The sequence below is a fragment of the Colossoma macropomum genome, unplaced genomic scaffold, assembly GCF_904425465.1.
Source record: "Colossoma macropomum unplaced genomic scaffold, Colossoma_macropomum, whole genome shotgun sequence".
NCBI lineage: Eukaryota > Metazoa > Chordata > Actinopteri > Characiformes > Serrasalmidae > Colossoma > Colossoma macropomum.
Window position 1 is genome coordinate 33,985,055 of NW_023494804.1, and position 60,948 is coordinate 34,046,002.

At 38.8% G+C, this 60,948-nt stretch overlaps 2 protein-coding genes across 3 annotated transcripts in view; one reads left to right on the forward strand and one right to left on the reverse strand.

Annotated features, from left to right (window-relative positions):
• Positions 1-6,301, forward strand: part of hlcs (holocarboxylase synthetase (biotin-(proprionyl-CoA-carboxylase (ATP-hydrolysing)) ligase)) — a 53,071-nt gene extending 46,770 nt beyond the window's left edge. For both annotated transcript variants that reach the window (XM_036594933.1, XM_036594934.1), the window contains 3 exons: positions 2,899-3,013; positions 3,158-3,371; positions 4,508-6,301. In XM_036594933.1, the coding sequence (XP_036450826.1) occupies positions 2,899-3,013; positions 3,158-3,371; positions 4,508-4,679 (501 nt within the window). In that variant the 3' untranslated portion in view covers positions 4,680-6,301. The remainder of the gene's footprint in view (positions 1-2,898; positions 3,014-3,157; positions 3,372-4,507) is intronic.
• Positions 6,302-13,816: 7,515 nt separating this feature from the next.
• sim2 (SIM bHLH transcription factor 2) lies at positions 13,817-51,143 on the reverse strand. The gene is made up of 11 exons (XM_036595828.1): positions 50,098-51,143; positions 47,625-47,707; positions 45,183-45,272; positions 36,299-36,407; positions 35,344-35,429; positions 29,984-30,183; positions 26,986-27,092; positions 25,079-25,226; positions 22,939-23,101; positions 20,824-21,238; positions 13,817-16,226 (listed from the first exon to the last, which is right to left on the reverse strand). The coding sequence occupies exons 1-11, from the start codon at positions 50,270-50,272 to the stop codon at positions 15,517-15,519; spliced, it is 2,286 nt and encodes a 761-aa protein (XP_036451721.1). The 5' UTR covers positions 50,273-51,143; the 3' UTR covers positions 13,817-15,516.
• Between the last annotated feature and the right edge of the window lie 9,805 nt (positions 51,144-60,948).

Sequence of the window (60,948 nt, forward strand, 5' to 3'; positions counted from 1 at the left end):
TTGTTACACACCATCACCAACAAATTCTCACTCATGTGACAGCACAAATCAAGATTCATCAGACCAAGCAACAGTTTTTTAGTGAGCCAGTTTCAGATTCCTGTTCTTGGCTGACAGGAGTGGAGCCTGATGTGGTCTCCTGCTGTTGTAGCCCATCCACCTCAAGGTTTGACGTGTTGTGCATGCAGAGGTGCTTTTTCTGATCACCGCTGTTGGAAAGAGTGGTAACTGAGTTACTATAGTCCTCCTTCCAGGTAGAACAGGTCTAGCCATTCTCCTGTGACTTCTCTCATTATGAAGGTGCACTTCTACACACAGAACTGCCACTCACTGGCTGTGTTTACATGCAAAGATTTTTGCCAATCCGATTGAATACATTCCGATTACAGATTAAGACTGAGGTGTTTATATGCTCACTTTACTCAACAGTCTGATGGAAAATCTCTGTTTACATGCTCACTACAAGTAATCCGATCCAAATTGACGCGCATGCGTAGAGTAGCACGTAGTGTAGATGTTACCATGACAACAAGCATCAGTTGGCGCATTTGTGTTTTTTATTGCTTTAAAATGATGTCAGACTCAGGAAAACGTCCTTCACATGTCCTTATTAAAGAAGGCAGAGAGGAAGACGTCGTGTTCTGAGACACATAAGCTGGACGTCCGTCCCACCGCCGTCTTTTGAAGATCAGAGCATAAACTTCGTCTCCTCTGCGGAGCAGTTTCTGCTCCGCCATGTTGAACGTTATAAACTTTCACTATGACGCGACGAACATTATCAGAACGGACTTAAACTTTCCGATAGGGAATGTAATCAGATACAGACGTTTACATGGTTATTTTTCTTCTATTTAATCAGACAGAAATTGTGTTCTGAATGGTCTCAATCGGAGTAGTCTACTCTGATTGTGGTGTTTACATGGACGTATTCTGTTCTGATTGAGATATTAGTCGGACTGTTAATGGATTATTAGGCTGCATGTAAACATGGCTACTCACTTGTTGTGTTTTGTGCACCGTTCAATGTAAATTGTACATATTTTTTTAACCACAAAACTATTGCAATACTAATATCGCCCAGCACTACTGCCCAGGCTAGGGGAATATACATACACATACACAATGAAACCTATGGCCCCCAGGGTTTCATAAGCAGGTGCTGCTGTCTATTTTACTAATCAGACATGTCACAGTCAACTACAGCACAGTGTTTGAGACCTTGCAGTGGCCCACACACACATACACACACACACTTGCATACAATCAGGTGCTGTGTGTGTGTACGCCGGCGTGTTTGATTGGAACCGTGCTCGGGTGACGGATGTATTTGTGCCGCTGTGCTGCTGAAGCGTATCGTATGGGGTGTGCGGAGTGTGCGTGTTCTGCAAGCTCTCATACATTATCCTGCATTGGACTGTGTGAGTGAGCACCGATGGTGCAGGAAGTATTGTGGTATGTGGGAGGAATAACAGGCAGTGTTTGAGTTAACATTTCCTTTCCCAAACGGCACGATCTAAACAGATTTCAGATCTAAACAGATTTCAGATCTAAACAGATCTAAGATCGATTTCTGTTTAAGATGTTAATATTACAGAAATAAGAAAGATACTGTATGCATATGCAGGTGTTTTTAGAAGTGCTCTCTACACGAGACGCCCATAAAAAAACCTGTTTGTCGGCTCTGTTTGTTAAAGTAATTGCTAATGTTATGTTCATGTAGGATAAGTTAGAAAATCACTGATTTGCTGAGGCATTTCTTATTTTTCACTGATTAGTGATGGTATTAAAAGTGCAAAGATGCTTCCTGAGCTCCAGTAAGAAGTAAAAGTAATACTAGTCAAGCGGCCAAGAAGCCGTTACTAAGAAATGGAAATAGACAAAGAAGGAAGAAAAGTTGCAGATCAAACAAAAAAAAAAAGCTGATGGTGATTTCATAAAAATGGGCTGACCACCAATTGAGTCCAGACCTCAACGTCATTGAATGTGTTTGGTAATACTTGGATTGTGAGAAGCAGAAAAAGCAACCAACTTCTAAGACTGAACTTTGGAGGTGTTGGAAAAATGTCCCTGTAAATTTAATAAAATAATGGAAGCTGTAATAAAAGCAAAGAATGTAAACACTAGATTGCAAAAAAATTTATATTTTGTTGAGGCTTCTATGTAATTTTACATTAAATATGTGGTACATTTTCTGCTTGTCCCAAAACACAAAAATGAGCACTTGTACTTAATAGCCGTTTTGATTGGAAATGAAATAAATGAAGGTCTCTGACTTAAGCACAGTACTGTTTGTGTGGATGTTGAGATCATGCAGCCCAACCAATCCAATGTGGAACAGCGTTGCTACACATACGTATTTACACCGATCAGGCATAACATTGACCACCTCCTCATTTCTACGCTCATTGTCCATTTTATCAGCTCCACTTACTATATAGGTGCCCTTTGTAGTTCTACAGTTACAGACTGTAGTCCATCTGTTTCTCTGCATACTTTGTTAGCCCCCTGTTACCCTGTTCTTCAGTGGTCAGGACCCCCATGGACCCTCACAGAGCAGGTACTATTTGGGTGGTGGATCATTCTCAGCACTACAGTGACACTGACGTGGTGGTGTGTTAGTGAGTGTTGCGCTGGTCTAAGTGGATCAGACACAGCAGTGCTGCTGGAGTTTTTAAACACTGTGTCCACTCACACACCACCTCCACGTCAGTGTTACTGCGGTGCTGAGAATGATCCACCACCCAAATAGTACCTGCTCTGTGAGGGTCCATGGGGGTCCTGACCACTGAAGAATAATGTTATGCCTGATCGGTGTATGTAGCAACAGTGTGTTCAAATGGAGCAATCACAGGAGTTGCTTTAGTTTTAATGTAAGCATGTGTGAATTTTTTTCTTTAGGACATTGACCTGAGAGTGAAATGGCCCAATGATATTTACTACGGTAACCTGATGAAGCTCGGAGGAGTGCTAGTCAACTCGACTGTAATGGGATCCACCTTCCATCTCCTCATTGGTAATGCTCTTCTCTGCCTCTACATCATTCAAAATCAAAACAACCCTTCAGGGTCTTTTTGGTCGACTGGTGTTTCTTGTGAACAGGGTTGTTAAATTAGCAGTAACTCCTCTCCTGTCCCTCTTTCTCTGTCCTGTCCTGTAGGTTGTGGATTAAATGTGAGCAACAGTAACCCCACCATCTGCATAAATGACCTGGTGGTGCAACAGAACTGGGAGCGGGGTGGCAGTCTGAAGCCCCTGAGCTCGGCTCAGCTCATCGCTCGCTCGGTCACTCTGCTGGAGCAGCTCATCTCCCAGTTCCAGCAGCAGGGGCCTCAGGCTGTACTGCCCCTCTACTACAAGAGATGGGTACACGGGTGAGTTCACTATTAACCTCTCAGAACTGTGCTTTTGTATTATGTACACTCTACAAGCTTGTTGTACTGAATTTAGAATAAGACTGAAGACATCAAGTGAAATAACACATGCGGAATTACATTAATGAGACCATACAAAAATTCTCAGTTATATTTTAAATTATTGGAAGTATCATTTTCGGCTTGTTGTCAGCTTTACACACTATTGACGTTCCCATAAGCAGCTTTGTTAGGAACCATTTGCATTTCTTTCCAACAGTCTTAAAGATGTTCAGTCATGTGCAAAAGTTTGAGCACCTCTGATCAAATTATGTTGATATTTTTAAGTGAAAATGAATAAACACATCATCTACAGAAACACTTAAATATAAAAACGTAAAATATAAAACATGCCATAATTTTTGCACCGGCCACATTTTATGTTTTTTTTTTTCCCCTCAATATGTTAAATTAACCTACAGTAACAGTAATTGTCCTTTAAAATGTGCAGAAGTGTGTTTTCTGTAAAGTATGTTTGCTTATTTTCACTTAGAAAAATAAAAATGTCATTTGACTAAAGGTGCCAAAACTTTTGCATACGACTGTGTATATTTAAAGGCTACTATATGCTGTGGCTGCTGAATTATAACTTAAAATTAAATAATCATTTTCATTTTTCATAATTAATGCATGAACATTAAATTAAATAGTGCACTGCTTATATATATATATATATATATATATATATATATATATATATATATATATATTATACTGTCCACATATTATACATTGCATGCTCAGTCAAACAAAAAGACTTAAATTTACTTACATCTAACAAGGTAACGTGCAATTTTCACATTAACCCAAACTACTTATTTGAATATTCAATTAGAAAATGTATTACTAAAATGAATTCAGAAGTCCATAGAAATAACCCCGCCCCCTGCTCAAATAAACCCCGCCCATGCCTAGTAACTTTACCATCTTACCTGACTGAGTCAGGCTGTACTTTGCTGATCCAGTTTAGCATAATTTGTCATCCTGAAGTAGATACCCAAGAGTTAAGATGAATAATTAGGTGGTTTCGCATTATGTGTAACGTATTTGTGAGCGTTAGTGTCTGCGTGTGTGTTAACGTGGTGTGATGTTTGCAGTGGCACGCAGGTGCGCTTGTGGAGTGAGGATGGTCCAGAGGCTGAAGTTGTCGGGCTGGATGATCATGGCTTCCTGCAAGTGCGCTCTCGCGAGCAGGGTCTCGTCTCAGTCCAGCCGGACGGAAACTCTTTTGACATGCTGAGGAACCTCATCGTCACCAAGCACAACTAGACTCTCGACATGAAGATGACAGCACAGACTTAGCGCAGCTACATCCGATGTCATATCAAAACCTCATAACTACTTTTTTGGTTATTTGTTTTTCATTTTTCCACCACTTGAAAAGACCAGCTGCCCTTTACATTGAGTGACCGTTTCATGACGAATGCACCAGTAAAAATGGTCCAACATCACTTTGCATATAATCTGATACAATTACTGTACATTAATAATGCTAGTAATGTAAGTTTTCTTTGCTTTTCCTGTCTAGTTACCATTTTTTGGAGATACAAGGTTTTGTTATGACTGTGATGATATACAGGGAACATTTAAACACTTAAGAAGATCAGGAAAGTTACAGAGATCTTCTCTGAGAACTCAACAGTTGGTTCTGCCCTGCATTTAACAGTTATGTCTAGATTTTGCTTTCCAAAACTCAGCTTATTTCTTTGTTTTGTTTAATGAAAGGACTTTTGATTGAGTCCTGGGCTTTCTAAGAACTTTGTAGCACCTTTTTTGCAGACTTCTGAAAGATTTGTAGCCTACAGTTGCTCAAGATGTGCTTTGCTTTCTGCCTTTGGGGAATTTCACAGTGTTGAGATTAATTGATGGTGAATTCAGATTTTGTTTGAGAGATTAGGAATGGATTATAGTTAAGCTTATGCTGTTGGATTTGTTTATAAGCTTTTATGTTGTCATTTTTGTTTAGCAAATCTCACTTCTTACATACTTGAACTTGGATTTAAGGAATTTCTATTACATTATCGCTTAACATGCACATACGTCTAGTAAACTTGCGTAGTGGGTGGGCTGATCTGTTGACAGATTTGTGCAGAGAATAAGATCATCCTGAGTTCAGCACTTAACACATTTTTTTGCTTTGCTTTAATTCCTTAGGCTACAAATATGACATTTGACTGAATAACCACTTATGTTCATCATAAAAAGTACAGCTTTTTAAAAACAATTTGCAAGACTGTCTATACCAGCATGCTGCAATACATGGTGATCCGAAAGTGCATGTTTGCTCTGAAAAACTTGCAAAAGCATACGAAGTCCGCCTCCATTTAGTCGTGCTTGTTGCTGCAGACATCCTACTTTGACAAAAAATAGAGCAGCAATAAAGAACTACTCATAATGATGGTTCTACTGGACAGACTTAGAATTTATTTGGGACCTTTATTTTATAATATGTCTGTAAATGTTTCTGTAAGGTTGCAGCAGAGCACATAAGTAATGTAAGTCTTGTTATACTGTGTCCTAATACAGGGTTTTTTAAAGTATCAAAAACAATAGACTACAGTGTTTTACTTTAAGCCTTATATTTAATCTGTAAAGTGTCGATAGTTTGTGATTATTCGACTGCAGTTTGTAACTTCACACGAGCATGCGTACCCTTTATAGATCTGAACTGAGGCTATAGTTGGTGTGTCTGCATTAACGATTATTTTTTCAAGGTGATTTATATATTTTGGTTCTCACATCAGCATAAAAACATAAGAAATGACTTCATATTTTGTAATAATTAACAGTTTGTATACAGATGTTAATTATTTATTCTCTATGTCGTCCCAGTGTTACATAGAGTGGCTTTAAATTCAAATAAAAAAGTACTGACTGAATCTTCCCTTGTACTAGGAGTAATTGACTGTTTGATTGACACCCCACTCAGCCAATCACAATCATTATGCTTGACCCTCTCAGCCAATCACAATCATTTCTAAAAGTTCTCTCGTCAAGAAGGAAAAGCTCACAGAAGCGAACCTGCAGTGAGAATGGTAAATCAGAATATTTATGCTAGGACGTGAAAAAGATGTTACTGAGGAATTTTTCATTGAAAGACCGGATCCACTGGAGGGTGGTGCTGATTTAAGGTAAGCTCAACTTTGTCTGGGTTACTGAATTTACTAAAATAAATCATTTTAAATCAATTTATCTGACTGTACAGTGTGTGTAAAGATAAATATCAATGGTCACCATGTAGTAAGGTGTGAGAACGAGATCCTAATGCGTGGCCATGGCTTAGTAAGGCGTGGGAACAAGATCACGGCTTACTAAGTCGTGGCCATGCATTAGGATCTCGTTCCCACATCTTACTACGTGGTGGCCACGACTTAATCATCTCATTCCCATGCCTTACTAAGTCGTAGCCACACATTAGTTTTCTTTATACAGGATGTCACCAGTGGGGTTCCATAGAAACCAGATGTTTTAATTGAGGTACTAAATGATTTCCCTCATTTGATGAATGTAAATATGTTTCCAGAAATATTTTATTACAGTATATATTTAATATATAACAACCCAGAGGAAAAAAAAATCTGTCTTAAGATTGTCCCAGAGAAATAAAGCAGATCTCAATATTATATTAATGAATGATCACTGAATCTCTGAATTGTTTCTCCTAAACCCCCTGAGGAGGAAAGAGAAGATTAACATCAGCATTTCACTGTGAGACGTTCTGGTGATGAAGGAGAAAAGCGTGAGTTCTCCTTTTGCATGACAGAAAATGGTGAGACTTTTCTTATGAGGATATTATTCAGGTGAGACTGGGGTGAGACGAGTCAGACGGTAGAGTTAAGCCACATGTTTGACAATATTGTTAACAAAGTGAGAAAAATGAGTTTTATTTCTCAGGAGCCAAATTTCAGAAACAGGAGAGAAGTCCCACTCTGATTTCAAACTGGACTTAACCACGTCTAGGAGAAGTACCTGAGATCAAGAGGAGAGTTCATTTAGAATAGTTCTTTCCTCTGGGAACTTACTTATTCTGTAAGTTCCTAAACATGCATGTCTGCAGTCTTGTAAAGACAGTTTAGTTTTATAAACTCTGTGTGCTGCTTAATTTTTCTATGTGCTACTAAACTTTTATTACTGAAGTATAAGGCCCAATCCCATTTCACCCCTCGCCCCTACCACTTAGCCCTCAGCCCCCTGTTTTGCGCATTCACGTCTACGGGTAGGGTGTCCCACTTTTTGTTGAGATAGAGGGGTAGGGTGAAGTGTTAGGGCTACATGGCCCTCCAAACGGAGGTTTTTCAGACCCTCCAATCAGAGAGTTATGAGAAAAAAGAAAAACCGTCAAGATGGCTGAACAAGAGACCAAAGAAATCCACAAATGTGAGAATTTTCTCCATTAAAAATTACGATAACCATTGTATTGTCTTAATTTAATGTCGTTTCAGTGTATTATGGTCGTTTCCTTCATAACAAGCATAAAAATCACAAATTGCACGCTAATGTCTCGGTAACTAGCTAGCTAACTTTCCCGTTCCACCTTAAATAGTCCTGCAGTTCTGAAGTGTCAGAATGTAACTGCTGCACCATTTACGATGGAACGGAAAAATTCGATCAAGAAGCTGGTGAATATCTGACTTCAGCTTCATATCACTGAAGAATTAGGGGTGGGTGATAATAAATAATTGCCCCCCTCTTTGAAGGCATATGATGGCCTAAATGTAACTTAGCAGTGAGGAGCTGAATTTTACCCTCCTCTGCTGTCAGTGAAGATGGGCCGAGTCGCCTACAGAGCAGCGCTAGTAGCTGTTAATGAAGAAAGGTTTTATTTGAGGGTCCCATTTCATAGGGGAAGATTTGAACCACCACCCCTTGTAACTCAGTTCCAAGTGGTTAGGGTGACACTCGAAAACAAGGGGTAGGGGTAAAAAGAAGAAATGGAGTTGGGCCTTAGTGTTGCAGATGTTACCAGATAGTCTGAGCTGAAATATTGATGGCCATAGCAACAGTAACTATGGGAGGCTGGACTTTCTCCAAATATTGCAAGTGATCAGTAGAGTAGAGTTACTATGGCACCACCTACACCTACAAACTACCCCTCCACTTCTAATATGTTTGTGCATAAAGACTATTCGAAAAGAGAAGTAAGGGAGAGGAATAAATAATTTCCCCCCCACTTTGCGATTACTGTAACTTCCAGCTCAGCGGGCCAAGATGTGGACATCCAGCTCCATATTTCAGCGTGGCTACAGCATCCCAATGCTCACCCTTCATCCTCCCCTTTGTTTCTTTCAGCCTGACTGGAGATGATGAGGTGTGCGGGAGGACACACTAATGCAGGTGGGCTGTGCAAGTGTGTGTGGAGGAGGACGAGGTTAGGTTTCTTTGGCTCGGCTGGGCTCATCCTGGCCTGTTAAAGATCACCTCATCTGTCTTTAGCGCCTCCTGTGCGTGAGCCCTCCCTGGCTGTGATGAGGTGAAAATGTTCCTGAGAGCTCCACTAAACTGTCTGAGATCCTTCACCTCATTACAAACCCATTCACTCAATCCCACATTCTCAAATACACACTCACACAGAGCACGCTGTCCAAGGAGAGCACTCCAGTAATAACACAAACTCCAGTTTTCCTCCAGATGCTGTTTAGTTGTTTCAGCACAAAGGTAGACTTGTATGTACTTTACACAATACTGTTCAAAAGTCAGAGACCACCCTAAATGTGTCATTTTCAGTTAAATAGGCCATTAAGCACATATCACTCATTCTTCAGAAGAGATTTCTGAGGAAGTTAGATATAAGATGCTTCCTTGCATAAGGAGGGGAAAGTCAAAGAAATAAAGGATTAAATTACTAATTTAAGAAAAAAAATGGGACTCCCAACAACCATGCAAGACCAGGTAGACCACCAAAACTGTCACCTTCAGATACTCACAGCTTTCATCTTTGAGAGATGAAAGCTCCACTCTTGTTTTAGATCTGAAAAAGAGAGAAAACAGAAAGAGAAGAGACAACACGAAAACATGGCTGGTGTTCTCAGAGCAATAAACCGGACACCCCAGAGTCCAGACCTTAACATCGCTGAATGTGTTTGGATCATGAGAAGCAGGAAATGCAACCAACTTCTAAGACTGAACTTCAGAGGTGTGGAAAATTATCTCTGCAGATTTCTTTGAAAAACTGAAAGCAAGTCTCCTGAAAAGGATAAAGGTTTTAACAAAGGCAAAGTGTGGACACACTAAATACTGAAAAAAATTCAATTATAATTAGTTGTTGAGGCTTCTGTGTCGTTTTCTGTTGAATGTATGTTTTCTAGGTTTTTTTTTTTCTGACACTCAAAAATTAACTGCTTGTACTTAAAGGCTGTTTTGACTGGCAATTAAATAAATTAAGGGTATTTATTGAGTTACATACTGATGATGTATGTACGTTTTGTTCAATATTGTTAATCTACCAATCAGTCCATACAGTCCATAAATGGAAACTAAGCTGTAAAACAGCCCACTTATGTTGTCAAAAGAACCAGTGCCAATACATAAATCAGAGTAGAGGCCACTGCATATATTGGTCTTAAAGTGACAGTAATAATAACAGCCTGTTTTAGGCATAAAGGGATAAAGAGATGTTTGAAAAATGGTAATGTGAAAATGAATTAAGACTTTTTTGATCTACACAGTGACCCACACAAATGAGCCTCAGAGAAAAAAATAAAATAATAACATAGGATGTGGGGCCTTTAGCCCTTGTGTGGTGTTGATGTTGGTTTTTGTTACACAGTGGTCTGCAGGACCCGCCATATTATTGTTTTTTTTTTAAATCAATACAGCCAAAACAATTTATGTAAAAAAGCCAGATGTTTAAATTATCACAAGTGGCCAGCGTAGGGTTCTCCTTTAGCAGCTGTAGCCAGTCAGCAGCCTGTCCATGTTGTCCACACACACACACACACACATACACACACTAACAGCAGGCCATGTAGGAGGAGAACAGAGTGAAGGCCACAGCACCTCCACACTTTTATTCCTCGCAGGTTCACCCAACACCACATGTGTAATATAAATGTTTAGGGGGTGAACAGAGTGAAGACACTGAAAATGGGTTATTTTATATGTTCTTTACAGAAAATGAGCAAAGGCCAAGAATCCGATGTTAAAATAATAATAAATCACAGCATTTTTTCTTTTGGTAAACAATGAAAATGGGTCCCACAGACCCCAACACCACACGAGGGCTGATATAATAAGTGAAGCTGACAAACATGCTCATTTTTGAAGATCATTTTATAAAGCTAGGTTTCCCTAAACATTCAAGAGGTGGTGTATGAAGGATAAAGGAGCACATCCTGGAGTGTAAACGCGTAAATCACACCCTCAGCGCTCCACATGAGCCCCGTTTCATCCGGTCCAGTTTTAAAGTTCATTAAGCAAATAGCTTCACTCAGATCCATAAATGCCACTTCCTCAATATCCTATTAAACAATTTCACCAAGGGGGCCCTGAGGGTCAACAGGGATCTATCCTCTTTAATATTGGCTGCATAATATCACATCTCAATCTGATCCCCCCGGAGACCACTGCCAGGGCCTCTGGCTCACCTTGAAGTGCATTTGAAGTGTATTTTCTAAAGGCAAAAACAAAAATACACATAAAAAAAATGCTCCAGCTTTCATAAACAAATAACAGTGGAGTGTCCCTATAAAGGCTCTCTGCACTCGGGATTTTATGGAGGGTTAATAAAAGCACAAATAGGAGAAATATGCTGATGACACAGCTGAAGGAGAAGCTGATAGCTTTAATTTAACGGGTCTCTGCGCTTCAATAACAGAGGATCAAACTGATCTCAGCACCAGCAGCAGCCGCTTATGATATCCACATGCTTCTAGGGGCCGTATTTGCACTTTTAAAGATAAAGGTTCCTAAATGGTTTTTGGTTTGTATGGTTCATAGAAAAACATAAGACCGGTACAGAATCACTGCATTATGTGGAAAACTTGCAAAATGTTCACGTCTTATTTATTAACATTGGGCCTCACTCACCAACCGTTCTTAAGAAAAAATGTCTTCTTAAAACCAACTTACGCGGTTTTCACGAAAATTCTGACATTTTCCGATGTTTTCTTGTTTGGGATTTGTTCTCAGGTAAGAACAGAATCTACACACACTCAAGAGCACAAAGGTGTAAACAATTCTGCGTTTTATGAATCTGATGTAGACTTTTTCTTAGGACCTTTCTCAAGAACAAATTTAAGAAAAACTTAAGAAAAAGTGTTCTTTAAAAAAATCTTTCATTGAAAGGTTTTTTAGGGAATAGAAATTGTTCTTCTATGGCTCAAAAGAAACTGTTATGGTTACCCTATTATTAAGAGTGCGCTGCAGAACAGATGAATGTCAGTCATGCTTTAAAGGTGCTGTGTGTAAGATTTAGTGGCATCTAGCAGGGAGGAGACTGAATACCCCTTTCTGCACCCCTCCCTTTTCAAGCGTGTAGTACCACAAAGAGCCGGAGTGGCTGCAGGTTTTCACTCCAGCAAAGCAGGAGATCACCTGATGAAATGTTTGAAGACTACACCAACACATGGAGTCAGGTGTGCTCCAGCTTGTTTGGAGTGAAAACCTGCAGCCACACCGGCCCTTCGCGAATAAGATTAGACACCCCTGGTGTGGTGGAACCTGCGGGGGCCGTCAGGTAGACTGGTACGCTAAATTACCTGTCCAGCAGAAAACAGGTAACTTCAGCATCACTCCAAAACATTTGTCCATCATTGGAGATTTCCATCTGGGATAGGCCACCCCAATGTTTACCCTTGTTTTCTACCATCACCTGCTTTGATTTCATTGTGCTTCTTCACATTTTGGTGACGGGGGTTCACCCTCCCTTGCTGAATGATAAGTATGATCCTCCATTTGTCAAAATTTGGCTTCTCAAACTTCTTACATCCCGAAATAGTTAGCCAGCACTGGCAGCCGCCACTGATCCTTCTTCTTTCCGCATCCTCCAACCGGAGCTATAGAGCCACCAAATTTAAGTTGCTCAACATAAAAACACGAAAGGCACTCCCTAGAGCCATTGTTTGATTTGTCCATTCTGGGCTACTGTAGAAACATGGTGGTGCAACATGGCGGCCTCTGTTGGAGAAAGACCTGCTTCCTATGTAGATATGAAAGGCTCATTTTAAGCTAATGATTTGTAGTATTTATAGCATTAGTGATTATACACTAATGAGTACATGAGTTTGTGTAATATGTTCCATTTCTGCTAATAATACACACACACACACACACACACCCACACACACACACACACACATTATCTAAGCCGCTTATTCCCCTGGGTGCCAGAATAATCCCAGTGGTCATTGGACGGAAGAAAATACCCTGTACCGGTCGCTGGTCCATCACAGGGCAGACACACAGACATATACATATTCACACACATCCACACCTAGGGGCAATTTAGCATCTCCGATTTGCCTGACTGCATGTCTTTGGACTGTGGGAGGAAAATGGAGCACCCAGAGGAAACCCACACAGACATGGGGAGAACTCCATTACTCCTAATAGATGCCACTAAATCACTACACCTTTACACACTGCACCTCAAAAGGGGCGCTCCAGCCAAATGAAGAATTTAGCCATCACTACTTGCATCCCATAGTTGCTCTACTGTGCAATTTTCTGGTTTAAAGACTAGGAAACCTTCTGATGATGTGTCTTGAAGCTGGGAAGAACTTTTGGAAGGCTACAGCTGCTTTGGAATGGATAATGGGGGCAGGCTGTTTTGGGGTGGGCTGTTTGCAATGCAGACAGACGAAATGAACACAGACAGAAGGCAAATACCTAGCTAGGAAGCCAAGTATTGTAATTCAGCAAGGTAACTGTTGTATCTGTCTTCAAATCATCATGTCAAAGGAGAGTTAGCAAGGTAGCTGGCTATCTGGAAATCTCATATCAGTTTGACTTATTTTCTCTGGCTGAAAGGGTAAAAACTCGTCTTTGGCATCCAGCATTGCGATGGAATCACTGATTTCTTTTGATTTTGTTTCTACAGCTGAGGTTAGAGTTACACTAACGCCAGCTTGGCTGTATATATTACCCTGTAGATCAGTGGCTAGGCTAGCAGTCAATATAATGCATGCCGAGTGAGCATAGTGAGAGAATATTGATGAAGGAAAACATGAATTCTGTCGAACCCATGAGGATAAGGGACATCATTCTGTGCTACGGGATATTGCATAGCCTGGCAAATACATATTAAACTCAGGTTTTAGGCTGGAATGGCAGTTTAAATTTTTCTGATCTTCATTTAGTCCCTGTTGGAAATAACTTGGAGCAGAAAGCTGGACAGAATAATAATGAGGCAATTGGCACAAATAAACAGGCAAACATCGACCAAGACAGAGTGTCATTTCTCATTTTTATTCAGATTCAAAGCAAAATACTTTCTTATCATATTAATGTAATTTGGTGTCATTTTTTGTAATTTACACTCTTCGTTTTGCCTCATAAATAAGTGAAATGTATTGTGCGTGAGGAATAAATACAGTCGTTATTTCTTTGCATTTTGGTATAATGGATATTTTGTTTAAGCGTGGTGCTGTACTGTTGTTAGGCAACAGAGAACTTGGGGCAGCACCTGGGAAATTGGCTCCATAGCAGATGACCATTAATAAACCTTATATTCCTGTTGTGATAGTTTGTTCCATTTTTTTTACAGAGCCTCTAAGGGGCCATGGTTTTAAAAAAATGGCATTGCGTTCTCTTGCAATCATTTTGCATTCCCTCTCAATAATTTAGAGCTCGCTCACACAATTTTACACTGCTTCATAATGATTTTGTGTTCCCTCACAATAACCTTCCCTTCCCTTGCAAATACAACGGATTTTGCACACCAAACTTTTGCGAGGGACTGCAAAACTACTACAATGGAACACAAAAAGTTGGGAATGCAGTGTCGTTGCAGTATTTATTTCACAGTGGCACTTTAGGAGCTCAGTATCAAATCGGAACAAAACCTTGTATCTCCTAAAAAGTAACTTTACAGTATAACGAAAAAAAGGTTTGGAAATTTCAATGCAAATTAATGTAAAACAATTTTATTATATGTCATTTTGGATCATTTCTATTGGTCACTTCTTCATAAAGTTTTGACACAGTGTAAAAGGCAGGTGACATTTCTAAATTATGCAAAACAGCAACAATTGACATGTAAGGTTTTATTTCAGCTTGCTTTCCTTTACAACAGCTGAAGTGCTGCTGAAACCTTTGGGCCATCATACAGCTTTTTAGTAAGTAAAACCCTTGGGAATGTCCTTGTACTGGGGGCTGTGACATTCACTTATACAATATCAGGATCTCAGTGTTGTTTTATTGAATTCGAAGGTATGGGTGGCAGGATGTCAGGACATCTGTTCTTGCATATTCACCATCTCATCAACACAAACTGTTCAGGATGGCAGCAAATATGAGGACATTCAGAGGGAAATCCCTGGATGGCTGTTGGATATCACACCAGTTCCCAGCATTGTGACTAAAATCACTCTTTGCTGTCTTACTGAACACTTGCTATTGGCTAAGTTTCTTGCAAAAATAGAATATACTCAGTACCTGAAGTTGTGTGCTGCTCCACATGGAGGCTGGCATTGGCTGCAGCTGTGTCTATGTCTGACGCACTGAAGCATCGAGGAGGTTCACACTCATCAATTGCTTTGTCTTACACTGTGTTCAAAATCAATACTTGATCACTGTTCCCTACACTGGAAATCAGGAGCACGCTAGAACAATACAGGGAACCAGATTTGATTCAAGTATACAAATTTGTATATTAACGTTATACAAGTTTCCTTATGACTCTATGGCATTCCCTCAGTGCTACTGTAGCATTATGTGAGCTGAACCGCTAGCCTCCTCTGACCAAACCAAACAACACAGTGCATTATGGGTATTTTGTGTCCAATGGGGTACACTGTTTGTAGACTACCTTTTGTGGGGCATTGTGGGATCAAAATTTTGCCCCTATTATTTATTTTTGGACACCATTACAAAACAACAGACCCCCAAAATAGTGCGCTACATAGTGAGTAGGGCCTCAGCGTCCTCAGTACCCGACCTCTGAGCTTTGTCACCTCTCATTGCTGATGATGACCGAGGTGCCGATGTAGTGTGGTATCTCGCTGTGGCTTTCGGGGGAGGGGCTGGAGGCCGGGCTTTGGCCTCGGTACAAGTAGGGGTGTAGCTCCTCCCCTCTGTAACCGTAGCTGTCCGTCAGGTGACTCAGTGAGTAGGGCGTGGCCGGGAAGGAGCCGTGCTTGGCCAGGACGTGGTGAAAGTTCAGAGAGACGAAGGGAGACTGTGCTTGGAGGCCCATTCCCATCAGTACCCTCCTCTCTTCCCCCCTGGCCACTCTGCGCTCTCCGTTGCTGTCGCAGTGCCCAAGGTGTCCCGATTGGGGTTCAAATGGCGCCTCGGCTGAGCGAAGCCTGCGTCTTTGCTCTAGGACCATCTGCATGGGGAGATGCTGGCTGAGGCCTTGGGACATCCGAGGCTGCTCGCAATTACTCTTGCCCAGCATTCCTCCTGCCAGAAGTGGACACGGGACGGACATCTCGCCCCTCTCTGCTGGGTCTTTGCTGTCCCGAAGGAGCTGCAGTTTCCTAGCTTCTGCACCGCTCTGTATAGGGGCGTGGAGGCGGCTCTCTGGCCTGCCCTGGCCCAGAGAGTGATGATCATACGGCTCCTCTTTAAAGCGGCTGCAGGGTCTGGAAGAGGAGCAGCCGCTGAAGCCATCATGCAGTGGATCGCTGGAGAAGCCCCTGCTCACTGTACCGCGATCTGCAACATTAACATATCCAATGCAGTTAGTGAAACATAGCCTTAATTTTCAGACATGCTCTAATAAATATACACAAATACTGTGCAGAGGTGAAAAAAAGCCATGTATCTAGTTAACAAGAACTAAAACATTCATATTAAAATAAATACAAATAATATTAATACATAAGTAGTGATTTTTATGTGTATCAATGTTTTTGATTAACCATTTTCATACCTCTTCTTGAGGAAGCTCAGTATTATTCGTGGTTAATATCCAACACCAGGTTTGGCTAACCCAGGGTTCGGCAACCCAAATGTTAAGAAGAGCAATTCTGTCAAGTTTCAACAAAAATCGAACCACCTTGGGAGCCACAACATTTCACGTCCATTTTGTTGAAGTAACGTTTCACCATCATGGCTGTAAGTGTGTCTCAGTATGTGCGAATGTCCTAGTATAGGCTAAAAATAAACGCAGATGCTCTGCTTTGTTTTAGCTCAGCTATAACTGCTTTTCTCACAACTCCAGCAGGAAACTTTTACTCAAAAGTGAAATGGTTTATTGTAAAACGTCTCTCAACGTTCGACTTTTCACAAGGATGAAGTCAGCTTTTCTTTCGCCAGCTTCTTGTTCGAATTTTCCCGTTCCACTTTAAATGTAAATGTGGCTAACTACGTAGCTAACTGTTGCACCATTTAAGGTGGAATGGAAAAAAATAAGCACCATTTAAGGTGGAATGGGAAAAAAAAATGAACAAGAAGCTGGCGAACGAGAAACTGACTTCAGCTTGGTGACTGTTTACAGTTTTTGACAGTTTGTTGTTGCAGATTAAACGTATCAGGAAACCAGCTGGAGTGATTATACATGCAAATAAGTCCATTCATCTCCAAATTATCCATGTTTGTCTTAAATTTCTCTCTTTGCCTTTTCGTTAGCTACTAGATGAGACTGTTATCTCTGTTGCTATGGTGACCAGCAGTCTGTGTGCCAGCCTTCAGGGTTAAAGGGTGAATAAGTAATTTTACATATAGAGCTCTGTTTATATGTCAATTACAAAGAAAGGAGACAAGAAAGAGTCACACATTTCACTCCAATCACATTTTAGTAAAATTATGGTCAAGACCATTCAGACTAGTGCCGTACATCGAAGGAGAGCAGCCAGATGTGTAAGCAGGGTTCAGGAAAGGCAGAGGAACAAGAGATATCATCACTGTTGTACGCTGGATTATTGAAAAAGCCAAGGAGTTCAAGAAGGAGGTCAACATGTGTTTCATTGAGTACAGCTAAGCCTTTAACTCTGTTGACCAAGGCTGTCCACTACCACCATACCTGCTCAACCTGTATGCAGAACATACAATGAGAGTAGCAAAACTGGAGGAAGATGATTGAGGATTCAGGATTGGTGGAGGAAACATCAATAACCTTCGATATGCACATGATACAACGCTCATAGCAGAAAAGTTAGAAGACCTGAAGACCCTTTTAAAGAAGGTTAAAGGACTCAGTGATGATGGGACATCAGCTCAACATGAGAAACACTAAGGCTATAACAACAGGAAAGACTGCTAACTTTACCATTGATGTGAAATGGTAAACCGAGTAAGCTTTTGCCTGCTCTGATCAATCATTAACAACAGAACATCCAGCATAAGATACACAACACAGATTGGCAGAACAAGAATGAAGGAACTTCAAAAGATCTTCAAATGCAGCGATTTGTCTCTACAAACAAAGATCAGAACTACCAAGGCTGTGCTCTTATCTGTGGTTCATCTATGGGGGTGAAAGCAGGACAATAAACAAGCAAAACAGGAAAATATTGATGCCCTTGAACTTTGGTGTTGGTGAAAAATTCTACCTTGGACAGCAAAGAAAACAAACAAATGGATCCTCGAACAAATCAAGCCTCACCTCTCACTCAAAGCCCAGATAACCAAACTGAATTCTGAGAAGAGCCAGTTCACTGGAAAAGACCATTATGCTTGGAGCAGTTGAAGGTAAAAGAGGAAGAGGACGACCAGCGACAAGATGGATGGATGCAATCAAAGGAATCGTGAGCAAGACGTTTAAAGGCCTTAAAGACCCAAACAAAAGACAGGATATTCTGGAGAAAAACTATTCATATGGTCGCCAGGAGTTGGAAATGACTTAATAAAAATAATAATAATAATGATAATGTGATGGCTTGGGGCATTCAGGAGACATCTGGAACAAAACTTCCCTCTTTAAACTAGCTTTTTAAACTTTTTACTCACAAGATATCAACTACTTTTGTTACCTTTCACTGTATTATGTTTATTTGCATTTATATAATATATTTGCTATATTAAGATTGTAAGAGCAAAAACAAACTTATCAGATAAATGGTTTTAAATTATGTGCGGTGGTGGTCTGTCAGTTTGTGTTGCGCTGGTCTGAGTGGATCAGACTGGAGTTTTTAAACACCTCACTGTCACTGCTGGACTGAGAATAGTCCACCAACCAAAAATATCCAGCCAACATCGTCCTGTGGGCAGCATCCTGTGACCACTGATGAAGGACTAGAGGATGACCAACACAAACTGTGCAGCAGCAGATGAGCTATCATCTCTGACTTTACATCAACAAGCTGGACCGACAAGGTAGGAGTGTCTAATAGAGTGGACAGTGAGTGGACACAGTGTTTAAAAGCTCCAGCAGCACTGCTGTGTCTGATCCACTCGTACCAGCACAACACACACTAATACACCACCACCATATTGGTGTTACTGCAGTGCTGGGAATGATCCACCACCCACATAGTACCTGCTCTGTGAGGGTCCATGGGGGTCCTGACCACTGAAGAACAGGGTAAAAGGGGGCTAACAAAGTATGCAGAGAAACAGATGGACTACAGTCTGTAACTGTAGAACTACAAAGTGCACCTATATAGTAAGTGGAGCTGATAAAATGGACAATGAGCGTAGAAACAAGGAGGTGGTCATCGTGTTATGCCTGATCGGTGTATAGCTGGTGGGTCACAGACACTGGAGATCTCATGAATTCTGCTAAGCCTGGATATTGGGGGGTGGGGTATAAGGAATCAGTACAAACCTGTAACAAATGTAGCCTGAAACAGCACAGAGTCATATTGTGTGTTGATGTAAGTTGTGTTTTTCTTCCTGTGGAGTAGTGGAGTATATGGCGATCTATGTTTAGATGCTGATCTTAAATGAAGTGCTTAGTAGTTTTCTAAAAAAATACTGAATGGCATATATACTGAATTAGTTAAGAAAGAAAAGATGTGGTATTGTGCCATCTCTAGTTAGAACGCTTCATGTGTTCATGTGTTCATGACCACTTCTTTTCTGAACATTCTCCAGTCCTCATTATTAACCTGTTTGTGTTGGCTGAAGAATTAGCTTATATATAGTAAACCTTCACACAAATGATAGTGTACCATGTACAACCCAAGCCAGAAATAAAATCATGTACAGTACTGTGAAAAAGTCAGAGACCACTTTTCATTTATTTTATCTCCAGTCAAAACAAGTTCAACTTTTTCTTTTTCAACGTCAGGAAAAAAAACAGAAGACATATATTTAACAGAAAATTACCCAGAAGCCTCAAAAACTAAATATAACATAATTTTTTTTAGTGTGTCCACATTTTACTCTTTTAGAGCCTCCGTTCTTTTCAGGAGACTGGATTTCAGTTTTTCAAAGAAACCTGCAGAGACATTTTCAACACCTCCAAAGTTGGCTGCATTTTCTGTTCCCCACAATTAAAGTAATCCCAAACACTTTCAGTGATGTTGAGGTCTGGACTCCGGGGTGGTCATTGTTGCATTGGTCCATTGTTCTGAGAACACCAGCAGCTTCTTTATTTGATTTGCAGATTTTCTTGTTTTTGTCTATGTCCTTTTCTCAGTAACAGCTTCTTAACAGCTACACATCCTTTCAGACCCACAGTGCTGAGTTGTGTTCTCACAGTGGAAGGATGGACAGAAACACCTGTGGATCTGAAGCCAGAGTGGGGCTTGATTTTCTCCTCCCTCTCAAAGTGAAGTACTGTTTATCTGGTTCTGATAGTTTTGGTGGTTGTTAGGAGTCCCATTTTTTCCCAGATCCAGTTTTGGAAGCTCACTTGTTTTGCTCTATCTCCTGAAAAGTGAATAACTTGTACCTAATGGCCGTTTTGACTGGAAATTATATAAATGAAGAGTGGTCTCCGACTTTTGCACCGTACTGTGTATACCAAGATGTACTCTAATGGAAAGAAACTCTGACATAGCCTTCTTTATTAATTCTTATGGATATTCTGACATCACAGTGCAGCCTTAGTCCAGAATAAAGTGCACTCTTCCTGAATAGCAATCAGTGTCGGGTTTACTTTAATGATGTGGCTCAAAGAAAAACACATAGAAACTCTAATTGAGCATTTTCAAAAATAATGTTCAAAGCACATCAAGGGCTGCCAGTTGGTCAGATCTGTGCCAAAGTATGCTGTCATCTGTCAGTGAATTTCAATGTGGAATTGACACTGATAGGTATGATCAGTGATGAGATAGTACTTTACATTCACTGAGCCAGTTTTTGATTTCTATTAATATTCAGAAACTCCTGAAAACTTTGGTCAAAAGCTCGCTTGAGTCCTTACCTGTGTAAGTGTTATTGCCGGGTGTTGCTGTGGGGCTGCCAGAGTGGGGGTGTAGAGGGGGTTTGGAGTTGAGTGCATGGGGGTTTATGGTGTGTTTTGAGGAGCTGTTGTTGCCCCAGTGGCTGTCCCCGTGGGCTGGCAGGGTGGAGAGCAGCTGGCCCGCTGCCTGCTCAGGAGAACTCGCCGCTGCCCGCAACTTCCTGCAGTCCGTGGGAAGGTGCTGTGTGTGAGTGTGTGCGTAGGGGTAAGGCAGCGGCAGGCTGTAAGGCAGCACCTCGCCTGGCTCTGGGACGGGCAGGGAGACAGGAGGCAGTGAGACTGGACTCTGTTCCTGGCAGGATGACAGACTGCAGGGGGGACTGGACTTCCAGCCGCTTCCCGGAGGAGATTCCAGCTTATCAGAGGACATGGATATCTGGAGTGGATAAATACACACCGTCACATACGTGTTAGAAGTTGTATTGCAGTAAGCCAGCCTCCCCACTGGAGTCTGTGTTGTGCTTGTACACAGTACTAGGCAAAAGTCAGAGACCACCATTTATGTAGTTTGTAGTCTGGGAAATGGCCATTTTACAAGATGTAAGTAAGTTATTCATTTATCAGGTCAGGAAACAAAAAACAGAAAACATACTGTATATTTAACAGAGAATTTCACAGAAGCCTGAACAAGTAAATAAAATATAAGGCTTTTCTCTAGTTTGTGCGTCCACTCTTTGCCTTTATCACAGCTTCCTTTGTTTCCCCCTTGCCTTGAGGCAGCTTTATATACTATTGGCAGTCTCTTAAGTTTTCAGTGCTTTTCAATGAACTTGAAGAAGTCAAAACTAGAAACAAGTGAAAACTACTTGTTATATCGGGAATATTTAAAGAAAAATACAGAGTGATTCAAAAAGATTCATCTGGTTTCAAAGCACCATATTTGTACAACCATGAGGCGCCTAGGAACCAATCACATACCTACTGAAAGAGGGGGTCATAGAGTTTCTGACTGTCAGTGGAAGATGGCTCCCTTCAGTCTGAGAGGAGATGAGACCCCTGAGCAGAAAGCGTTCTGCGTTCTCCACTTCAATAAGAGTGAATCTGTCATAACTGTGCCACGTGATGTTCATCTGCAGTGAACCTCCAACAGCTCAGAGCGTTCGCCGTTGGTTCCACAACACTGGATGATCTCCAAAATCGCACTGAAAGCGCTGTGAGTGCAGCGACACCCGACATGCTCAATCGAGTATGGGATGAATTTGACTATGGCGTTGATGTTGTCTGTACAGCTGGAGGAGGTTCATATTGAGCACTTGTAAAATTACATAATAAACTTTATGCTCATTTAAACCATTTACAGTTCACTGCATTGTTCTGTAATGATTTACAAATGAAATAAATCATTTTGAAATCAGATGAATCTTTTTGAATCACCCTGTATATTACCTGCATTTAAATTATTTGTTTTGGGAATACGTTCATATATAGGCATCAAACTCTCTAACTGTCTAAAACCCAAACTCTATAATAGTCTCTGGACAACTCAAAGGGGCATTCTAGCCTAAAACTAGCATGCAAAATGTTATTAATTAGGTTATGTTGTATTCTATAGTGTAGCATTGCATCCATCAGCCTCATCAGTTTTATCTGAATGCACAATTTTCTATCTTTTTTTCTGTCCATCAGTGCTCTCTCACTACAATATCCAGCATGCATTAGGCAAAATAGCGCAGAATCGTTGGGAATCCCTATGGTTCTGTACAAATCCTGACTGCTAGCCCCTGATCTAGAGGCTAATAAATACATCTGTGGTGCCAGCGTTTATTAATTATACAGCACTAAACACAAATGGTCGATTTTTTATTTGTCAAAGGAGTAATTCATTTGAAAAACTTCAAACAGACCACCCCACTTGAAATCACTAGGCTTATTTAGAGCTGGTGCGATGGTTGCCTTTTTATGCTTTGGCCAGAGCCTCTAGATCAAAATCTCTATGATTATGAAAACACATTCAGTGATTTTACTCATAAATGTATATGTGTGTACATGTTTGCATTTATGTGCATGCATGCTTGCATGGGTCTCTCTTTGTTTGTGAATACAGTAAGACGGTAGTAAGATGCACTGTTGGTGTACCTGTGGGTACGGAGATATTTTGGGTTTGGTTTTGATCCTGGCTGGCTTGGCTTTGAGCTGTTTGCGGGTGTCCGGTGGGGGAGGCAGGGAGGTCTTATAGGAGAGCGCCGCCCTGGGCCTGCTCTGATCCTGAGACAACTGCAACTCCTTATACTCCACGTCTCTGCAGAGCACACACACAAAGCGTGTTAACATCACACGCACAATCAGCCTGTCCTTTGAAAAGAAACTAAGTAGACTTTTCCGTATTACAATGATGTTGTATTTGGCTCTTGACGGTCCCCAAGCTGGTCTGATGTCTTTATTTTCTAAACCGGCCAGACCAGCATTACTCATTCCTGAGCTGTGTGACAAGCAGCAAGCAGGAAAAAATTACCTGCTTATTTTGAAAGTGATAATTTGGCAAAATAAATTTACACAGTTTTCCTCTTAGCGCAAATGTAGTCAATCAGCCAAGGCGTGATTGGTTTCAGAAGCTAACCTCTTTTAGTTTTGCTCTGAAGCTGCGAGGCTAATGTGGCTGAGAGCAATGGAAGGTCTTCAGATCTGGACCTTGCATCCAGTTTCTCGTCCTGGGTGACACTAGGCAGCCAATCGGTTACATTAACAGTTCACTTAACTACCAGTGACTAGAAAATCCATAACCCGGAATCGAGATTCAAGGTCCGGATTTTGAAGACCATCATTTTCACAGATTCAGGGTCAGAAATCACATAAACAAGGCTTTAAAGAATTTCTGTAAATTTACTGCAGAAGCACCACAGTGATCTACTTTATTCCTTTAATACAGCAGATTACTGTGAAGTGGTGCATTCTGGGAGATACAGGTTCAGCTTCTTGTCAAAGAAGTTAAAGTGTTGGATTTCGCAGGAATTAGCAGTTATTTTTAAGGCATTTTGGGAAAGTGACTGGTACTTTGTGCAGCCTCGAGCAGTCTGTCTCTGAATATTGCAGTAAGCTTCCCAGCATACCCTGCAGTTTTGTTAATAATAGTTAATGCACTTTTTTCATCAAAAATCATTTGTCCGTTAAACCTAAAATTACTTCATGTGGTAACAAGAAATTACTAATATTATTCAACACAAATAAATACTTCGATTAAACCAATGGCTCATTCGAAGTACTACAGTGATCGTTCTCTTTACTATGTAATGGTATGCATTGAGGTCCTTGATAAATTTGTTGTGTTGCCCTATATTTTTATATATGTTATATGTTGTACTACATAATTTAGTAGCCTAAAGACCTTCAGACAGCTGTACATTAGAGCACATAAAAGCTGCACATTAGAAATACAGGGTCATGGAATTTTGAAGAATTTAACGCTTTCCATCCAAAACTTTACAATGAAACAAAAGTAGTCCTGAAATCATTGCAGGGTTTAAATACAGGCCTGATTCTATTGTATAAAAATGAACCAAAAATGACAGACATCCATTTTTTGCTTCATAGAAATCATCAGGCATTCTCTGAAGGCCTAGAAGGCCCTGGTGGTTCCCCTCTGGTAATTATCTGTATTTAGAAATCTAGTAAAGTACTCATGTATAATACCATTACAATACTTGAGTATGAGTATGAGAGCTATGAATAAAAAATAAATCATTAGAGAAAAATGCTGCCATAAATGGCTGTAATTTTACACTGATTTTTTTTTTTTACAGTGGAATCTATTTGAGATTCCTTGACAACATGGGTACATTGATACATATGTTTTCAGGTCTGACATGATTTCAATTATGAGGTCAAGATTTAAGTTTTTGCTAAAATAAGCTCTAAAAATCACAATCTCTATATTTTATACAAGACTTCCTCCCCCTCCCCCACTCCCCTTAGTGTGCCTTTTATTTTTGTTTATTTTTTGACATACTGAAAATGTAATGTCCTCAATAATGTTTGTGGCACACGTGTGATGAATAAGACATGCAGTTTGCATGATGCTAACTGTTGGTCATAAGCTTCTATTACTTAGCTACACTGGCGTTGTAGGTCCAGTGCAAAACTCCATCTTAGCTGACCAGCCACACTCCTCCAAACATCACACTCAACACACGCTAACACAACAATACATTCAGCTCATGCACATGGAGAAGGTCATATGAGAAGGTCAGGGCAGCATCAGGGCGGAGGTGAGGTGACTCACGTGAGGACATAGTTGACGCTGACGATGCAGTGTGGGCGAGAGGATCGGCTGTTGTGGACGATGGTGGCGTAGCTCTGGACCCACACCCAGCCACCATGCTTGGACAGCATGCGGTAATACTTTGTGGTGACCTGCCCCTTCACCAGTACTGCAGAGAGTGGGGGGGGGGAGGGGTTGTGCCAGAAACAGGGAAAGAGTGAGAGAAAGAGAGAGTGACAGTCAGTTCACAGCACGCTGCCAATACCAAAGACGGCATCTGTTACACCAATTTCTTCAATTCCTGTGTTTTCACATCCTTGTTTACTTAATGTCTACGTCTCCATGGCGACGGCATGTGTCTATGGCTGTATGCATATATCCAATAGAAAACATACGTTCGTTGCAATAATTCACAGAAATGTGAGAAACGCAGCACTGCGGTCATTATGGCTAAACAAGTGTTCTGCCATTCATTTAAGATGCATTAAAGTTAAGTATGTGTTTAATGCTTCAGCATCGACTGCAGTAAACATGTAACAACACTAATCTGTTTATAGTGTGGTTGTCGGTATACATAATTTTTTTGCCTTTATACAGCTATGATATATGCTTTCATATATGAGTGGGTAAAGCAATGATATCACAATAAATTATCACAATAGATTTCATCGTGATAAGCTTTTCTAAACACACTGTGGACATCAGTACACATGCACAACCAAGTGCATGTTTCATAAAAACAAAACAATCTATTGTCCAGAGTTTGTACTGCAAAACATGATATCCAAATGAAGTGAAAACATCTTAAATCTAATCAATATATCTAATATTTCTCACTATGAGCTTGTTGTATGAATAATACAGCATTATTCTATACATCTATACAGTTTTACTTGTTTTAAGTAATTGTATCTAGTTAACATGTCTTTTTCCATTGGCAGATAATTTTAGCTGTGTTGAGAAATAATGCAGATACTTTTTGCTTATTTCACAAACTAATATTTGAAACAAATAAAATGATCTGTCAATGTAATAAGAACAGGAAAAATGTATAGAAATAGGTTAAATAATCTTATCGTTTGCTTACAACAATCTTATAATGAGTAACACTAGACTGATTTAATAGATTAATGATGTTTTTTTTTGTTTAGATGATATTTTCTGCATTGAGAGATCACAAGTTTGATCCCGGTGATGCCACAGTGGCCAGGAGTCTAATACAGTAACACAGAATAATTGGCCTCACTCTCTCTGGGTGGGTAGGATGGTCTTACCCCTCGCCGTCACTCAGTGCAGTGCTAGCCAACTCAGGCGTTTGTCAGTTAGTTACATAACAGAATTGGTAGTTAGTGTTCTCCTCCAAGCGTGTTGAGCTGTGCAGTGACTTTGCTTTAACAGCAGTTTGAATAGATAAAGTGGAGCTAAATGTGTCTCGGAGGAAGCACGTGCTATCCTTCTCCCTCCCAGCTTGGTAACATCATCTGAAGGGGGAAACCTCGCTAGTGGGTGGAACTGGACATGGTCAAATTGGGGAGAAAACTGATTTTAAGAAAATAAATTAACCAGCTGGAGCTTCCAAGTGGTGTAAGCTTAGACTCTATTCTTGGGAAATTGCAGGTTCAAATCCTGGCGATTCTGTGACTCACCAAAAGCATGACAGGTCTGGATATAATGAGGCACAGTAAGTCAAACACTTAAAAATATCATCATTGCAAAGTTTTGAAATTGCATTTTTAAATGTGCTACTACTGTTTAGCTGTTGCATTGTATGTTATAGCTTTTCAAACCGGATAAATGAGATGTTGTGATATGTATCACGGAAATATCTTAGTATCATAAAGGTACGTTTTGGGGTGCTCCCATATGTCAGCTCCACAGCCCTGGAGCTGCAACAATGAAATACACAGACTGTGGTTACGGAGACTCACGCAAATGGTGTGCGTATCTCAGGTGGAACACGTCACAGCCGTGCACGTGCTGGTACAGTGTTTTCTCGATCAGGTCCTGTGGCTCGTACCCAGTCAACTCTGCCACTCTGGTATAGGGAGAGAGGAAAACAGAGCTGAAAAGATGAAATAATTATAAATAAATCAAGATTATTGTCATATCAGACAGTTCGTGTTTATTTGGACATTAGTTAGGCGACATTTAGGGCATTTTTCCTATAAAAAATTGGATCATTTGTATTCAATTGTATTTCTGATTTGGAGCATCTTTTGCCTGAACTCAAATTAGATAAAAAAAAAGAATATGAAAAACATGTCTGATTTGGCCGTTACAGTTTGCAGAGTAAACGCAGCCATTGTTTGTCTATGCAAATAGACTTCACTCCGCAACGTCTGCAGTGCTGTGAACTTTGAGGTTTTGCTACATTGATTGATCACCTTTTTATTACAGAAACAGGGAGGGCAAATATCACATCTGTGTCAATAATGATAGCCGATAGCCTTTTGTGAAGCACACTGATACCAGTGACTGATCATTTTACTTTATTGCATGTTGAAATCAGTTCCCACTGTGTATATATATGTATATATGTATATGTATTTATATATATATATATATATATATATATATATATATACACCGATCAGGTATAACGTTATGACCACCTCCTTGTTTCTACGCTCATTGTCCATTTTATCAGCTCCACTTACTGTATAGGTGCACTTTGTAGTTCTACAGTTACAGACTGTAGTCCATCTGTTTCTCTGCATACTTTGTTAGCCCCCTTTTACCCTGTTCTTCAGTGGTCAGGACCCCCATGGACCCTCACAGAGCAGGTACTATGTGGGTGGTGGATCATTCTCAGCACTGCAGTAACACTTACGTGGTGGTGGTGTGTTAGTGTGTGTTGCGCTGGTCTGAGTGGATCAGACACAGCAGTGCTGCTGGAGTTTTTAAACACTGTGTCCACTCACTGTCCACTCTATTAGACACTCCTACCTTGTCAGTTCACCTTGTAGGTGTAAAGTCAGAAACGATAGCTCATCTGCTGCTGCACAGTTTGTGTTGGTCATCCTCTAGTCCTTCATCAGTGGTCACAGGACGCTGCCCACAGGACCCTGTTGGCTGGATATTTTTGGTTGGTGGACTATTCTCGGTCCAGCAGTGACACTGAGGTGTTTAAAAACTCCAGCAGGACTGCTGTGTCTGATCCACTCAGACCAGCGCAACACACTAACACACCACCACCACATCAGTGTTACTGCAGTGCTGAGAATGATCCACCACCCAAATAGTACCTGCTCTGTGAGGGCCCATGGGGGTCCTGACCACTGAAGAACAGGGTAAAAGGGGGCTAACAAAGTATGCAGAGAAACAGAAAGTGCACCTATATAGTAAGTGGAGCTGATAAAATGGACAATGAGCGTAGAAACAAGGAGGGGGTCAGAATGTTATACCTGATCGGTGTGTGTATATATTCAATTCTTCATCCATATATGAAGTATGATTTTACATAGCCATGACATAGCTCGGTCATTATTCATATCTACAGTCAACTTCCTAATTATTGGTACCCTTGATGGAGATGGGTGAAAAAAGGTCATGAACAAAATGCCTTGGTTGTTAATTAACTCAGTCATCTCCTGAATATATGAGAGAAATCTAACCTTTTAATCTAACTTTAATTAAAGTCTAAGGAAACAAAAACTCTTGTGTCACAATTATTGGCATGCTAGAAATTATTATGGAAAAATGTAACTAAAGCATTTGTTTTTTTGTGTTTTGGTGCACCTGAGTGTTCAAGCAGTTATCCTTGAGTTCCTCTTTCACTGGGGTATAAACATGAGGTGACACAGAGGTCAGAATCACCTAGTTATTCATCAAAATGGGAAAGATTAGCGAATATACTATAGACTATAGACTAAAGACTATAGAGTATAAATTCCTGAAATTGCTCAGTTCCACTGCAGCAGTAATTAAGAGGTTTAAAACAACCAGAACTGTAGTGAACCTGCCTGGAAGAGGACGCTAAAGTATTTTACGTTCACACACACTGTCCGGTGGCAAAAGTTTCTTCAAGACTCACTGTTGGAAATTTGCAAAAGATGGTAGGTTTTTGGTCACCAGATCTCCAAAACTACAATTAAACACCACCTTCATTCCACTAAACTATTAGGAACCACAAATGTAACTACAAATATAAGCACCTGGAGTTTTCTAGAAACCACTGGAACTTTAGAACCTGATTCTATGATTAGATGAGACTGATCTCATAAATAGAGCTTTTTGGTAACAAGATTTGCAAGGTTTGGCGTAAAATAAAGGATGATTATACAGAAAAGAACCTCATTCCCACTGTTAAGTATTGTGGAGAATCTGTGGAGGATCTTGTGGAGGATATGATGTTTTTGGGCTGTTTTTCCTCCAAAGGCCTTGGGAATACATGAGCATACATGGGATCATGGACTCCAGGATGTACCAGGGAGAGATTTTTAATTAAAATTTTAATCTGCTGTGCCAGAAAGTCAGAACTCAACCTATCTTTACCAAAGTTGTCAATAATCATAGAGCGGACTGTATAAATCAGTATATTTATACATTTCACACTGCTCTTATCTAGAATGACATAGAATGGTAGCTGAGTGCACTGTTTAAAGCCTTGGTATAGCAGTGTTATTCCTGCCTGGACGGAGAATTCGCATTGGAACTGACCTCTTACTGACTGGCTACTTTGTACTGTGCCTCAGTCAAAATGCAGTGCAGGCTGCAGCGCTCCTTGTAACTTTGGCGTGAATAGGCGGAACTTAACTGCTATAGGCTGAATAGGCGGATATAAGATATGTATTGCTTTTTGTGACATAATAAAAACAATGAATTCCAATTGGGCCGCATACACAGAAGAGATCAAGACTTTATCACTGATTCATCACCGGGCTGACTGTACTCATGATGATGGTGATGATGGTGATGAGTTCTCACCTGCTGTCGAGGAATATGAGCTTGAGGTCCAGGCTGGCGCGGAACATGAACATGTTGCTGTGTAGTTTGATCTCTGTGATGCCGCTGGGGGGCAGAGAGTGACCCACAGCCACCAGCCCCACGATCTGATAACACGACTCATACAGACACACGTCCATCACATACTGACGGATCTTTAGGTAGCCGCTGCAATGGATCACCTACGCACAGACACAAACACAGCAGGCCTTATATTCTAGACTCATCACACGCTTGTCACAGCTACACAGAGCCAAAGCTGTAAATAGTGCAGGCATAATAGCACAATAACGGTTGCTTTTCTAGACACAGCTGAAGCTTAGTGTTGAACTAAAGATCACTGTTAATGAGGATCCATTGAAAATGTATCATATAGAACAAATAGGATTAATCCATTGGCTCCAAAAGACCACTGCTGAGTTTCCACTCAGAGTTTAATAAAATTAAAGTAATTCCAGCATTTTTCTCAACATAATGTCAGTCTGCTGTATTTGTAGTATACAGTTGAATGTTATTGACAGAAATTCAGATATTTAAAAAAATCTGAAAAACAGTTGAATTAAACACTATTATGATAGAAACCAATGGACAGATGCTGGATGAACTGCCCATTAGCTTTTATTATAAGTATATAAGGTGTGATAAGGGTAGGTAGCGATTAGGCTTTAAGTCAGAGTCTTTAGCTATAAGTTCAAGCTCTGAATACAACTTTCGTTGATTCAGGTTATTCAAAAATGCAACTAATTTTCTGTTTAAAGGCTAGTTTGGATCATTAAAGAGAAAAAATGTTATTTACAGTACTGCTAAGGTCAGAGACCACCCTTCCTTTTCTCAGGAGATCATATATAAGATAATCCATTTGCATACAGAAGGAGAAAGTCAACGAAAAAAAAATTGAAAAAAACAAGTTTCCAATAATGGAGTTAAAAATATATACAGACAAAATGGGACATCTAACAACTGTGCAAGACCTAGTAGACCACCAAAACTGCCACCATCAGATTCCTCAACATTATTGGGATTACTTGGATCCAGGGGTCCAAATTGCCTCTTGTCACTGGGGTGGGACCCTCAAGGGTACATCTCAGTATCTTTAGTCAGGGAACATAACTGAACCATAATCCACTGAAATGATATTTTCTAAGCAGTGTTGACTCCACACACCCCGTCTCGTCTCCAGGCTTATATTTTACTGTTCTGTTCTAAAAAGTTATGAAAAGTACAAATACGAACTTTTCACCTGGAAAAACTTATTTAAGGTTCACCACTGGACCTTAAAACCACTAATTGTATCATAGCTCATGCTTTGTATGTCAATATTAAAACATAAAAAAAAAACATTGGAATATAATTTGTGTTTAGTATAGACATTCAGTTTTGTTGACTATGACAATGGCATCTTTTTGAAATGGTAAATTCTTACTCTAAACATATATATAAATATAAATGTAAATGATGATAATTCAGAAATAAAAGTAAAGACTATTAATACCTGTTATGGCATAAGTTACCAAACAATGCACCTATTTTGGTTTTAATTTGAGTTGTAAAGTGTAATTGACAGCTCTCTAATTATTACTAGCTCACAGCTCTTTTGAAAGCATAATATCTTGTGTACTTTTCTAGCCCCCTGAATTTGCACCAGTGCTTAGATTGTGAGAAGCAGAAAATGCAACCAACTTCAAAGACTGAACTTTGGAGGTGTGGAAAAATTCCCCTGCGGATTTCTTTGAAAAAACGAAAGCAAGTCTCCCAAAAAAGAATGATTGTAAAGGCAACAAGTGGATATACTATATATGGGTACAAGTGAAATTATCCACACATAGTGTATCCACTGAACATGATAATGTGATTATATTAAGTTGGTGTAATTATATGTTGAATATTTGTTTCCTGCCTACACTGAAAAATGCAGCTTTGTCTAACAGAAAGTACTGAGAATGTGCACAACATGTGAGCTTCAGATTAAAACCAAGGCTAATAACAATGTAAATCGAATTTGGCCATAAACATCCACGACCGGTGCCTCTCTGATTCTTGTAGTATATAAACTCATTTTAGGAAAATTAATGCACGTGGTCCAACATTTATGCTGAACAGAATATGTGTGCTGCCTATCACATAACAACACACACACACACTTCATCTGACTGACCCTCTTCAAGCTCACCTCTCGCAGTCTGGAGAACAGATCACTCTGAGCTGCAGTGATGGTGAATGAAGAACTGTGTATGTGTGTTATGTGAGTGTGGTCTGTCTGAAACGAGCTACACTCAGGGCTTCAGTGCACCGTGTTTTAACACAGACACACACACACACACACACACACAGTGCTTGGCTTGCTAACAGTGACCTGTTGGTGATATTTATCTCGCTCTCTTGCTCTCTGCCTGCATCCAGCCCGTGATTTATTCTCTACTTAACATAACCGGCTTGTTTACTGCCAATGTAAATTTCAAACAAATTTCCGAAGCGATGGGCTGCGTGATTTATGAGTGACGGGGGCCGGGGGGGATTCTGCAGAGCTGCTGGGACCTGCGCTCACGCGAGGGGAGACCCGGCGGAGACGGCATGGAAAGCAGCCGAGGCGAGAGCAGATATGTGAGCTATTACGCATTCATGTTCCATTACTTCAAGTGGGCCTATTAAAACAGTTCACTTCCAGATTCTTCTGCTAAAAACAAATCACTCTCTTTTTATTGCATGTAACCAAAGCAATGAAGTGCTATTATTTGGCAGTCTGAGGGTTCCCACTTTTCTGGCACAGATTAGTTCTAGATTAACCCCTTAAACCCCTTAAAGGGCCTGAATATAACTTACAGGTCTGTGTAACTTATATAAGCTACATAACTTACATTTCAGTTCATAATATTCATAATACTAACCAAATAGTGCACATTAGCATAGTAGTTAATGAAGACTATTAACTGAATAATTACTAATGATAGGGTTCAAGGGTTTAAAAAGGATTTTCAGTCAAGAATCCTCATGCAGTCTTAATCTGCATTTCATATCTAAAAAAAACAAGTGAGCAAAATGTATATGAACAGGGGTGTCAAATTCAACCACTCAAGGGGCCGTATTAAAAAATCTCAACAAATCTGTGGGCCAGAGAAAAAAATGTTTTTATTTTATTTTGTAATTAATGTTGGTACCACTAACCTATCTGGATGAAGGATTGAAGATGATGATGAGTAATGTTGTGCTATAACCCCAACCCCAAGTCAGAGCACACATTACAGTCCCCAGCATGCACCGCAATGCATTGTGAAACAGGCTAATATTAATAAAAAATTAAAACACTTTTTTAGGCCGGATAGAATTGCCTGATCTGGCCTGTGGGCCTTGTGTTTGACACATGGGCTCAAGAATGTCTCAAGAGTGCAAAAAATAAATAAAGAGCTGCCCAGCTTATGTATTAAAGAAGTGTGCAGGTACTCTCTAGAAAGAGTTTCAAACAAAGGCTGTTTAAAAAAATACACAGGTTATCTCTTCAGGTTAGACGTCTGGAGTTATTACAGTCATTTTTCTATACTATGTACATTATAGCTTGTAGCTAGTTGTGTATTGAGTTGAATTACTTCATATTCAATTTGCATTCTATACAGTTTTGCACTTACAACCACACTGAAAGAAACATGGCAAAAAATAACTTTTCATTAAATTCAAGTCATAATAAAATATCTACTCCTCTACATACAAACCAAATGTGGTATCAGATTAAACTTTAGATACCGCAACATCACTGACTGCAACCAACTTCTAAGACTGAACTTTCGAGGTGTTGAGAAGTGAAAAAACTGAAAGCAAGTCTCCTGAAAAGAATGGAAGCTGAAATAAATGTAAAGCAAGGACTCATTAAATGTGAAAACTGATGCTATGTTCAGGCTTTCAGTTCAATATGTGTTTTCTGTATTTTTCTGATGTATTTTATAAAGTGTCATCAATTGAAACTTTAGAATGAAATTAAGCTCTAAAACCAAATTCTTTCTGATACTCTTTTAAGGCCCCAACATAGGAAACATAAGACAATTTCCACCACACAGCAGTACAAAAACTCAAATATGGACTGTATTAAAGTCTATTGTGTGCATGACGTGTCTTTTCACTGTGTTGTCAGTTCCGTCATCCTCAAGCTCTTCATCAGGACCACCGTCAGCTGGATATTTTTCGTTGGTGGACTGTTCTGAATTAGTTCAATATACAGGATGCCTCATCTCAACTCAGTCTTTGAACATCATCTTAGAATTTAATGCCTCGAATAGTAAAAAATAAGACATTTGCAGGCAACATATGAGCTAAAATCTATTATAAGACTTTCTTTAAGACTTTAAGAACTTCTCCACTCGTTTTGATGAGCTATGAGCGAGAATTAATTCATAAAGTGTCATGCTTTTAAATCACTGGTGTAAAATGCAACTTCTAAAGGTCTAACAGCTGTTTGTTCTTGTGTAATTTTAAAAAAGAAGATGTCTAAAAATATAAAGCAAACACATGTGGGCATAGAGGTCTTCAGATCTTCAGATCAAATGCAAGCAGTGCAGAATGTTGTTACTTGGTCAGCCTGGCTGAGTGTTCAGAGGTGTGTGCGCTATTTACAGCTTTGTAATCTTTGCATGTTCATTTTTACTATTAGAGGTGATTTTTCAAAGTTTTTGCATGAATAAACTGTTACTAACAAAATCATTCAGAGTAGTTTGATATAAAATGCTTTCTGAGAAAACTACCAACTCAGGTACCAGACATCTAAACAGTTCAATGCCCTTTAAATGCCTTTATCAGTTTAAAGCTACCTAACAGAAAGTGATTACATGAAATGGTTATGAATATGCTGACTGATGCCTGAGGCATATAATATAATAGTTTTGAGATAAGATTTTGGCCCATTTGTTAAAATCCATTCAAGGTGGAGAGGTACATGCAAGCAAAATAATTCCCAAAATGTTCCAGATTTACTACTATTTTTCCATTTTCATTGGTGTTTTTGGATAGTAAATAAAATGGTTATATTTGTGTTGTAGACATTGTGGCACTTGGTTCCTATCATTATCGGTATAAAGAAATCTGAGTCGGTAAGTTTCTCTACAATGAAGCATTTCACATCAAATCACTCTGAATGACTTTGTTTACATATAAACAACTGAATTATGAAGATCTGGAGTTGGGATTCCTATTAAATATAATAATATAATAACATTATAATTGGGCTGCTAATTATTATGTTTTTGTTGCTTTTCTAGTGTATTCGCTTAGCTGCGGTATCTGACAGCTAAAATCATTTCTAGTGCACTTGTTTCCCGCTAAGAGGTGTACAGTGTGTGTGTGTGTGTGTGTGAGATTACCTTATAACCACCACACGTCAGTCCTGCATTCCGTTTAGCTAACACACACTTCATCCTGAGGAAGAAGGAGCGCTCCATCTCGTACTCTGACAAACACACACACACACACACACAAACATACATCAAAACACATTCTGCCTTGTGTGCGTTTGTGTGCTACTTAATTTTGAGAGCATCAAAATCTGATTTACGGTGTTCTTAACTAAACTTCTGCCTTCTGGCAGCGATGCTTCATAAAAGTATTATAAATAAAATAAATAGCCTTCACTTTAATTGAAAGAGCCTGTATCTTACATTCTTTTCATTTCTAATTTATTTTTCTCCAACAACATTTGATTTTACATACCAAACCCAGTCATATTTCATTTTTACGTGACCATTTTCCAACCTCTTTTAAACGGGCTGTCTTTGTTACCGTGCCTTTAAGACTGGTATATGTAAATGAGCTCTGTTGGGACTGGTTACCCTCTATTGTGCCTCATTCAAAAAGCAGCCTGGGCTGAAACACTCCTTATAACTTCAGCGTAAAGGGGTGGAGCTAAGCTGCTGTAGACTGAATAGGTGGATATATGTAAATGTGTTGATTTTCATGACATCACAAAAACAATGAATTCAAAATGGGTTTTTGCAGGTTAGTTTTCACATATGGAGTGTATGGACTGGATAGTGAATGGCGCGTTTAGAAATTGTAATAATGTTTACATACTGCATCAAACTCTTTTACTTCAATAAAGCGAGGTTTTCAATGATAGGGGCCCTATAAGGCTTCATATACAATACAACTCAATAAGACATCATTTACTCCAAAAAACATCTGACGTCATCTTGTTAATACTGGCATACTTTTTCATAAGTACTGAGGTATTGCTTTATAAGTACAGTGCTCAGAGCTTATACATGTGTTATGAAGTCTCTATTAATGCTGTTTGTGTGTATGTATGGTTATAGTAGTTACCTGGTAGAAAGTGTGGGTGCAGCGGCTGATGAGCACTCAGCACTGCGGTCATCTCGTCATGGTCAGATGGGTGAATGTACTCGAATATGCTGTTACCTGTCAACTCCACCTGCAAAGACAGAACACAGAGATACACACATGCAGTACTGATCAAAAGTCAGAGACTACCCTTCATTTCTTCAATACCCAGTCAAAACAGCCATTAAGTCATTTTTCAGCATCAGGAAAAAACCTGAAAACATATATTTAATAAAAATTACACAGAAGCTTCAACAACTAAATATCATCTTCAAATGTTCAGTACTTTACAGCACTACAGTAGTACTTTACAGTAGTTTATTGTGTGCACACACTGCCTTTATTACAGCTTCCATTCTTTTCAGGAGGCTTGCCTTCAGAAATCTGCAGGGATACTTCTCCACACCTCCAAAGTTCAGTCTTAGAAGTTTGTTGCATTTTTGCTTCTCATGATCGAAATAATTTCAAACACATTCAGTGATGTTGTTGTCTGGACTCTGGGGAGGTCAGTCTATTGTTCTGAGAACACCAGCAGCTTCTTTGTTTGATATGCAAATTTTCCTCTTTTTTGTCTGTTTCCTTATCTTAGAAACAGAATCTTGACAGCTAAACATCCTTTCAGACTCTCATGCTACGTTCACATTACCAGCCTCATTGCTCAAATCGGATTTTTTGCTCAAATCTGATCTCTCTGACACGATGGTTCACACTCGTTTAGGTAAGTGATTCAAATCTGTCACTAATATGATCAAACCAGCGTCCTGAAATGACCCGCATGTGTACATCCTACTCAGTAACGTCATGTGAATGAATCACGTGTGTCATCAGCAAACAGACTAACGAGCAGAACGAGCTTCGCTGAGAAGATAATTAACTCTGATCAGCTCTCAGCTTCATTATTAGAGTGAGACGAAGGAGAAAAAGGTGAGTTGAGCTGCTTTTCCACGTTTACAGGCTTTAACTCCTGTTCGGCGCTGCTGCCATGGTAACGCTGAATGTTGGCGCACGCGCAGTGGAAAAAAAGCACATGAGCGTCACATTAAGGTCGCATGGCCATGAACCGGATATGTATCTGATCTAGGATCACATATGAAAGTGGCTCAGGTCGGATTTGAAAAGATCAGATTTGTGTCCACACAGCCCTGTAAACATCAGATCTGAGTCACATTAGGGCAAAAAATCTGATTTGTGCTACTTCAACCTGGTAATGTGAACAAAGCCACAGTGCTGAGTCGTCTTCTCACAGTGGAAGGATGGACAGAAACACCTGTGGATGTTTTCAGATCTGAAGCAGCTTGATTTTCTCCTCTCTCTCAAAGATGAAAGCTTTAGGTGCTGCTTATCTGATGGAGACAGTTTTGGTCTCTACCAGGTCTTGCTTAGTTGTTAGGAGCCCCAATTTATTCTAAATCCTTTATCTTTTCATTAATTAATGAACTCCAGTTCTGGGAATTCACTTACTTTCCATTAACTTATTATAGAAAGAGAGAGAGAGACACACAGAGAGAGAGAGAGACATTAATTTAGCTAACATTTGTCAGTAATTAGTCAGTTTGTGTTGTTTTCAGAGTTTGGATGTGCTTTGAACAAACTCTAATTGTGCATGCAATAATTAATCAGATTAATGCTCATTTGTCATTTTGAAAGAATGTAATCAACAGTAATTCAGCAGAACCTTTAAGACAAATTGAAACATTTTTTGTGACTGGGATTAGTTGTAATCTCCGTGATTTAAGAAGATTACCTCAGCTCATAGAAATGTCTATTATGCGGTGTGTGTGTGGTGTGTGTGGTGGTGGTGGGACTAAAGCTAAGCTCCCCTGAAATTGATCTGTGTCTCATTCAAAGAGATGGGTGATTCAGTTGCACTCTAAAAGAAACTGACACCAGCCAGTTGTAAAGGGTTAATGTCTGTGGAAAAAAAAGAGGATTTGCATGAGAAAACAAAAGCGGAGCGCAGGCTGGACTTTGATCTATTTTGCTGCGCAAATTAGCAGGGCAGGCCGGACACAGCGAGGGCCACCGTGCGCCACTTCAGTTACAAATTGCTTTCTAAGCAGCTGCGGCTCAGGCTCAAAGCTGAGCTTTGTGCAGAGCTGCAGCATTGTGGCAGAAGGAGCTGCGCAGGCCGACACGGTCAGGATGCAAAGGCACGCAGAGCGTGCAGCCGAACGTCCAGCGGACTTTGATTTTCAACAACTAGATCTCTCTGACTGATGAGGCTTGAGCACGCCAGATCTGACCACCATTTTCTGTCTGGTTATGATTTGGATTTGGTTGTTTTTCTCTCTGCTCAGACACTAGATGACACGCTAGTTCAGCTTAGGGCTGCACGATGTTTCATTTGTTTATTGTTATCGCTGGCAGCCTCCAATCCCGGTTTCACAGTGGGTTGCGATATGCAAATCAACCCTCAAACCACCAACAACGTTTACTGATCACAGTTTCAGTGAGTGTTTCTGTAGATGTTTTAATTAGGGGTCTCCAGATGTGACCCAAGTGATCTTATTTTAATGGACTGGGTATTGGCTGTATTAGCCCTTGTGTGGTGTTGATGTGTGTGTTACTCAGTGGTCTGCTGGACCCACCACATTATTGTTTTTTAAATCAATACAGCCATAACAATTTATGTAAAAATGCCAGATGTGTAAAATATCAAAAGTGGCCAGTGTAGGGTTCTCCTTTAGCAGCTGTAGCCAGTCAGCAGCCTGTCCATTTTGTCCACCCACACACACACACAAACACACACATATACAAACACATACACACACAGGCACACACACACTAACAGCAGGCCATATAGGAGGAGAACAGAGTGAAGGACACAGCACCTCCACACTTTTACTCCCCGCGGGTTCAGCCCAACACCACATGTGTAATATAAATGTGTGGGGGGTGAACAGAGTGAAGGCACTGAAAATGGGTTATTTCATATGTTCTTCACAGAAAATGAGCAAAGGCCAAGAAATCTGATGTTGAAATAATAATAAATCAATTTGGTAAACATTGAAAATTGGTCCCACAGACCGGAACACCACACAAGGGTTAAGCCAACTCCAGTCCTTTTTTCAGTCATAGATAGGTGATGTAAACAACCTGCAACAACATTGTCATGGTGTTACTGGTGGAGGAGGCAGGTAAATGTTCTGTACTCTTTTTTTTGTTTTTTTGTATAATAGTGGGGAAACCTGGACTTCAACATGAACATCCAGCAACGATGGCTTCCAAAAAAAACAACAACATCCAGTTCATGCCACTGCCAAATGGCAAAAGACACCAAAACCTGAACTCTTGACAAAACATTCTGACTGTGTTTGAACCACGTTTCTTCTAAACGTTGGCACATAAAATGTGAGTGTGCAGCTACTTTCTGCCACTTACCACAAACAGCAAGCCAGAATCATGCAGAAAGCACAATCCCACCATGCTTTTCACTCACGAATGGTTAAACAAAACTATCACGGAAATGTTCTCCTCTACCAGTCGCTCAATTCCACTGCTGGTTTTAAACGGGAAGGAGCAGTTTACTGCATGTGTGGTAGAGGTCGTAGCCAAAACCATCAGATAGATCAACCATCACATATGATCAAATTTGGTTAAAATTTGACCAGTTTTAAACACAATATAATATGGTCGAAAAACAAAGCATGTGAGTACAGAATCTCACATTATACACATGCTAAAAATGAAGGAATTTTTCTGTAGTATTCAAAGGCAGCCTAGCATTTCTTACCTAAATATTATGGCTGTATTATCTACGAAAACAGAAAGATCTAATCAGTATTGGTTGACACTCAGGTACTTAGGTCTAGTACTGAATCGGAGTAGGGCTCAAAAAATTGGATCCTACTTTAGATGTTAGATGAATCAAGGCCTTCATGTCATCCAAAAAAGACTATTTTGGTCAAAATAATGCAGGCAAATGTTTAACCCTCATCACTGATTCACCAGTGCTTTTACACACATATGGTTCACTCTACCGAACTGGTTGAAAGTCAGCATTCAAAATGCATTTCAGACTTTTAGCCGACTCAGACTGACCCTTATACCTTAATTATGTTTATTTTATTAAAACTAACGACTGAACATTTATATCACTACAAAAACATCACAACACTACTGAACATCTAGTAAAGTTTCAGTAGTGCTATGGTTGTTTTGGTAGTGATTACATGGAATGATAAAATTGAACATTTCAGCAGCAACAATTTAACCCTCTACTGCATGCATTATGATAGCAATTTAAAAACTTCACTTTCTTGCGTAAAATGGTCTTTGGTTATTAAATTATATAATTAAATTATATAATTATAATTATATGATAATTATATTTAATGATTATTAATAATCTGTCCCAATTATCCTATTCAAAAACATTCAAAAAATTGAGCAGGGGTCCTTTTTGAGTATGTTGCCTTGAGGCAACATTGTGAGACAATGGGAAGAAATTACATAGAGCCATGCTCCCTGAAGTGGTGAGACCTGGTTTGTGACTGGCTAAATCCATTCCACTGTCACACAATGTTGCTTCTAGGCAACAAACATATTTCTGCAAATTCTCATAACAAAAAAAATTATACTGAATGTTAAAAAAGAGGTTTAAATGTGCCCACTAAGAGATAGTATGACCAAGTACATGCTTTTTATTGACTTACTCAAACTCTTCCCTTTGTTGTTAACCCTATTATTGTCTGTAAATGTGTATAATGTTATTGTAAAGTGAGGAAAATGAGTTTGTTGCCCTGAGGCAACATCGTGCAATAGTTTAATCTAACTTTTAGCTAACTTCAAAAACACTAGCCAGTACATGACTAGCATACACAGCTTTGAATAGCTGAATACACATAGCTCAGAATATTTTTCAGTAAAACAAAAAAAGTTTACTTAATTGCAGAATATGTATGTTTCAGTAGTGACAATATATAATGGTACATACTGATTTTCAGGTTTTACCTCAAAACAATGGGGTCTGCTCACCATGTGGCCATGAGGGACAGGGATGCAGTCTCACTTCCTGCTCTAAAATGCAGGGGTGTGGCTAAAATAAGGCTCCACCCACAGACTAAAACTCTGTGTGTTTCAGTAATTACATGAAAACATAGAACAGCGTTTTTTAAATGAAGTTTTTTATTTAATAATTAAACTCTTGATAGCCCTGCAATGGACTGGCGACCTGTCCAGGGTGTATCCTGCCTTCTGCCCAATGACAGCTGGGATAGGCTCCAGCACCCCACCGCGACCCAGAAGGATAAGTGGTTTAGATGATGTATGTATGTATGTAAACTCATGATAAATCTAAGTCTTTCAACTTCCCTTGAAAAATTAAAAATCTTTTTTAAAAAAATGGAAAAAAATATGTAAGGATTATTTTCACAAGTTGAAATTTAAGGGTTAGGGTTTGGAATAGACACCTCCCAACAGAAAATACCCTATAAGTGATGATTTTGTATATATTTAGCTTATTACTATCTTAATTAATGATCATAACATATTCCTTCTAAATATCTCAAGGTTTGAATACTTTGTTTTTTTTACTGTGGGGCTGCAATTTGGCAGAGTGGTCCATTAAAACATATGTGTGTGTGTGTGTGAAGCATATCCCAGTATGTAGCGATCGTACGCTAACACTGATTCAGTAGTAGTTCAAGGACACACTTACATGAGACTTTTTTTCTTTTAATTTTAGCTCGCAGCATATTTGAATGGTCAGCAGCAGCCAGTATATGCAGGTGTTCTCACATTAACAGCAGCAGAGATATTTGCATGCTATTGTATGTGGGGCCCGGCGCTTAAGGGTGATGCTGATTTGGCTAGAGTAGAAACAACACTGTCTTTTAAAGCCACCTACACTGATCCTCACAGGGCGTGTTCACTGTGTGTGTGTGTGCGGGAGGGGGGTGAGGGATCTCAGCATTGTAGATCTCACTCAGCACCATTGTGTTCTGCATTTTCCATTTTAATTTCACACTATTTTCTCTCTATTTCAGAAAGTATTCTATAATTGTTCCTAATAATCTCTCCTCCATCTGTTTCCAGTCTGTTCATTTAAAAATCCATTGAGTTAAACTGAGTCAAACTTTGTTTCCAGTACATGCAAAAGCTGTTTTCAGGCACCAGGCCTCATGAGGGAGGGCTGATCTTGGCTGTGGTTGCACTGCATTCAGTTCGATCCTGAATCAGCTTCGAGTTTTAAAGCACTGCAGGAAACACACGTTAAACGGCCTTGTTATTAACTTCTACTCAGTTGCGCCACTTTGTTATTAACTTCTACTCAGTTCAGCCACTTTGTTATTAACTTCTACTCAGTTGAGCCACTTTGTTCAAATAAAGAACAGAGCACAATTTCATTATGCATTGCTTTTTTCTTCTTCACAAAAAAAGTCTGTGAAATATTCTTGCAGTACTTCAGTTTTTAAAAACTGAAATTAATAATATGTAAAAGCAAACTATCTGAACTGCATCCTAACCTGAAAAAAGCTGCCATTTGTGTTCCTTCCACAGTTTTGTAGCTTGAAAAACAGCCAGATTTATCAGTGGCCTCATTGTGAGCTCTGTTAAATGCATAGTCAGTGTGTTTTGCCTGTTTTAGAGGAATAATTTGTCAAAAAATCTAAACGTTTGTGAATGAGAGCTGGCAGTCTCCAGTTAGCCTGACCGTATTGTCTATAGCTTTCATTCACAGTTTGAAACAGCAGAGATGAAGTAAAAGTCTTTCAGGCAATGTAAAAGGATGATGTTGCCTGCAGCCGTGCTGGAAATACAGCCAAGTGGACATTGAGGAACTCAAGTATTACAAACGCATGCAAATAAATTACAAATGTTCTATGCAAAGTGCATCAGATCTCTGGTGATTTTTTTCTTTTTGTCTATTAAACATTTCCACGTTGTCAAATTTCTCAAAAGCCTTTAGGATAATAGTCCACATCTTCACTATATAAAAAATCTATTATTTCAAACACTGGTTTTAGTCTGCGTGACCACGGAAAATGTTACATTCTTGTAACAAGTAAATAAAAAGTTGAGGCCGTTCCACATTAAATCTCTAAGGCGTACACTGAAAACATACCAAACGTCTCTTAACAGTAAATAACACTTCAATAGTAAAGCCAAACTTTCCTTTATTGTATTTGCCACCTTGACTGTTTTCTCTAGGATTAATAGAGATTCCAGAGAGTTCTGTGATGCTGTTTTGTCTCAGATTGAACGATGATATGATGAGGTGTATTACAGTCAGCATGCTTGTGTGTGTATATATATTATTATTACATACACTTATATATTACATATGGAACATATTATTACATTATTATTATTACATATAGTTACTTACTTTCAGTACTGTGCAAAGGTCACCTAAGAAAATTGTTTAAAACCATTTATCAGTAAGTGATGGAGCAGTAAGTATGTTTTTGCCTATAAAAAACTTCATATATAATGTTAGAACAGAAACAAAATAGCATAAATACAGCAATAGGTAACAAGAAATTATTGTTTTTAACCTCTTACATGGCCAGAAATGGCCAAAGTTTTATTATACACTTCTATAACCTCAGAATAGCACCACCAGTTTGCATTGGAGTCCCTGTAGTTACAGAATAATAAGACTCAGTGCGTAATAAGCCTGAGATTTTAAGGGGTAAAAAGTAGTAAATATCTTATGAGCTAGTTAGAATAATATATATATATATATATATATACACTATTTGTGAAAACCTTGTATCTCCATTTTTGACATTTTTCAGTTTTTGACATAATTTGAAAATACTTGATACCCTTTACATTATATGTAAATTTCATGATGAATGGACTAAAGAGAAATGGCAAAAAATGACTTGGAAAAAACTCTGGTTCCATTGACTTACATTGAAAGTAAAGCATGTTTTTTCCTTCTCCTGTAAAGTTATCATTTTAGAGATACAAGGTTTCCAAGGTTTTCTTCTGATAATATATATAAACACAAATAGTTTATTTATTAATGTATAAAAAAAAATGTATGTTTGTGTGTGTAATACATAAGTAATTATGTAATTATAAGTATATAATACCTAAGTAATTACATATGTATCATATATAATACATATGGGACATGTAAGTGACTGCACACATTGTCTGTGTTAGTGTGTGTGCACATCATTCTCAGGCTCTGTCCCTCACAAACAGCACGTATATCACTGCTTCCACGAAAAATAGCTCCTCTCTCTCCTTCTGCACAGGATTGCTAATGCAATTCTGAGAAAATCTCTCTCTCCCTCTCTCTCTCTCTCTCTCTCTCCCTCTCTCTCTCTCTCTCTCTCTCTCTCACTGCATCTCTTCATGTCCTAGAATATTCCCCAGCCAAATAAACGATCACAGCATTAACAGGATGGGTTAATATTCTGCCCAGACTCCACATCCCCGAGCGTAAAGCTGGAGGTGTTAAAGAGTCCACAGTGGCCTCAGTGTATCGGCCTAATCTGCCTTTTCTTTTCGTCCACGGTTAGCAGACTGCAGCCTCCTCCACCAGACACTCAACGTGTGAAAAATACTGACATTTGCATGACCTGAACCTCAGTGTTTTCAGTGTGCTGAGCAAACAGACTCCGTGCTTTCACACACTGCAGATCGGTGTTAAGAACAAAACCAGCCTACAGCGAGAACAGCAGCGGATAATACTCTCCACAAACCACACACACTCTCACCCATCTGAATCCGCAGGTGGAGAAATTTACCTTCCATTGTTTCATTTATCACCACAGAGCGGCAAATAACATCTCAAAGAGCGTATCAGAGTGGCCCTTTTCTGACCGGGACTTCGAGCAGACATGCCAGACATGCCAGCTGAGGTTACAGGTTTTGTATTTGGAGTAGCTATTCAATGTGGACTCACCTGAGATAAGCCGAGGTGAACCGAGGCGGTCTCAGAGATGTACATGATTTTACCATCAGACGCAACGACAAACACAAACCCGTCCAGAGTCTGTATGGGTGAACAACAAGATGATGAATATAACAGGGAATATAATAGGTACTATTATACGTAATATATGATACACTGGAAATGACATGCTTTGAATTTATGTGATGCAAATGTGTCGCTCATTTGCACATGAATGGAAGGTGTTACATCAACATGGATCTTGACAAAAGTGGCAAGACTGAAAGAACAGTGTGTTCATGTAACCTATATATTTATTTATGCAACCAACACAATTTGAATGAAGTAAAAACACTTTTTTTCTAGTGTAGGTTAATAATATATCTGTGCCTTATTAATATGTTCTGACTTTATGCACTGATACAACGCTGTAAGACAAGGTTTAAAAAGCGGAAACTGATTATCAGACTAACTGAGTATAGTCAAAAACAGTAACTTTACAGGAAAGGATTTTTTTTTAACTTTTAATGGAAGTCGGTATAAAGAGATTTTATTCCTAGTAATTTTATACCTTTTCTTTTGATTCATACATCATTAACTCACAATTTAAAAGGCAGCTTATATTAAAAAAAAGACAACAATGGGGATACAAGGTTTTGTCCTGATAGTAATGATATACAACTGCACTAATTATAAATAATTACACATTAAAAATGACGCTTTTTAATATTTAATAGAAATTGTGGATTATTATTATTATTATTATTATTATTACTTCATTTGAAAGTATTTCTTTTTATACAGTATTTTTCAGACAGGCTTGGCAAGCATGTCACTGCTGTTGGAACAAAACTTTGTATCTCCATTTTTCATTTTTTGACATAATTCAAAAATGCCTGTTGCCCTTTACATTGTGTCAAAATTTCATGATGAATGGACCAAAGGAAATGGCCCAAAATGACTTGGAAAAAACTCTGATTCCATTGACTTGCATTAAAAGTAAAGTATGTTTTTTCCTTCTCCTGTAAAGTTACCATTTTGAAGATACAAGGATTTGTTCCGACACCAGTGATATGTTAATATATTTATACAATAAAATGTGTTGTTTATTAAACCATTAACAAAGTAATGCATTGAACTGACTTGATTTAAATATGTACACCATTTCTACATAAATAAAACACATTACATCAACACAATAACTGCTTTAAAACAGAAATGTGTTATTAAATGTGTTATTCATGTGGAAGAGCCCCCTCCCTCCCCCTTAAGAACAATGTCCAATTTTACTGTAATGCTAAACCAGATCTGTGCCTGATTTTTTTCTTGTACAGGATGATGATGATGTATAAACGTACACACAGTTGGGAGAAGGAAACTGGAACAGTAGTCTGTTTTAGCAGACAAATTGCCCACCTATCTGGGATAAGAAGCCCCTCTAACTGGGATAAGAAGCTAACCTAGTGAATCTTGAATCAATTTGTTTTTTAAAAGTCACAGAACATATAATTTATATGTCAAATCATTTTTTTTTAAATAACTGGGTTATTAATCAAAGTGCAACACCAAAAATATTAGATCTTAAAATGAAATTGAGGCCTTGTCCCAGGTGTGCATTAATGATACCACTTCATTATGATAAGCCATGACAAAAGACAATGATAGAAATGTTAATTTTGTGCATTAAAATAATTAGTGTGATTGTTTTAACTGCATAATGATATTATGCATTGTCATTATTATGTCTGATATGCATATTCATTTATTATTATCGTTATTATTATTATTATTATGAGTCATAGTAGTACTATGGCATCAATAATAGCAGTAACAGTTTAAACAAATTAATAGCATTCAGAGCAAAAAGCAAGTTAATGCTAATGCTAGCCAGCCCAAAGTTCACAGTCAGCAAGTAACTAAATATCATTTTGGGGTCAGTATTGCAAAGGGGGTCTTTTACTTTGTGTCTGGGGAGACTTTTTGCGCCAAAGGTCTAAAATTATTTTTAATTCAAAAGAAAAAAAATCTCATATTCGTTCTCAGAAGAAAATTTACTATTATCTCTACAACCCCCACAATCATACAGCTTAACAGCTTTTCTTGTACAGATTACATGTATAAGTATAGATCACTAATTTATAATTATATAAATTAGATCGACTGACCCCAAACATTTCTGCAGCAGTAAATCTCAGGAACGCAGGTTTGCAGATGAAATTTCAGCGTTTGTTAGACCAAAGCCATTCAGTGCATGTGTCGGGGTGGGGGCTTCTTCCCCCCCATGCTACCCTACACATGTGAACTGAGTAAATTCAATGCATTACATTCATAAATGAACCATAAATGGTCTCTGGTTGCAATTCATGCTTTCTATAATAAACCTATGTAAATGCCTACATCTCTTATCAGTCTCTCTCTCTGTTCTGAAGTGTGTAATGAAGTGTTTTCACTAACCTGCAGCAGGTGGGATCCTAACTCTTTAGCCATGCTGTCCAGTGGGCTGATGCGGGACTGCTGACCCCACGCCTCTCCAAGACCTTACACACAAAACGGTACGTTAAACCAGGACCACACAAGACCCCCATCACATGCTCATCTTTATTTTCCTTCTTTTATCAGCACAGTTATTTTAAACAGGGCATGGATTTATTACACAAAGGCTCCAACCAAACAGCACATTCACTTCCCCTGTTAGCTGTTAAACGGTTAATTATTCATTTAAAGTCTTTATTTTTTAAAAATATATTCTTTTATTTACTCACTATAAACGTAATCATGATGGAGGCTACATTTCTGATCAGGCTCCACAACTTTAGATGAGAAAGTACTTTGTAGCCCAGTTAATGAAACAGTAAAGCTTCAGTGAACAGCAGCCTCCTTCACTCTGCTGTCATCACTGCTGTGATGAAGCATTACAGTGAAATCTTCAGTGTCTGTCTGCACAGTTACTGAGTGAGGTGTAGTCTCACATTTCTAACGCTGTCTCCTGTTAGTCAGAGACTGATTTACACTGATTTACATTAGAATAAGAGAGAACGCAGGGTCTGCACATGTAGAGCCGAAGTTATATTATAATAATCATTATTAGAAATGTGTTTATTGTAGAAGTAACCTATAGTGAGTCACAGGAAGCCATAAGCGTGCTATTCTACAATTTCCAAAATAGAAACATTTTAAAGGAAAAACATATTTCAAATAGAAACACTTTCAAAAAGCTTTTAAAATAGAAACCGGTTAAAAACCAAAACACAGCGAGCAGAAGCTGAATTTTTATTTAGCTGTTTTCAACATCTGTGCTCACTGTTTACACAAGGGAGCAAATCTATTAGCTCCTCTTTCCTCACAACAACTCTATAAAAAGTGAATTTTCAGTTTTCTCACAGTAACTTCATAAAGAGTCAATTTGATATTTCCTCACATTATTTTAAATGGAGTGAATTTTATTTTTTCACAGTAACATAATAACGAGGGAATATTAACTTTATAAAGAGTGAATTTTATATTTTCTCACAATAACTTTATAAAGGGTGGATTTTAATTTTATAAAGAGATCTTTTTATATTTTTTCATTAACTTTATAATGAGTGAATTTTTTTGCTTCAGTTTTATAGAGTGAATTTTAATTTTATAAAGAGTGAATTTTATATTTTCTTATTCATTTTATAAAGAGTGAATTTTAATTTTATAACGAGTGAATTTTAATTTTATAAAGAGTAAATTTTATATTTTCTTATTCATTTTATAGAGTGAATTGTAATTTTATATAGAGTGAATTTAAATTTTATAAAGAGTAAATTTTATATTTTCACTTTAGCTTTATAAAGAGTGAATTTTAGATGTTCTTATTAATTTTATAAATAGTGAATTTTAGATGTTCTTATTAATTTTATAACGAGTGAATTTAATATTTTCACTGTAATTCTATAGAGTGAATTTCCTGTGTTCTCATATAAGCCTGTAGGGAGTGAAAGCTCGGCTACGCGTCACTCTGCGCTTCACTCTCAGTCAGAGAGAATAAACGGAGCTGCAGTGACTAAAATTCAGCGCCCGCTTCACTTTTACATTTTTCTCGGAGTTGGTGAAAATTGTTCTGTTGGTCTAAACGGCTCTTTAAATCATCTCTGTATTATTTTTATTATTTATTCATTGTCCTCAGTGGCCGCTCGTCAGGCCGAGAAACAGACGGGAGACGAAGAAAACTCCCCGCTTCAGACTCTTAATAACAAAAACACTTATTACTTTATTACGAACCGCTCATTTTAATCTAGTTTATTTTTTATATTACTCTAAATTCTCTGTATTAATTATTAATTTATAACCGGCCTGTGATTCAATTACAGCGAAGTATTTTTAAAGAAAAAATGATTCGGTTTTAATTATTACGCGTTATAATAATAATAATTATAATAATTTAATTATTAATTATTAAGAGTTTTTGTTTTATCATATGTGCATAAGATTTGCTGGTTTTCTGGCTGAAAATAAACAGAGAACGTTCTTAAATATGACATTTTTCTGGATATTTAAGTGCACAATGTAACATATTTGGAGAAAAAATAAAGCATTAAATGTGGCCTGTGCAAAAGTTATGGCACATTTTATATCTAGTTTATGTTTCTTTTTAAAATCAACAAATAAACAGATAAGCTGTTCATTATGCATGACGTAAATTGTCACAACTGACCGCAGAAAGTCCCGTAAATATGACATTTCTCACTTTACAAGTCATTTTTTCGCGCGAGCGAGTCTTTGTACTTTGATTATTTATTTTTTATTGATTTTTTTTATTGATTTTATGATTTATTTGTTTTTTAAATCGCTGTGAACAGGATGAGGTCTGTCTCTGCTGTCAGTGTCTTTATAATAACAGTAAAATAATATTATAATATAATAATGAAACCTGTGTGTGTGTGTGTGTGTGTCTCACCGTCCGGGAACACCGCTCTCATCCTCAGGTAGCTGGTGGTCAGGCGGATGATGGAGGCCTTGTCCAGCTGCGAGGTGATGGCCGAGGGCAGAGGCAGCAGTTTGGCCAGTTCATAAAACTCCCCGTTTTCTTTTTCTCTCCGCGTCTTCGCCGCATTTTTGGACTTTTCCTTCATTTCTGCCGCGCAGAAACACCACCTATACACATAATCCGAGCGCGCTGCCCCCCGGCCTGTCCACTGATTCCCGCACGAGCCGCTCTCATAAGCCTGTTTCACTCTAACAGCAGCAGTCAGTGTAGGTCAGATAACTCTCTCTCTCTCTCGGGGGTCTTACAGTGGGCTTTTAAATATGCACTGAATTAAAGAACAGCAGTTCCTGCAGGTTGAGAACTGTTAGTGTTAGTTAATAACTGTGTTATTAATGAGATCTGGCTCAGCCGTGGTTTCAGCTCTGAGCCTCTACAGGACAGACGCTCCACTGTGGACTCCGGATCTTCTCTCAGTGAGACCCGTCCAGGCATGATCCTTCATCTCCCTTCATTTACTGGACTGTGTCTCAGTGGAATGACCATGGAGGCCGAGTGAGAGCAGCAGCGTTAGGCCTCACAACGAGACGATCCCCTCAGGGCGCAGTACAGCTGAATTAAGCCCCACAGTTCACACTGTGAGTTATTTCCCAGCCCTGATCTGTAAAACTGCCTCATGTTCGTCCACAGCAGAGTGAACTTCTCAAACGCAGCTCTAGTTTTGTGGATTTCACACTCATTTAGTTCTCATCTCGGCCCGCCAGAGCCCAAACCCATCAGGAGAAACGAGACAGAGAAAGCTGCACGAGGAGCCACTCGCCATCCAGAGAAACTACAGAAGTGAGCCGTGTTTCGTGTCCCGGTTCCAGCCCTCCATGTCCGTAACAACTCGTCCAAAAAGCCCGAGAAGTCTCTTCAGTGAGCGGAGATCTCCTCCTGCTGCCCAGCGCTGTCCAGAGCGCGTAATCCCAGAAGACAGGAGGACACTCTGAGAGCCACTCACTAACGCCTCTCACAGAAAGAGGAGAGGGAGAGAGAGGGAGAGAGAGAGAGAGGGAGAGAGGTGCAATACAAACAAGGAGGCTGAAACCGCGTGACGTCAGTCCAGCGCTATTTATTTTATTTCCCACCCGTTTTCCGACAAACCCCGCCCTCCTAGACTGCTCTATGGTATAAACTATTAGCCAATCCTGGCACAGCCAAATAATAGTAAAAATAATATTAATATATAGTCAAATTATGTGTGTATCACAAGTATTAATGCTACTTTTAAGGACGGTTAGAATTGTTAAGAAACATAAAATAAAATTAAGTAAAACAAAAATAAAACGCGTTGATTGGCTACTCCGTTGTGAACTGCTGGCCAATTCCAGCGCAGAAAAAACAGCCTGTTGGCGCGCTGCAGGTGAGCGGAGGGTTCCTATTGGCTGACGACGATCTATCATCCAATCCTAGCATAGGAGGGCGGGTCTTGTCCGAAAACGGGTGCGAATTGTTAATGACACCGCGGTCTCTCGGCGGGATGAGCTCAACTAAACGTGATTTCGACGTGATTGAAGTTCGCTCTCTTTATTCCGGCCGTGGCTCTTGTTAAACAGGCGAAATCGGTTCCTGCAGGTTGAGCTCGGCGCTCTTTAGGTCAGTGAAGCTGAGGCTGTCAGCTGAGTGAAGCTGGTTCCCTCTCACAGGAGTGAAAATGACCGGAGACACGGTCCAGTGTCCTAAAACGTGATGTCTGACACCAGTTAAGTATTAAAAGTGTTAGAAGCCGCCGCCTCTAAGTTTGAATGTCTTTGCATCGCCAACTCTTTACTAAATAACCTTTTCAGAAATAAATCACTGCCAGATCAGATAAAGGCTTATGGGCAACTAGCTAATCGACACACTGATTATCGGTTACGTTCTTGTTTTCAAACAAGATAATTTATTAATTTCATATGAACTAATATTTATTTCTCTTCAGCTACACTGTAAAAAGTGTCTGGTCAGATCTACTTAAAAACGACTTCATGTGGTAACAAGTAAATGAACTAGTTTTATTCAACGTAAATCAATACTTTGAATGAACGATTCTTTGAAGTCATTTTTTGAGTGGAATAAAACTACTTAATTTACTTGTTACTACATTGAGTATTTTTTAAGTAGATCTGACTGAGCCACTTTTTACAGTGTAAGATCTGTACATTGCAATTTATTTACATTTACTGTAATATTGACCTCTTTCTCCCTTTAAAAGGGGCTGTCCAAACTTGTGATTACTTGGCATTAATGGTGTATCACCAGTGGTCATCACAGATGTAATCTGATGTAATTCAGCCATAATACTACTACTACTACTACTACTACTACTACTACTAATAATAATAATAATAATAATAATGAATTAAGACATGATCTTGATCTTTACAGCTCCAGATTTTGAACCTCTTTCCATTTTAACAGCAGATCTGTTGATCAGAATGTTTCAAGCTTCAGGTTTCAAGTTTATTTGTCTTTTGCACAACATGTCAGGACATTCATGCATTGAGATGCTTGTGGTGAAGCTCAGCTAATCACTGTGCAGCATACAGTTATATACATACTAAAAACAGTGCAGACAAAACAAAACAATACAAAATATATATGTATAGAAAATATTAAAACTGAGATATATTAAATATACACAAAATATAGAGACAATGTGTGCAGATATAATGTATGTAGCATTACACCGTTGTTTGAGGTTACTTTGGTTACTAATTTAATTAATCTGCATGTTCAGTAAATCCAGAAGGAGCAGGTTTAATACAGAATGGCATATGTGGAAGTAGCACGCTGTATTTAGCATACAGAGCCCTGAGTGGAGGAAATGAAGGGAGGTAAATACAGTCAGGAATTGTTAGCCTAAGTAAGTTTGTCCTCTCATTAGTGAATGTTTAGCGTGATTTATAAATGATCAAGCCCAGAATTAGTAGGATGGGCAAGCGCCGGTGGTGATACAGTGTGTGACAGTGTTCTGGTGTGCAGAGCCGAGTGTGTGAGGCGGTAATCAGTGGATTTATTTGTGTAGGAGAGCTGGCTGTGATATCCAAACTATCACTTTCTCTCTGCCTGTCAGTCCTGATGGATTATCTCCAAGAGCCCAATATGGAAAATACTGAGAACCTGCTTCTCTCTCTCTCTCTCTCTCTCTCTCTCTCTCGCTGTCTCTCTGTCTCTCTCTCTCTCTCACTGAGCAGATGGTGGGGTTCCATTAGCAGTGTGCATGGTGCAGCTTGCTGGCTTTAAAAGATGCAATTCTTAAAGAACAAGTGCCACAAATCATTCCCTGACTGATACCTTGGTAGAACCCCTCTTTATTCCTCAAAGAACCTTGTTTGAAAAATAGATATGTTTGAGTGTGAAGAACTCAACTTTCATGATGTTAAGGTTCTATACCAAATTAAGTGTCCCTTCCTAGAACCTTTACATCATGTGGAGGTTCTTTAAACTACAAAAAGGCTCTTCACATTCACATCTCATTTACTAAAAGGGTTCTCTAAAGGACGATCCATTGAAAGTTTTTTTAGGGAACCAAAAGTGGTTCTTCTATGGCTTTGTGTAAAGAACCCTTGTTAGCACCACACTCTCAGAAAAAAAGGGACCAAACTGGTGGCGGTACTCTCAAGGGTACATCTTCGGTACCTTTAGTTACACTCTTAAAAAAGATGGTTCTTCAAGGGTACTTTAGTAAAGACAAGGGTTCTATATAGAACCATTAACACACTGCATAATTGAACACAGTTTGCATAATTAACTGGTTCTTCGTATTGATGGAGAAGGTGTTGTGAATGGCTTTTTGTAAATGGTTCTATATAGCACCAAAAAAGGGTTCTGCTGTTGTTACGATGTCAAGCAAAAACTGAACAGGAGAGACGTTGCACAAAATTATTTTATATTTCCATTTCCATTTAGTCATTTATTACACTGTTTACACACACAGTTACAAACAGTAGAAAAGCCATGCAAAGTACCTGGAGATACTGTAAGAAAGTATAACCTATAATTTATAATCTATAGGAGAAAAGAACCTTATCAGCTTCAAGTCAAGTCAAGGCTTTATTGTGATTTCAGCCGCATACAAGTACACAGTGAAACGAAACAACATTCCTCCAGGACCAACACAGGAACACAAGTGCAAGACAATTCAATACAATATTTACATTGACCTATTTAATTAAATAAATACAAGAAAACACACTAAGGAGAATGAATTAAATGCATTTAAGTGCATTTGTTCTTATGATATTTGTGCAGGTTTATGTACCACAAACAGTCATAATTCATTTCTACATAACCCTTTTTTCAACCTCTCTTTATAGACAGACAGATAGATAGATAGATAGATAGACAGATAGATAGATATCTCAATATATAACTATATTGATCCTGAAAGGGAAATTGTAGTGTTACAGCAGCAAGACATATAATTGCACATACTTACATACATTAGGCAGAAATAAAATAGGAATAAAAACAGACATAAATTAGGCGGAAACAGAAAAATAGACATAAATTAACTAAACTATGAGAGGGTAGGAATAAAAGTATATCTATTGCATATTTACATAGCATATAAGACAGATTTGTTGTATTTACATGAGAGCAGGTTTTGCACTAAGTGGTATGAGGTAGTTACAGCACAGTGAATATTATCCCTTAGATTTAAAGGGGAATTCCACCAATGTTTCAAAATTTCTTGATGTGTGAAAAGGTTCACTGCAGAGAAACTGACTCTGATTTCTTTCCAGTGGTGGTGATGATAGGAACCAGGCGTCACCATGTCTACAACACAAACACAGCCATTTATTTACGATCCGAAACCACCAGTGAACCTTCCCATGTCTTCTGAGTTTTTATCTGTGCAGTGTAGATAATGGTAAAATAGTCATAAATCTAAAAAATAATAAGTTTTCTGTGGGGACTATTTTGCCTCATAATGCCCTGTGTGTACACCTCCGCCATGAATGTATTAAAATAAAAGGATTCAAATACGTTTTAAGCCAAAACTTTATCACAAACTGTAATGAAACAATCTCTCAGACATCAGGCAGTGAATTCATAACCATTACATGTCATAACTTTCTGTGAGGGAGCTTTTAGAGGTGGACGTCTGGTTCCTATCACCACCACTGTGAACAATTCTGACTCAGTAAGTTTCTCTTGTATGGAGCATTTTACACCAAACCACTCTGAATGGCTTTGTTTACATCTCAACCAGTGTGTATGGGTGGAGCTAAAGTGCCATAGGCTTGATATTGAAATGCTTTGGCTTTTGTGACATCACAAAAACAACGAATTCAAAAGGAGCAGGTTAGTTTTCGTATATGGACTGTATGGACTTGGAAGTTAATATAATGTTTTTAAACTTTTGCATACTACATCAAATCTTCATTTCACATGTCCATAATATGCGCCCTTTAAGTGCGAATGAGTGCAATACTGTCCTGCCTAAAGAGGTGAGTCTTCAGACCACCACTGTTATGCCAGCAAGGAAGCATTTCTCAGTGCTTAGGGACAAAGTCTGGCAGCTGAGGCTCAATTTCGGGGAGAGACAGACGTTTGAACATGCTTGAGCCTAAAACAAACTGCCTGAAGGCCTAAAACATGACCACAGATCTGATTTTGAATCCAGCTGCGGCCAAACTGTGCAACATTTGGTGGATGTCTGGTTCCTATCACCACCACTGTGAAGAACTTAGACTCGGCAAGTTTCTCTAGTACGGAGCATTTTACACCAAACCACTCTGAGTGGCTTTGTTTACATCTCAACTGTTTAATAATGTAGATTTTTTTGAAACATAGGTAGAGTTCACCTTTACACTGTCTATGCCTTTAAGAATGATATAGGTAAATGACCTTTGTTCTAATTGGCTGCCTCTCATTTAAAAAGCAGTTCAGGCTTTTTGAACATGCTTGAGCCTAAAACAAAGTGCCTGAAGGCCTAAAACATGACCACAGATCTGAATTTGAAGTTGCCTCATCCAGCTGCGGCCAAACTATTTCGCTTTGCAAAGCTGATGGGAGGACGACCATTTGGAAACTATTTGTAACCAAAGCCAGCATTACAAAACACACAACCTGATGGAATGAAGACAGAATTAGACATTAGAGGACTGGATGAAAGTAATATCATCTGAAGAGTCGGCGGGTTTAACTCCTTTGGCTGCATCTGGATGGATTTTTTTCTTTTGTAAAAGCTAAAGAAGCTCTTATAGAAGCTCCCACTGTTGAACTGATTCAGCCAACGAGAAAATGGTCCATAATTTGTATATTGGTAGTCCTCCGAGATCTGAAGCTGTTCAAAAGGTAAACTGTAGCCTGATTCCTTGTTTCTTTGTAGCTGTACAGACGTGTGCAAAAGTTTGGGCGCCCCGGTCAAATTCCACGTATCGTTAATTTTCTGGAGAGAGCACACTAAATGCATCCTGTGCAAAAGTTATGGCACATTTTTGTAGGTTTTCTTCACAATATGTTGAAAAAGATATATATACAGTGGTGTGAAAAAGTGTTTGCCCCCTTCCTGATTTCTTATTCTTTTGCATGTTTGTCACACTTAAATGTTTCAGATCACCAAACAAATTTGAATAGTAGACAAAGATAACACAAGTAAACACAAAATGCAGTTTATAAATGAAGGTCTTTATTATTAAGGGAGCAGGACAATGATCCAAAACACACCAGCAAGTCCACCTCTGAATGGCTTAAGAAAAACAAAATTAAGACTTTGGAGTGGCCTAGTCAAAGTCCTGACCTGAATCTGATTGAGATGCTGTGGCATGACCTTATAAAGGCAGTTCATGCTCGGAAACCCTCCAATGTGGCTGAATTACAACAGTTCTGCAAAGATGAGTGGCCAAAATTCCTCCACAGCGCTGTAAAAGACAGTTGTTGCTGCTAAGGTTGGCCCAACCTGTTTTTAGGTGTAGGGGGCAATCACTTTTCCACACAGGGCCCTGTAGGTTTGGATTTCTGTTTCCCTTAATAATAAAGACCTTCATTTATAAACTGCATTTTGTGTGTACTTGTGTTATCTTTGTCTACTATTCAAATTTGTTTGGTGATATGAAACATTTAAGTGTGACACACATGCAAAAGAATAAGAAATCAGGAAGGGGGCAAACACTTTTTCACACCACTGTATATATAAACAATTCTCCAAAATAGTAACTTTACAGGAGAGTGCAAAAACCCTCTTGCCTTTTAATGTAAGTTAATCTAAAGAGGCTTTATTCCAAATGATTTTGAAGCTTTTCTTTTTGTCCAGTCATCATGAACTTTGATTGACCAGCTAGTGTGTTGAAATGATGTATAAAAATAAAAATAGACAAAAATAGGGCTAGACGGATATGGATGTGTGTATCACTTGATCAGTGCTGTTCAAACTTTTATGGTGTATGGCCTGGTGTTTCCAGTATTTTGACCACCCCATAGAATGGCAGAGAGAGAGCGAATGAAAGAGTGAGAGGATCCAGAAGCAGTGCCTGGCTTAACCTCTTATTAACCTTGGTTAGTGGAGCTTAGTAACTTATTAATGTCTCCCACTTCCAGGTGTGCAGGTCACTGATCTCTAATTTAACCCAAACCCAGGGACACTTTCTCCACTTGACTGTTTCAGCAAACCGACGGCCTTCTAAACTTGTTTATTCGTGTCTTCAGTCCTGATGTAAGACACTACAGTAGGAGTGTGTGAGTGGCGTGAAGCAGACTGAGCTCCGGCAGGGTAGAGAGTCAGCTCACTCTCAGAGAGTTCAGGAGTTTGTGGTTTGTTCTGGGTGAAGTGCAATGCAATGTTTAACTAAATAGGCCATAAAACTTATTATCTACTTGAAACCTGTGGCCAAGAACTGTTTCAGTGTTAAAATCATCCTGACTGTGAGAAAAAGTATACAGTGTGACACATACGTGTATATATATATATATATATCCTGTAAAGATACCACTTTGGAGATATGAGGTTTTCTTCCAAAAACAGGGACATATATATATATATATGTTATTACTTATCATATGTCAAATTCTAAGTAATATATTACTTATACATTATACATTATACTTTTGGCATTCAAGTAAAAATATTTATATTTCATATTAAGCACCAAAACAACAAATTATATTTCTCAAAGCACTCTGACTTTGTATATCAGTTCCACATGCTACATGAACACAATTCTTCTTTCAGTTTCCTGTTTTTTTTGCAAGAATTCAGTTGATTTCATTTTTTTCTTTTCATTTAAATTCAATCAATTTGAATCAAGTAATGCCAACCTCTTTTTCAGCTTGTAATAAAGCATAAAACTACTTAAAACTACATAAAACAAATTAACATATTTATTTAAATTAAATGAATCTTAGAAACATTACATATTTACTTAAAAACTCTTCTAATGAAATTATGTTACAGTGACAATAGGTAGGAGTAAAACAAAGTTTAATTAACGTTATTACATTGCTTACATAATAATTTTAATTCATTATTTTACCCCCAAGGTGAAAATAAGTCAACACATCCTCTACAGAGAACACACTTAAACATGGCACTCTTCTGCAAATTTTAGTGCACAATTTCTATTTATTTGCCAAGTTTAAAACATTAGGAAATATTTATATATATGTATACGTTTTTTATATTTTATATATAAATCTATATATAAAACATTAAATGTGTCATAATGTTTACACAGGTCATTTTATTTCCCCCCACTGTGTTAAAATCAGCAAATAAACAGTAATTATACGTTCCAATGTGCAGAACTATGTTCTCTGTAGAGGATGTGTTAACTTATTTTCACTTGCATAACAAAACAAAAGCATATTATAGATTTACATTCAGTACGTAAATAATGTAATAATGAGGTTATGTAATGCCATTATGTAAATAATCATTATCAGAGTGAACAGGGAGAGAGTAATAGAGACGAGTGGATCTCAGGCTGCGTCTGAGTTCTGCACGTGCTCCGTCCGTGTGTGCGGAGTGTAAATATACGAGGTGTCAGAGCTGGTGATTAATGAGAGGAGGGGGTTTAATACCCAAATTACCATCAGCAGGGCCGCCTCCTCCCAGAAACCATCCCTCCGTCCCGCCATCCCACCTTCCTCTCCGCGGCACTCTTCAACAGAACCCTCAGAAAAAGAGCCAAACAGAACGTTTAAATGGTTCCATCTGACCTGAAAGGTTCCTGTTTGGAATTGCTCTCAGAGGTCTCTCATATACTTGCAGCTCTAAATAATAATACATAATAAATTGGTGATAATGTGTCTAAATATGGCCATGACTATAAAACTAACTGAACTGAAATACACTCATAAGTGTATCTGTGTCTTAATCACAACCTGCTTTATCCTCTTTGTTTTAAGTCATGTTTTTATTAACTTCATGGACGACATCTCACACACTCTCTTTATTTAATCATTTAATCATGACTGATTTAATCTTGACTGATCCTAATTTTTTGATTTTTCATCTACTTAACATATTTAAAGCTTTCATCTTTGGGAGAGAGGAGAAAATCAAGCTGCTTCAGAATTAAAAACATCCACAGGTGTTTCTGTCCATCCTTCCACTGTGAGAAGACAACTCAGTGCTATGGGTCTGAAAGGATGTGTATCTGTTGTTACCGCTGCCTCAGAGTCCAGACCTTAACATCACTGAATGTGTTTGGAATTACTTTGATTGTGAGAAGCAGAAAAAGCAACCAACTTCTAAGACTGAACTCTGGAGGTGTGGAAAAACATCCCTGCAAATTTCTTTGAAAGCAAGTCTCCTGAAAAGAATGGAAGCTGTGATAAAGGCGAAGAGTGGCTAAGCTGAATACTGAAATTTTGATTATTATATTTAGTTGTTGAGGTTTTTTGTTAAATATATGTTTAATGACATTAAATAAATGAAAGGTGGGACCTTTGTACATTACCCACTGCACATTTATAAATAAAGTCATCAGTAAATTGTTAACTGTTGACAGTCAGATGTTTTGTTTTAATAATGCAATATAGCAACATCCCCTGCAATAAAACCCAAAAGGACAGACAGAAAGGAAGGAGAGCGGCTGGCGGCTCCGCTAACAGTAAAACCAGATGGACCAGGTCTGCACCGCGGAGTGTTTTTGTCTCCTTCCATGCACCATTGAGCACACACACGCACACACACACACACACACACAGAGCTACCTGCACTGAGAACAGTGTGTGAGCAAACAGAGAGAATGGTGTAAGACAAAAACCTAAAGGTGGAAATGATGCACAGCTGCACTCACCTGTTCTTATGATCGTTTACAGAAACTACACTTTTACATTACTTGATGACTTAATTACCTATTTTTTAGCAGTTGTCTATACATTTTTATATACTTATATTTGAATTTGTGTTGACACCAAGAGAAATTCACTGTTCATCTTGTAATTGGGAAAAGAAAACAGATGAACGTTCTGATTCTTGTTGTTTTCATCAGTATATAAAAAGCCCAAAGTGATCACAGATTGACACATAATCACTTTTGATACAAACCCTGGTTACATTGGCACCATAAAAAGGATTTTCATCATTTTTTAAGTCAATAATTGAGGGGTAAACAAGCTCATTCAGAGAGATTTGATGTGATACACACTTGTCAGTATGCTGTCAGTGTTCCTCTTGTACTTAATGTAAAGCCAGGGATGTCTTTTTGTTACTGTGTACCTCCCCTTCAATGTGTTCATGTTCTTTGATTGTAAAGCATCCTTTTATAAATATATGTGATGATGAAGAAGATGATGATGATGGTGATGGTGGTATAGATATACACTGTAAAAAGTGGCTCATCAGATCAA

Excerpts from the sequence above, each read along its gene's own strand:
- sim2 (XM_036595828.1), bottom strand. The coding sequence starts at position 50,272 with ATGAAGGAAAAGTCCAAAAATGCGGCGAAGACGCGGAGAGAAAAAGAA. Across the intron at positions 36,408-45,182 it reads TTCACCTCGGCTTATCTCAG|GTGGAGTTGACAGGTAACAG; the intron begins GTGAGTCCACAT and ends CTGTCTTTGCAG. Across the intron at positions 27,093-29,983 it reads CTCATATTCCTCGACAGCAG|AGTGGCAGAGTTGACTGGGT; the intron begins GTGAGAACTCAT and ends TCCCTATACCAG.